The 72,089-nt window shown below is 38.7% G+C and overlaps 5 protein-coding genes across 7 annotated transcripts; 2 read left to right on the forward strand and 3 right to left on the reverse strand.

Moving 5' to 3' along the window:
- Nucleotides 1-24,452: 24,452 nt before the first annotated feature.
- Nucleotides 24,453-25,280, reverse strand: LOC147525525 (uncharacterized). Its single transcript, XM_086579624.1, has one exon. The coding sequence runs from the start codon at nucleotides 25,278-25,280 to the stop codon at nucleotides 24,453-24,455; it is 828 nt and encodes a 275-aa protein (XP_086435750.1).
- A 9,899-nt stretch (nucleotides 25,281-35,179) lies between these two features.
- LOC147525526 (uncharacterized) lies at nucleotides 35,180-36,136 on the reverse strand. Its single transcript, XM_086579642.1, has one exon. The coding sequence runs from the start codon at nucleotides 36,134-36,136 to the stop codon at nucleotides 35,180-35,182; it is 957 nt and encodes a 318-aa protein (XP_086435768.1).
- Nucleotides 36,137-38,446: 2,310 nt separating this feature from the next.
- LOC147525527 (uncharacterized) lies at nucleotides 38,447-39,055 on the forward strand. The gene has a single exon (XM_086579649.1). The coding sequence runs from the start codon at nucleotides 38,447-38,449 to the stop codon at nucleotides 39,053-39,055; it is 609 nt and encodes a 202-aa protein (XP_086435775.1).
- A 1,039-nt stretch (nucleotides 39,056-40,094) lies between these two features.
- Nucleotides 40,095-40,730, forward strand: LOC147525528 (uncharacterized). Its single transcript, XM_086579656.1, has one exon. It carries the CDS (start codon nucleotides 40,095-40,097, stop codon nucleotides 40,728-40,730), a length of 636 nt encoding a protein of 211 aa, XP_086435782.1.
- A 1,851-nt stretch (nucleotides 40,731-42,581) lies between these two features.
- Nucleotides 42,582-49,517, reverse strand: LOC147525529 (DNAse I-like superfamily protein). 3 transcript variants are annotated; one of them, XM_086607883.1, is made up of 9 exons: nucleotides 49,262-49,517; nucleotides 49,139-49,179; nucleotides 48,863-48,912; nucleotides 48,391-48,460; nucleotides 48,144-48,258; nucleotides 47,567-47,683; nucleotides 47,298-47,439; nucleotides 46,806-46,953; nucleotides 42,582-43,122 (listed from the first exon to the last, which is right to left on the reverse strand). In XM_086607883.1, exons 1-9 carry the CDS (start codon nucleotides 49,470-49,472, stop codon nucleotides 42,811-42,813), a joined length of 1,206 nt encoding a protein of 401 aa, XP_086464009.1. In that variant the 5' UTR covers nucleotides 49,473-49,517; the 3' UTR covers nucleotides 42,582-42,810. The 3 variants fall into 3 exon arrangements, with proteins under 3 accessions (XP_086464009.1, XP_086463999.1, XP_086464017.1); XM_086607873.1 differs by having other exon boundaries at nucleotides 47,567-47,688; nucleotides 48,144-48,265; nucleotides 49,262-49,515; XM_086607891.1 differs by having other exon boundaries at nucleotides 47,567-47,688; nucleotides 48,144-48,265; nucleotides 49,095-49,179; nucleotides 49,262-49,398.
- Between the last annotated feature and the right edge of the window lie 22,572 nt (nucleotides 49,518-72,089).

Below are 72,089 nucleotides of genomic sequence, written 5' to 3' on the forward strand. Positions count from 1 at the left end.
AAACCTTGTTATTTTCTTTTGCTTCTATACTTTGTTTCCATCCTTAGCCATATATATATATATATATATATATATATATATATATATATATATATATATATATATATATATATTTATATATATATATATATATACTTTTTTTTTTTTTTTTTTTTTTGGAGTTTTTTATTTTATTTTTTTTTTTTTTTTTCTTTGGATGGAAATTTCTATTTTTTTTTTTATTTTCTTTGGATGGAAACTTTGTTTTTATTTATTTATATATAGCAATTATATATATTTTGTTTATATATATATATATATATATATATATTTTTTTTTTTTTTTTGGCTTTTGACTCCTTTTATTCTATTTTTTTTTGGAGTTTTTATTTTATTTTTATTTTCTTTGGATGGAAACTTCTTTTCTTTTATTTTCTAAAGCAATTAACTAACTTTTGTTTACACAGTTTTTTCTTCTTCTTTCTTCCTTATTCTATTCTCGGACTTATCTAAATTGGGTAGGTTGATTTTTTTTTTTTTTTTTGTACAGGGTAAAAGGATTTGTGGTTTATGAAAGGGCTAATGAAAGGCTCGATTGGGGTGACTAGCGGACAATAATTCATAGGTTTGAATTTACGGCTATATCGATCCAAAAGGGCCTAAATTCTTTTTTTTAGGATATGGCATAGTGATCAAGCAAGTGGACGTGTGATTTCTCTATCCCGATTTTACTTCTCCCTTGTGTCATTTCTCAAATGTTTCTCATATAAGGCTTTTTAGGCTATATTCTCACAGGATTTGTAGAATAAGTACTCTAGCCTAGATTTCAGAAACTTACTACTAACAATCATAGATACTCATGTAATATATTTATAGATAGATGCAAAGATTATTACCTACATATTAACCTATGTTTCTAAAAATTATTCTGATGCAAAAGCTACGTGAGATTTCTAGATTGTTAAGAGCATAGAGAAGGAAAACAATACCACTATTCCTAAGTGTATAGCATGAACTTATTTATTTATATTTTTAAAATTTTAAAATTTTAACTAGAAAACAAATACATATTAACTCTATCTATATCCTAACAGATGCCTTAATTACACGTGTTTCTATGCCCCCCAAAAGAAGAAGCATGCTTTGTCCTCAAAGCATTGTAAATAAAGAGGGTAAGAAAAATACCATTGAAAGCGTGTGAAATTCAGGGAACATCCGCAAAACAAAGTTAGAACGCACTAATAAAGGAAATAAACCGACCTTAACTCTATAATGAAGTTCTACCCATTATGGGGTTAAGAAGAATGAAATTGCTTGGGACATAAGTAGACACTAACTAGAATGAAAACTTACCTTATCTCCCGCATTACTCATCATCTTCCTCATCCTCTTCTTCCATAAAGAAGTGAGGTTCCTTTGCGTCCTGCCATGCCATGATAATTTGCTAGGCTTCCCACCATTTATCATCTATTATTGCTAACCTATTAAGAGCCACTTGGTCTGACGGGGTGTAGGGTGCAACCTGATGAGGTTGTATCCTCCACCCTTGCTAAGTCATTGCACGGAAAGATTGAATAATACTATTGGTGGGTCGCATGCCGGTCGACCGTAATCCAATCCGCGGTGAAACGTGTACAAAAACAAGGAAAGAAACATAGCAGAATCACGGAAACTATACTTGAGGCATAAGAAGGAACTTATGCCTCATGCTATGGGATCGAGCTAAACTAGACATCAAGGTTCGGGAAGGTCATGACACATACGCCCCGTGGCTAAAGCAAGGAAAACGCCGCAAAGCGGCATCATTCACGTAAGAAAAACGCCATTCCCTAAAATGTTTAGCATGATCCAAAACATAACAGTTCCTATGTTCATGGACAGGCTACCAAAAGCGACGTTATAGTCCCCTTGGTCCTCGATACGGAAAATGCCCGCCCCATACGACTCATGCAAAAACTCATAAGTGTAGACATACATATTATCTACCCAATAGCACCATGGGTCTTGTATTTCAGCGGGCATAGCAAGTCCAAGAACAAATGCTAGTAAGAATCTGGTCTTTCAAAGAAAATGCAGTTATCGTAAAAATAAGATGCTAGTGTTGGAGAATAAAGTGCATCCGGTCTTACCATAAGCGCTCCCCGCCTAACGTATGTGATCGCCACAAAACCAAGCACCATAAGTAGTGCTTTGGAACAAATTTTGAAAGACTGTTCCGGTATCGGTGTTGGAGATGTCATCTCAAAATTACGCCTGGAATAGCTGCGAATGATCCGGATACTACCAACAAAACCGGAAATTTTCTGGTCCACGAAGTCGATGAAAGCGCGCCTCGAGTATTTGAAAGTTCCAGTGTTTGAGCGCTGGTCGGCGCCAGCGGCTTGAAAGCGCCTCGACAAAAAATGTGAAAAATATATCAGAGCACGAAAGCGCGCGTAGAAGAGGGCGAAAAGCTTTCGAGTTCTTTGAAACTTCGGAAAATGAGCGAAAAACGTGGGAATCGTGGGAGTGAAAGGTGAGTGATGGAGTTTAGGTGTAGTGTGAGTTGTGAGTGTAGAATGTATGAAGTTTATATAGGTTTTAAGTTGCTAAAACGGATCGGGAAGTTGCCAAAACTAATTACGGCAGTTTTCGGAAATCCTAAAATTTCCAAACCCGAAAACGGAAACAACTCATTATCTTGATTCTAATTCAAACCTAGTATCTTTTAGGTTGAATTTATGATAGAATCTACCTATTTAATCTAGATTTCATCCTACTCTTATACTTATTCCTGGATATGCCTAAACGGCCATATTTTCACCTTGACTCCGCAATAAATTCTAACACGAGGGTTATATAAAAATCATGCTGGAATAGATAAAACCACCCCCAAACAATTTGGGAAGGTGGGATCAATATGAGACAACCACGCATAATAAAAATAACCGCATTATATTAAAATTTTCATTCGGAGTACATTTCACTACAAAAAAAATCAAATTACGGACATAAAACTTACATTAAAATAAATAACAATAATGAAACTACAATTAAATATAAAAACATCAACCGATGCTATCCCTAACTACTCCGGAACTGGTAGCGGAGGGCACATGGTCCGAGATCGCTCTCAAGGCTCTCGATGGGCGGCACCATTAGATCGCCGGTGGTGACGACGCTCGTGCCTTGATGGTGTGTCCTCAGAAGGAGAGTCCCCGTGAGGTGGGAATCGTGTAAGCATCTCTTCCCGGAACTGGCGCTGAGCTTCTAGCTCGGCCCTCATCTGTTCCCACCTCTCGCCCTCTCCGGTAACGGACCTCGGTTATGATGCATCGTTGCTGTCAAGTCCGGAGGTCTTCGCAGATAGTGTTGTTTTAACGATGCCATGATGAATCACAGCCATGCGTTACGCATCTGACCAAACACCTCTCCAAGGCATCCGATCAAAACACATCAAATCCTCCTCATCCTCCGAGGCATTCTCGATTTCCTCCGCCTCCTCGGCATTCTCCTCTCCACCACCTCTTCTTCTTCTTCTCTATCCTCCGCCAACCTCCACACTCGTTGGACACACTCCCTATAGATCGTGGGTTACGGTGTAGGGTGATGTAAGTCCTATCATGCGCTGAGTCGCTCTCAACTTCAAGATGATCTTGGTTATCAACACGGGGAGAGGGGCAACACGGACTTTCCTACTCCCCCTAATCATGCTAAGTAAAACTCCAAGATGCAGAACTCATACTTCCGCTCCCCGGAGTATCCATAAGATGTGGAGGCAGTTCAGCCGATGTCGCCGACCTTCTCCTTCCCCAAGAGACATTCGACCAATCCACCGAGAAAGCCGTTTACCGGTTGGTCCTGGGGGAAGCTCGTCGAACACAATGCGATCTCGCATTGTAGTCCCCTCCAATAACCGTCTCGTTTCATCAATGGCTCTACCCCCATTATGTTGGGACTCCGCAGGGTGACATCTAGATGGATTCTAGGCGGAATGCCTAGAATCTCAACAAAACAACACTGATCGTCACTTCCTTCCTCCTCTTCGCCACCACAACAAAATCCTAGTCCCTTCCAACTCCCTCGTATTGTAGAACCGTCCCGACTAAGTCCTCGTGGTAATAGGCTTCACCGAAAGTACCACAAGCTATTCCGATCTCGATCGATCATTTAAATCACCGAGAAGCGGTCGCGAAGTGGTCGCCGATAAAAGCTTGTTCGCAAAATTCGGCGTTGTTGAGCCATTGGAAGTTTGGAATGTAGTGGGGGTTTTAAATGGGATGTGGTGGTGGGATTTAAATCGACCAACTGAAGCAACAGTGGTGGTGGTGGAGTGGTGGTGCGGCAGCACCAAAATTTGGAGTTTTCGGTGGTTTTTGGTGATATAAATCGGTGGGGGTTGTGGTGTGAAGCTTTTAGGTTAGATTTGAAATCGATTTGAATTGGGGGCGTGGGTTAATTTAGGTTTTCTTTTTATTATTATTATTATTTTTTGTTTGTTTGAAGCTTTTGGGCGTTAATGGCGGTATGGAGAAGAAGATCGCGACTGTTGGCTAAGGTAAGGGCGCGGTCGCGCTGTCGGTGGGCGCGGGTTGGGCGCGGGTCGGGCCCAAGCCCAAATCGAAATTTTTGATTTTTTTCGATTTTTTGCGAAACTTCAAATCAATATTGCCGCTTCGTTACCGGTCCGATTTTTGCGAATGAGATATGGAAATGATCAGGAGAGAATTTTCAATCCAATGATCCATAAGACACTCTATTCCGACCATGGATGACATATAAGATAGTGGAAAATGCCTCGAAGTGCGTGCATGACGTACGTTATGCGAACAATTGGACTCTAAAATCATGGATTATGTCAACCCGAATCGTTATACAATTAAACGGCCTAAACAACTCTAATGGGACATAAACATTCTAGGATCGGAACATTTAACACCCACCCCCAAACAAATTTTTACAACGGAGCTTAGAAAATTTGTTTTAGCAATGGGTCTTTTAAAGTCGATTCGAGACTTCCTATATTACTATGTTTATTCTTTATATATATATATATATATATATATATATATTTTAAATTTTAAAAAGAAAACAATAAACAAGAAAGACATAATTCACCCCATAGAGAAACATGACTAAAAAATCTGAGAAAATATACAAGAGTGGAAAACGTGAATTATGTCAAACGTGGACTTAGGATCCGGTACTTACAGCCACACACTCCATAGGGAGGGCCCGGTTACCTTAATGGTGCACTCACCAATATATGGAAATAAAAGGAAATGCACCAAACACAAAAGTTGAGTCATTTATAGTCAGATACTCAAGACTTTATCTAAACGTATGTATGAACATGCAGTTTACCATATATTAACAACCGAAATAGTTGTGGATCATTCTATAAATAAATATCACAGAAAACATATCCAAACACAATCAAGCACCAATATTTCCTATGACGCAATCTAGTGAAATGAAAGCAAAGTCGGATAACCCTATTACGTAACCTAGCATACACCTTCTTTTTCATTTTTGAATGAGTGGGTGTTCTAGTAAATAAGTGTGGAAAAGTGAATGGTTGTGGAGAATATGGTGGATATGGATAAGTTTTAGAAAGACAGCCTGTAAACAATGAGGATGTGGTTTTAGCACAAAACTCATTCATTGTGTGTGTAGGGACTGTCTCAAGTCTGAAAATGAAGGTGTCAAATGGGTTGTCATTCTGAAGTATTTGTTTACTAGGTGTTTTTAAAAAATTATGGAGCATGTGAGAAACAAAAGGATCGAAAGTGCAAAACTCGAGATTCCTTTCAAAGGGTGGAAGGAGGGAAGCCGAGGTGGATGTTGTGCAAAGTAGTTCTTGATAGGGTGAATCATCACCTGCTCTAAGAAACTCATCGAATTGCTCATCTAGATTGCTCATATACTCGTTACTATGATAGTCCTCTACATCTTTGAGAAAGTCATCTATCTCATCCTCATCCGTAATATGTGTATCGACTAGTGTAGGGATGGAAATGTTGAGTCCGAACTTCCAAAGGAAAGAAATTTGGGCATATGATTATCCGAACGCGTGTTGTTGAAATAATCTCGAGCAAAGCTCTCGATCATGCTAACCTCTCCATCCATAGGCTAATCGGGTAACTGTTTCTTTGTTTTAAAAACATTGACTTCAACAACAAGATGGCCAAAAGACATGGACATTGAACCATCACGCAATTAATGAGCGCATTGGCGGTTGCCGAAAAGGACGCCTCTAAGATGATCGGGACAGAGTCGTAAGCGACTTCGTCGTCGAGGATGACAAAATCGTGGGATAGTAAAATCCTGAATTTTTACCGAGAACATTTTCGACGACACCCTTAGGATACTTAATAGACCGATCGCTAATTGCAACGTCATTTTAGTGGGTTGCATCTCGTCTAAACCTATTTGTCTATACAAATAAAACGGGAGTAAGTTAACACTAGCCCCCAGGTCTAATAATGCGGTCGTCGTATAGGAATCTCCTAAGGTGCATTGTACAGTAGGACGACCAGGGTCCTTGTACTTAACTATTCTATTATGTTCAGATAAAGTTGGGAATTGTTCTATTAAAAAGGCGTCTTTTGGTATATTGGTCTTACGCCTAGTAGTACACAATTCCTTAAGAAACTTAGCATGGTGTGGTAGCTTTTTTATAGCTTCGAGGAAGGGAAGGTTTATAGTTAGATTCTTGAAAACATCCCTAATCTCCTCATAATTTGTATCCCTAGTTAACACGGCTAATTTTTGTGGAAACGGTGGTTTCTGTTTATATTTAGCAATGGTATTACTTGGATGTTTAACCGTGGCTTCCTGTTTCTTATGTTGTGTTGTAACTGGTACCTCTATAGTGGTAGGCTCTTCAATTTCTATTTCGGTATCTAGTAATATAGCAGGTGTAGGGGCTACTGGTGGGGTAACTATAGGCATAGTTACTTTGTTATCAACCACTCTGCCAGAACGGAGACTAGTGATGGCCTTTAGCTCACCTACATTTTCATGTTCCTTACTAGTATTATCGGTTACCTCAAAGGCTGTATTTGTTGTTTTAGGATTAGGTATTTCGTGACTTGGAAACACACCTTTGGGTTAGGCTTTATTTTGAGCCAACTGTTGGGTTAAATTATTAACGGATTGTAGAAGTTGTTGGTTAGATTAAGCCATGGTTTGGAAAAGTTTTTGGCTCACTTGTATGAAGGTGTCAAGACGATCCGGTTGTGTGGGTGTAGTAGTCACGGGTGGTGTGACTGGAACTATTTCACGTGAATTATTTATGGGTGGATTTTGATAGTTATTATTTACCGGAATGATACCTCTATTAGCATTATAATTATTATAACTACCTTGACTTTGTGCTTGACCTTGTCGGAGGCGCTTTGGTTGTTATAATTATTAAAATTACCGAGACCTTGTCCTTGTCGTAGTGGGGCTTGGTTAAAGCTGTGCGTAGGCCTAACATATTGATTATTGTACCCTTGAGGTGTGACGTTTTGGTTATTTCTCCAACCGAAGTTGGGATTTTGTCCAAGGGGCGTTAGGGATTCAATGGAACAAGAGTTTTAAGCTCGTGGATCGGGATGATTTAACCTCAAACATGGATCGGTAGCATTTACGGGATTGGAAGAAGAAATGGCCTCTACCTTTTGAGAGGGATTAATCGCTCGGGATCATTTAACCCAAAACTATTATTACGTTTTAGTCCGATCTTCCAAAAATTTATATGCCTTCCAAAAATTTATATGCCTCGAGGCTCCTTTACTTAAGAAACTACCCCATTCATTATGTCTAGGACTTCTTTATGGTGGTGTAGAAGTCCTTTGAAAAAGGCACGAACTAACGTGTCTTTTCGCTAAATTATGATGTGGACACTCTATAAGGAGATCGGTGAAACGATTCCAAGCCTTTGAAAATGATTCATGAGGATTTTGTCGAAAAGAAATGAATCTTGGAAAGCATCTCGTCCGTCTTTAGGGGTGGGTAAAAATGTTCCATAAACAATTTGAACAAGTTTAGCCCATGAGTCCACGTAATTAGGCGTTTTGGGCGTTAACCAAGACGCCGCTTTATCGGCTAAGGTGAAAGGGAATACCCCGAAGTTTAATTTGTTCCGCACCAACCGTAGGATGGTGGAATGTTGTTAGGACTTGTTCAATCCTACGCGTAGCCGATAAGGTTTTTCATGGTCTAATCCATGAAAAACGGGTAACAAATTAAAATATTTGGGGGATTCGAAATCCCCTAATCGGGTCCGCTAGAACGATGCAAGATTTGGGGCTATCGCCAAGGCTTTGTAGAAGTCGAGAGAGGAGTCTCTTCTTCGCCGGCATTGGTCGTGATGTGTGTGAAATAGTAGCTAGAGGTGTAGTGGGTGGTATACTAGATAGACTTATTTTTTGACGTTGTTGTGTAATTACGTTCGTGTTTTGTTCGCCGCGGACCTTAATCTCATACAAGGCTAAAACCAAACTTAGCTAAACACATCAACACTCCAAACAATTCGATATACTAGTATAAACCTCTAACAGGAGATGCGAGGTGTGGAAGAAAGGAATACCTGATTGCGTCCTTGCTTCGCTTATGAATAGCATCTTGTTTACGCGTGTTCAGTGTGTATAACAAGTTAGAACACTGAAAAATATGAAAAATCAAAGTTCGAATCAAACTGTCGAAATTCCGGAAAAATTAACAAAGTCTTGCTGGTGCGCAGAGAAGCGTGTCGGTCGCTCGTGTAATTTTCAAATTATAGTGTGTTTTTAGGGTGGTCATTTCGGTGTTCAAGCTATAGGGCCCAAAAAGCGCTCCTTCTAGCGCTGGCCGGCTTCGATTGTAATTTCTGGCTGAAATTTTTCAACGATGAAACGGAAAAGCCACAAGATGAATCAAACACGGGTGGGTGGGTGAAATGGGACTTTTAAGAAAAGTACTTACACTACTTAAAACAATGCGAAAGTGCAACTAAGATGTAAATGCGGCGCCATTTGATAAAACATATGATTGATAGTTTACCTACGAAATGAACGATGAAACTCAAAACGTAAGTAAACTAAAACTATTTTATGTGCCTATATTTATCAAAGATTCTACTCTCAATCCTATGAGATATAGTGGAGTAGAGTGATTCGTTCCACTCCTAGTCCTTCCAAGATGCTTGTTATCACGCGTGTAATTACTCTACTTAAGGTCTAATGAGAGATTTACGAAAAGGCAACTAGACTACGATGCAACTATCCACAAGATGTACTAGTCAACTATTAGGACAACTAAGGGAATGCTACGTTGATTCTATAATAAGGAGTTAGAGGAGGATTGATTCCACCTTAACTCGACTTAATCCTATTAACCATTTAATCGTCAGAATCCGAATTGAACTGCTTCGTAGAACAATTGGTTCTTCCTAATCCCTAATTACACATGGCATTCCTACCAATTCATAACTAGTATGTGAACGATTAAACCCATTCTCATGGTGAACTAATCGTTTCTAGAGTGGAAAGGAAATTACGACGATTCTACGATAGTCGGAATCAAGCTTTCATCAAGGCTTCTCAACCCCCTCTAATGGAGGTTTAGCCGAGAATCATTACGTAATCATTTCCGATTAAATTTAAACTAAACATGATATAAAAAATTGAAATTTACTAATCTAAATTAAACAATAATTAAAATCTAATTAATAACTAAGAATTGAATAACAAGTAATAAATGAATCAGATCTAACACAAATGTAAATGACAAGAATCAAAATTTAACAACTAGCTATTTTATTAATCAAACTAATTAAGAGTAATGATTCTAATAGTTTAATCTAAAACAAGAATTGGATTGAAATTAAACTTAATTAAAAATAATTAAATAAAAACTAGATCTAGAAGCTATTTTAATGGCTACTTTTTACTCTAACCTATCTACCATTAACTATCTACCATTAACTATCTACCATTAACAAAGAGCTAAGCTTTTGTTTTTATACTTTCAGATCCAAAAATCGTGCATGGGCTTGGAGGCATGTTTTGGGCCAGAGAATCAGGCCCAAAACCCAATTCTTTTAGTCCAAAAAGGCCTCTTCAGCTGCAGTTGTCTTCAACAGACTTTTCATCCACTTCTGCTCCTCTGATTAGATCACATCTTAGACCATTGGAAAGCTCTTTCCGAGCCAGTCGTTTTGACATAAAGTAGGCCCCATTCCGAGGTCTGAGTCCAAAGATATGGCCTTCGGAAGTTCTGCTGACTTTGTGTGCTGTTTCTGCCCGCGTTGACTTTTCAGCTTTTGACCGGGCTTTAGAAAGGCTTTGTCTTCTTGAATCTTGGCCTTTAATCACGGAACTCCTTAGTAACCGACCTTTGCTCCTTTATCTCGCTAAAGTGGCACATTTCTGCACATAATGGACTTTGAAGCCTGAAATGCATAAAAACACGTAATCAGTGTTAACTCTTAATTATTACTCACATAATTGGTCTTAAAGTATGTCTATTACAGGGTTAAAACTACAGTTTTGGGCTCTTATCAATGTCGCAATTCGACAGAACATGGAGAATGTTCTAGGCACCACTACAGAGGTGGGGCAATTGAGCCGCCGTAGATCTTTTTCTCAAAGCGGAGGAAATGGATGGTCTGAAGAGGTTCCACACACTCTGGAACCACTAGGGACTCGGGGATCTAATTCCCGTGTCCCTCACCGCAACGCTGTGCGGAGCACAAGAACTACCAGAATACACATCGGAGATGGTCCTGCTGAGAAGCTCAGGGGTGGCATTGACTTCCACAAACTAAACAAAGCTTGCCCAGTGCATCCATACCCATTATCTCGCATCTCAGATCTAGTCAATGTAACCTCGGGATTTGAGCGTTTGTTGTTCATGGACGCTTCCTCTGGGTATAACCAGATACCTCTACAGAGATGAATATCGAGCGCAGTTAGGACAAGAAGTTGCGTGCAAGATTCCAAGCCAGGCAATTGGGTCTTATGTACAACTGTACAAGACAGATATGTCACTTACATTAGTTATCATTAGTTTCACCAATAAAGTTCACATACATTGGACTTTTCTTCCATTTTTTATCAATAAATTTCATGTCCATTTATGTTGTGTTTTAATTTCAAATTGGTCATTTAGTTTTACATTTGTTAAACCCAGGTGGCGAAGGCAATCTTGCACTTCAGTTTCGACTTGCGTGGTGCAGTGTGCCTACGCCTGGCATCATGGTTCGACAATGAAAACCCAAGAACGATAATATCTCGCTTTTGGTCTCGGTGCGATTGTTTAGAGTACATCAAGCGTATACCCTTGGTGGCGGAGTCTAAGCTACACTCTGATTTAAACCCAACTACTAAGGCACTTCTGGGTTGTCTGTTGGTCTCCTCAATGATCGTCTGTGGGAGAATCTTGGCAATGTAACTACGCTTGTTCGTCAAGTGACTTAGTGGCATTGTTATCGTCGCGGCAACGGTAGACCACCGTATAATATTTTATAAAGATGGTTAGATATTTCACATATTCTATCCGTGTTACGCCCTGGCGGGGCATCTTAGTTGATGACTTTTTACGGTCAGACCATGTTGGCTAGATTTGCCGCGTGGAGCATATATATAGTTTAAGGCTTGACTATCAAATAATTGATCAACCCACAAGCCCAGTCGTTCAAGACATCCGAAATTCAACAAAGGCCCATCCAAAGGACGGTTACACATTCCAAATATTCAACTTATTGTCCGAAGTGTTTATCTCGCCGAAGTTAACACAACCTACGCCATACATGAACTCCATACCTAAACTATGATATGAGCAGTTCAACCATCGTGCGGTATGTCGGGCTAGCTCCCCTTCAAGCATCAAGCTCCGGCGTCTCGCTGCAACTTCTCGGCTAAGCGGCGATCTCTTTCCGATGGCTCTCATAGCATCGTGTGGCTAAACACCGCACTGCAGTTCATATATAAATTCACGTGTTAATTGGCTTCTTTACTAATAAAGTTACAAATTCGGTGTTGTTGTTTACCTTGTCTAAATCCCGTTTGTAACGTCGTCAATCGCTTCCATAATATCTTCCGATGGCGATCTGGCGATGACTCTCGGGAGGAGGGATCGGGGATTTGGACATTGTCTAAAGGCGATCGGCGGCCACGAGATCCGGATGATGCGGAATTAAGCACTTCCGTTCCTCGCCTCGATACATTAGGGGTTTGCTCTCTATGTGGACTTAAGCGCCCATCCGATCCATGCGACATATATCTCGCTACAAAAGGTCGGTATCATACTACCGATAGGCACTATCTCTAAGGGTACTCTCGAAGGCCTACCACTCCTAACACCTAAAACCGGAATCACTCGGAACTAGTTGCAGCTGACCTAAAAGCCGGAATTGTATGGGGTGGGGTTTCTCCCAACGGCACACCCTTCCCTCGATCATTTTCGGGGGCATCCGGTTCCTCGTCGTCCTCGAGCTCATGGGGGCATCCGGTTCCTCCTCATCCTTCGAACCATCGACTATAAGATTCCTCCTTCGCGATGGACCAGGCACTGTTCCTAGCAAGCAGAATTATAGTCAGTTTTTATTTCTGAGTCGCAAAGTAAGCTGTTCAATGTATGAGTTACATGTGGTAAAATTATTTCCACGCGTAGATCCAAAGATTATTCTCCGAAGTTCAAATGGGCATTTGGATGCAACCCGAGAACTCACACTTTCGGTGTGCTCCCATGAGTAAACCGGTGGCACATATGATACGTGACGGGTAGCCAGTCTCCGGCGAGGCCTTCCATGCATCTCTGGCGTTACCTCCCTTGCCACATTTGGTACTCGAGCGCCACGAGGAGGGTCACTGCTAAAGGTTGCTCTGCTTCCTGGCGCTCTCGGCACCCCACTAACAACATGACCGGTATCTGCCGGCGTTGGCATTACATCACGTATCCACCAAACCACCTCGTCGGGATATGACAAGTCATACGCCATTGGAGGTAAGCTACATAGTACGTTCAGATTACTCCACATTTCCTCAGTCAATTCCCCTTCAGGAGCACGAATCTCATCTACACCTGATACGAAATGATTAATTTGATTAGTTGGCAAATATGAATAATTAAGTCGAACTCCTTTAGAGGGTCAATTTACCTTTAAATGTACATGGGATGAATTCTTCGTATTCTGGCCGCCTCCAGTTACTGAGTATGTAACACGGTGTGTCCCATCCTTTATGGCTACGAAGAAATCCAGTAAACTCGAACCCCCACCGTGATGTCACTTTCAAGGCAAATACGGCCCTCGGAAGGAATAGGTTAGGAACCAAGAGATAGTAGATGGACTCCCAGTTCAAATGCAAGTTTATGCGGCTTGGCTTAATTGCTTCCGGCCGAGAGATGATCATATAAAATGTTACGCACATTTGACTGGTGAAGTCTCCCACATGGATAGCAAGTAGACCAATAGCTCGTTTAATGGAAACCGTAAAACCCGAAGAGAAGTTGATAGTAGCTCACAATAACTTCACCCCGGTCTTCTTGATCTGTTAACGACGTTCCCCTCATCGTGGTTTTGAATCCCAATGTAATCCGGTATGTCGAATCTCCTTCGGACGTCTTCAGCTGTTAATTTCGTCACCGTCCGATCCATTATCAAATTATCTCCTGGCACCTATCGTTGAACTGGTGGTGCGTGGGTTGTCCCGCATCCACGAGGCGGATTCAAGATTACACAAGCTATACCTTGATATGGACGTGCAATGCGTATTGATCTGAAGAATTAAAGATGGAGATAATGCGTATGGAAATGCAATGCATGTTACGCTTACTGTCACAGGAAATATTCATGCGGGGTTCGTAGGCATTATATTCAACGACTAGTGGGGCTTCTGACTCATCAGTCATTATCTTTAGATTGGAAGGCAAAGTCTCTACCAGGCTATTAAACCGAATGGCAGGACTTTTTCACATGGGATGAACCAAATGGCCGAGTCTTCCCAGCCGTCCACTTTCCTTATAGCGTGAGCCACGCTTGATATGTCATTCTGATGTGGGTTATAAGGTCTGGACCCAACAACTTATACTCCTTATTCATGGCCCACAAGAAAAAAAAAAAAAAAAAAAAACAAACAAACAAACAAAACAAAAGCCCACAACCCAAACTTCACAAGCCCAAAACCAATATACAAAACACCCTTTATTCAATGGCCCAAAAACTCAAAATCCACAAAGCCCAAAATCAAAACCCATTTGCTGATCCTATACCACCGGCAACCGGCACCAGCACCGACACCGGCGACCGGCCGGTTCAGGTGTTTCACCACCGGTTCAGTAGTTTCCCATCCGGTTCGGGCATATTCCAACCGGTTCAGGCGTTCTTTCCACCGGTTCTCCAATTTTTCAACCGGTTCCAGCATTTTTACCACCGGTTCCTATATTTTTCAGCTGGTTTCAGCTGGTTTGGAAGTTTTTACAGCCGGGTCGCATATTTTTTAGCTTGTCCAAGTGTTTTCCTTGCTGATTCAGGCTTTTCCCTGCTGGGTCACTGGTATACAAGCTAGTTCCGGCGGTCTATAGGCCGGTTCAGGCCTACTTATATATAGATCCGGCGACTTTGATCTATTTTTGTACCGGGTCAGACTATTTCCTTTTCGGGTCACTAATTGTCAAGCCGGGTCAGTTAGTTTTTAAGCCGGGTCAGCTCTATTTCAACTCATTTGGTTTATTTTTAGGCCAAGTTAGCTTCTCCCATAACCATATCACTAATTTGGTCACTCAATTTGCTCAATAAATTATTATAACTATGGGTTATATGATTCTTTAACCCTCATAAGCTAAACATGCAAAGTTTTACCTATTTAACATCTAGTGACAACTACACAAGTGAATTAAGTGAAAAAATTGAAGCACAGTTACATGGTAAGGCTTAGTTCTTCACCTCTCTCCTTATTCTTCTTTATCTTCTTATCTCTTTCTTTTGATCCCCACCCACACAATTGTTATCTCATTCTTTTAACTTATCCAACCACCCATTTATTACAAACCTTTTTTATTTATCCCTCAACCCCCTTTTACTTTTCTCACCTTTTGATTTTAGCCCCTCTTATGCTTCTTGTCATTTATTGAGTTACACCCACTTCTCTATTTTAAGATTACTTCTCATTGTCATTTTTCTTTATTTACTATTTACCTAAAACGGTCATTTCCGTTTATACCCTTCACTTTTTCTACTCTTGTTTCTTTTGATTATCTCACATTTTTTTGTCCATCTCTATAACATACGTTATATTTTCCCGTTACACGCCCCTTTCCCTATTATATCATTATATTTTTTCTTTCTTCAACATACCACCTTCATCTTCGTTTTGCTCCTCTCTTTGAAGAGGGGCAATGTGTGTACCATACATTTTCGCCTAAAGTGTACTTGAACCATGGACCGGATATGGGCCCAAAGACCGATCGATTGGTCGGCCCAAATAAACACTTTCGGATTGTTTGGTCTTGAATCCATCAAAGTTGAACGGTCCGGGGCCCATCCGAAAGTGGCCCCGGATCCTTGGATCCAATCCGTTCGCTAATTTCGATCCAATAATCCGATCCGAGGAAGCTAAAAATCCTAGTGCAATCCGATAAGATCTTGCGCAAGGATAGAATGAAATCTTGGGAATGATCTTATTTTAGATAGGATCATACTAGGATTCATCATCTCAGAATCCCTTTTTCGCCGCCAAGGCAGGGGATTGCTATATATACGGAGGCTTCTGCATCCTCCAGAACTACGTTTTAAGAGACTTGATCCCGGAGTCTTCACTGGGTACGTAGGCAACCAGAACATTGGTGCAGTCTCACTTCCTCAAAAATCCCAATCCTCCATATCTTTCGAGCCTTCGGAAGCAGCATCACATCAGGAGTGCCGGGTTAACGTTTTGCCCTGACAGGTTCCATCTGAGGGAGTGTTGGTACACGCATCTCGAGCCAATATTATATTCTCCCTCGAGTGTCGTGTCGAACATCAATTCCATAGTGTTCGGATACTCAGACATCAGCAAGGTTGCACTATCGGAGTTGATCGGAATATCCATGATAATGGAGAACAACTCCAACGTGAATTCTCGTTCTATCCCATCCACCGTAATCCAAAACTCATTTCCCCGAAATCCACCATTGTTGTAAAACTTCAAAACCAAATCTTCAAAGTAATGAGCTGGAACTCGGTGTAAAAGATACTCTCACTCCCTATTCGCAATTTCCTCATCGAAAAAGGGATGAAACATTCCGGAATCGTAGAGATTTTTAAAGTTTCTCTCGACTGTGATTCGACGATTTCCGGCCATAGAGAGATCGAAATAAGTTTCTAAGGGTGTATAATGGTTGAATGGGGTGAGGGATGGTGTTGTATGAGATTTTTTATAATTGGTGGCGAATTGCCCGCGTGCACTAGTCGAAATCAGACTATGTATACCGCGTACGCGAGATTTTCATTAGGGAACAAGATCCGGAATTTAAGGATGACGAAATGGGAGAGGCTAATGCGTGGGTTTTCTCCCGTGATGGGTTTGTTAGCTGGACTCGTGAGTCGGGTCGGGTTCTAAATTTTGGCCCAAGCCCAAATGAATTCCAAAAATTCCCATTATGTCCTAAAATGTCTTGAAATTTCAAACGTGGAATTGCAATTCGTTTCAACTCCAAATTAAACGAATGAGATGCCAAAATGATCAGCATTAAAAATGCCATTCAATGGAATATGAAAAAGTCACATTCAACCTTTTTATTATTATTATTATTATTTTATTTATTATTATTTATTATTTTTTTATGTACAAATGTACAAGGGGAGATGAACGTGTCAACAACATCGGACTTCAAGAAGAAAAACCATTATAGTAAAATCAGGCAACTGTCATGTCGGCTCTGGGTCGAACCCAATCCAAGTAGACTGTGGCTTAACCTTTATGTTTTGGGGGCCTAGGGTTCAGGACGGTACCATCCCTGACCAATGTGCAATGGTCTAATAATAATATTACCCTTAGTATATATGGTATAGCCTCAAACTGCCCCGAACTGCCATCAAATAGAAAACTGTTCGGGGTTGGCCTGGTGAAATCCATTACCCGTGTGAACGAGGGAACATCCGATGTTGCCCATCACAACTTTTTTTGTGCACAATGCTTAGTGTAAAGGGAAAAAAATAAAATATACGAGTATATACATGCGAGTCTTTTAATGTCAGATCCTCAAGACGAATATGAGTCTTTTATCGTCAGATCTTCAAGACGAATATGAGTCTTTTAACATTAGATCCTCAAGACGAATCCTAACCTGTGGGAGCAATGGGGCGACAATGAAGTTTATCTTGTTGAGCTTGTGTCAGACAAAAATATACCTTATACCGGCTCATATTGGATAATAGTTCAAGACCTGGACAGAAAGGTACGTGTTTAATAATTCATACACCACCCCATCATTCACGCACGTCGCTTTCAAGCAAAAGTATTACGACCATTACCTATTCGAGATGGGTAAGATTTACACCAAATGATGAGTTGGAGTTCGTGAGGAAGAGAATAGAAAAGGGAAGAGAAGGAAGGATGTGAAATTTTTGGTACCCATTATTTACCAGAAAGCACGTTTGCTCAATTATCAGAAGATATTTATACTCAGTTCTGAAATAGAGTTTTTGTGGACTAAGGTCCCGGCGCTTGCAACCACACACTCTAGGAGATTTGAGAAAAAAAAATAGAAGAGGGCCCGGCTACCTTAATGGCGTACTTTCCCTGTTTTAAACACCTGGAAGGAAGTACACTAGCGAATCTTTTAGTCTTTGTAGACTGGATCTTTGAGAATAATCTTTTCGACATCTTGAGAGCGCAACTCATTATAATGTTTAAGGCGTTGGCCATTTACTTGAAATTCGTTGTCATCGTTTAAATTTTTCAAAGAGATAGCCCCATAAGGGGTGACGGCAGAGACAGTGAAAGGACCAGACCATCGAGTTTTTAATTTTTCTGGAAAAATATGTAATCTCGAGTTGTACAACAAAACTTTTTGATCAATTTTGAAATCTTTTCTTCATATGTGCTTGTCATGCACTCTTTTCATGTTGGCTTTATAGGATTTCGAGAGATCATAGGCATCACTCCGAATCTCCTCAAGCTCATTTAACTGCAATTTTTGTTTCTCGCTTGCCGCATTGGTATTATAATTGAGGCTTTTGATGGCCCATAGAGCACGATGCTCAAGTTCAACTGGAAGATGACAAGGTTTACCAAAAATGAGGCGGTAAGGGGACATGCCTATAGGTGTCTTAAAAGCTGTTCGATATGCCCACAAGGCATCAAATAATCTAAGAGACCAGTCTTTTCTAGATGGATTAACTATTTTTTCTAAAATTGATTTAATCTCTCTATTAGAGACTTCTACTTGGTCACTGGTTTGAGGATGATACGGAGTTGCCACTTTGTGAGTGACTCCATATTTCTTTATTAATGCTTCAAAAATTTTATTACAAAAATATTTTCCCTCATCACTAATTATAACTTTGGGAACACCAAATCGAGAGAAAATATTTTCCTTTATGAACAAAACGACCGTTTTATGATCATTAGCATGACATGCCATTGTCTCAATCTATTTTGAAACGTATAGTAGTCAACAGCTACCAGTATATATAGGAAGCCATGACTATTTGGAAAGGGACCCATAAAGTCGATGCCCTATACATCAAAAATTTCCACAATTAAAATTGGATTTAAGGGCATCATATTGCGTTGAGTAATGCGTCCTAGCTGCTAGCAGCGGTTGCATGCTTTGCAATGCTCATGTGCATCTTTAAACAGTGTTGGCCAATAAAATCCACATTGTAGAACCTTGGCTGCAGTTTTTTTATCACTAAAATGACCATTTCAAGATTGTTCATGGAAGAAGGATAACAAGTCATTGTGTTCCCAGTCGGGAATGCAACGGCGTATCAGTTGGTCGGAACAATACTTGAAGAGGTAGGGATCATCCCAGAAATAAAATTTCACAGTGGATAAGAACTTTTTCCAGTCCGTACGAGTCCAAGATGAAGGGACCTCCTTGGTAACTAGGTTGTTTACTATATCAGCGCACCAAGGAGATGAAAAAACGGAATACAAGTGTTCATCCGGAAATGAATCACAGATTGGTTTGGCATCATTATCGACATCATTGACGAGTCGTGATAAATGGTCTGCAACCACATTCTCGCAACCTTTTTTATCTCTAATTTCTAGAGTAAACTCTTGCAAGAGAAGGATCCAGCGGATTAACCACTGTTTTGCATATTTTTTTGCTAAAAGGTAATGAAGCACCGCATGGTCCGTGTAGACTATTATGGAAGAACCAACTAGGTAAGGACGAAACTTATCCAGGGCATATCCAACTGCAAGAAATTCTTTTCAGTGGTGGTATAGTTACGTTGAGGTTCATTAAGAGTTTTACTAGCATAGTAAATGATAATTAGTTTGTTCTCTCAGCGTTGCCCTAGGACAGCTCCAATAGCATAGTCACTCACGTCACACATTAATTCAAAGGTTTAGACAAATCAGGTGATTGAATTATCGGAGTTGTAGTCAGGGTGGACTTTAAGGTCTCAAAAGCTTGTTTGCAATCGAAAGTGAAGTCAAATACGTCATCTTTAAGTAGGAGATTTGTTAAAGGTCGATTAACCTTTGAGAAATCTTGAATAAATCTCCTATAGAACCTTGCGTGTCCTAAAAATGCACGTATGTCGCGAACTGAATTTGGTATAGGAAGGGAAGCAATTTTTTCAATCTTTGCTTTATCGACTTTGATTCCATCCTTTGAAACAATATGACCTAGAACTATTCCTTTTGTAACCATAAAATAGCATTTTTCCCAATTAAGAATGAGATTTTTCTCTTCACAACGTACTAAAACCTTTTCAAGATTTGATAAATAGTTATCGAAAGAATTACCATATATTGAGAAATTATCCATAAAGATTTCCATAAAACGTTCAATCATGTCATTGAAAATGTGAAGCATACAACGTTGGAATGTACCAGGTGCATTGTAAAGGCCAAAAGACATTCGTTTATATGCAAATGTACCAAAAGGACAAGTGAAGGTTGTTTTTTCTTTATCAGCAGGATCTATGACTATTTGAAAATATCATAAATAACCATCAAGAAAACAGTAATATGCACAACCAACTAACCGTTCAAGAAAATAGTAATATTGCACGACCAACAATATCAATGCATATTCGCCACTTCACTGGAATACGAGCGGAGATGCATTCATCTTTATCATTTCACACAACTGTAATGCCAAACGTTTTTGGAACAACGTGTACGGGACTCACCCAAACACTATCTGAGATGGGGTAAATAATACCTGCATCAAGTAACCTTAAAATTTCTTCCAGTACCACATCCTTCATGGTAGGATTTAGACGATGTTGTGGTTCACGTGATGTCTTGACATTTTCTTCAAGATGTATGAGATGGGTGCACACATTAGGGTCAATGCCTTTAATGTTATCGAGAGACCATCCAATAGCATAACGGTGTTCTTGAATGACCTTAATTAAACGTGATTCCTGATCGGTAGTCAATTGTGATGATATGATAATTGAGTGAGTACCATCTGGATCTAGATGTATGTATTTTAAGTCCGAAGGAATAGGCTTTAAGTCAGGGGTGGGAAGAGTGGGTATTAGAGATTCTTGAGGAAAGTCGTCTTCTAGAGAGAAAACAGATTGATGTTCGTCTAAATCGCTTGATAGGACGGTAGTAGGATTAATTAGTGGTATTGACTCTAAAAACTCGTGTACATCCTGTGAATAAGCATCAACATCAAATTCAGAACCACCAAATGAATAGAATTGGTGCACTTCATCTTCAGGAAAAGAGTTTATGAAATATTCTTGTACAAGGGTGTCAACCAGGTTAATCTCACCATCAATGTCATTCTCTAGAATTTGTTTCATCAACTTGAACACATTAACCTCGACCGAAAGATTTCTGAAGGACATGGTCATGGACCCATCTCTACAGTTTATGAAAGCATTAGCAGTTGCTAGGAACGGACGCCCTAATATGATAGGAATGAAGTCACATGCAACTTCTGTATCCAAAATGACAAAATTGGCGGGATAAATGAAATCTTGGACTTTTACAAGGATGTTTTCCACAATGACTTTTGGATACTTAATGGAATGATCGGCTAATTGTAGAGTCACTGTGGTAGGTTTAAGCTCATGTAGACCTAGTTGTTTGAATAAGTAATAAGGAAGTAAGTTCACACTAGCTTCTAGGTCTAGTAATGCAGTAGCCGTATATTTGTCACCTAATGTGCATGGAACTATTGGTCTACTAAGGTCTTTGTATTTGACTATACCATTGTATTTAGTTATGAATGGAAACTGTTCGGTAAGGAAGGCATGTTGAGGCACATTTGTTCTTCTTTTTGTGGTGCACATGTCTTTCAAAAATTTTGAGGGCATCGAGAAATGGTAAATTGATTGTCAAATTCTTAAAAGTTTCTAGAATTTCATCAAAATTTTCATCAGGTTTATTCTTTGCCAAACGGGCAGGAAACGGTGCCTTAGGGCGGAATTTGGCATAAGGATCTACTTTCTCGTTTCCTAATTTTTTAGATGGTGATGTTGTTGAACTTGGTGTTGCCATCGTGGGTTCATTCTCTGAAACAGATTCATTGGAACCTCTGGTATCTTTTGTTTGATCATCTGGCATACAGATTTGATTGTCAACGGTTTTGCCAGATCGAAAAGTAGTGATTGCATTCACCTCACCTTGGGTTGGAACATTTGTACCAGGTGTATTGGTGAGTTCAAAGGCAGTGTTTGCTGGCTTAAGGTTCGGAACTGCTTGGCCAAGAAACACGCCTTTCTGATGAACAGTCGTCTTAAATTGTCATCTATTTGTCGTAGAATTAGTAGTTAATCGGATGTATCAAATAAAATCTCGTAATGAGGCGGAGGTAGGAAGTAGGCGCTAGTTTGTTTGTTTGTTTGTTTTTTTTAGTGTGTTTTGAAGCTAGTACGAGATTAATAAGAGACAACAACTTTACTCCTTTTTATTTCGACTTTTTATGCGTTGAAGTATGCATTACTTTCAATAATGCAAGCACCTGAAGAGCTTAACTGTGATGCAGAACTTGCATACAGTAATAAAGCTCATGAGAAATTGGATGTGTACTCTGCCTGAAATTGATTTAAAATTGTGTGGTATCCACTGTATACCAGAGCTTTGTTTTCTAGTTTTGAATTGATTTAAAAAAGGAAGTCCACTATAGATACTGAAATAATGGCACAAACTACCTCACAGATTGTTATGGTTACTTTAGACAATTAGGTTGAATGTTGGATATAGGTTTGGAGTCAGAATTCTAACTTGTACAATGTATGAGAACAAGTACAGTTCAATGATATCTGAATCTTTGTGTCTAATAGCTGACTATGTTAATGTTTTTATCTTATTATCTTGCGGAATGCTTGTTTGAGTAGACCTTCAATTAAGGTTTCATTCTTGATGACAATCAATGAATATTCCATGGATATAAGCTGCTGTCACCATCTCACCACTGTGGAAACTTGTCAAACTTACTTCAAGGTATGCAAAGCTGGAGTGGAATGTTGGAAGTCCCAACCCAAACGCCTTTGACTATAATTGTGCAGTTATGTTTCGTTCATGTTTGTTTTTCAGCACATTAAAGTTAGCATAATTGTAGTGGAGTGAATATTATTGGTTTTCTCCTCAAGTTTGGTAGTCAGAAGATTTAAGGGCTATTTGTGACGAAAAGATTTAAACTTAAATTCTACAACTTAGAATAGCTGTTTGATGGAGTGAATAGAATTCTAATTGGGATTTTACATTGCCAAATATTTGTGATGGAAGTTGACTATTGTGCATTTATGCGTAGTGTGGGGTTATGTGGAGATACGTACCTAATATCTACACTTTGCGGTCTAAAGATAAGAAATCTCGTTTCCATTTGGTGTAGACTCAAGTCCTTATTCACGTATTCATGCGTTTAGCTCGAGTAGGGATTCGAACCAACCTAAATTATAGGACAGCGTACAACTTTCTTATACTCTAAGTAGGGAAACTAGTAAGTAAGTTTCATATTGGATTACTAGCTAAGTTTAATTTTGTTGTTTAAATCCTACAGACGCTTAAAATGTGAAACACAACAAAAATGAAAAAACTAAGAATTTCATAAGATAATCAAAGAGAAAGAAGAGGTGGAGGATCATTCTACTCATGCGAGGTCTTATTAACTTCTCTTAAAATCGGATTACTACCTTCTCTAAGCTATTTTGGGTTCATTATCAAACCCGAACTGGCTTGAGCGTCGATCCCTAGCGAGATGAACTCATCTCTAAGTCCATTTCCCTAGCATAAGAAGTTGAACTGGGATTTCATCTCTGAAATCCCATCTCAACTCCTGGACTCATACAACATAATCATGTTAACTATTAAAATAAGATATTAGAGAAGACTCGTGCACGCGGCTAGCCCAAGCATAAAAAGGGAGGCGCACGCGAATCCTTCTTAATATCCAGGTCTCAAGTTTGGCCGGACACTACCAGTTTGGGGTAGTGTGTTATATGTTCCCTTAAGTCCAGGTAGTGAATCCTATTTCTAAGAAATTTCTACAAATCCTCACATGAGCATCATTAACCCTCCACCTTGGAGGGTTTTAGCTCATGATCCTAGGATTGTTTTAAAACTACAAGAAAGGTATGTAAAAGAGAGATGACAAAGAAGTAAACAAGATGTAACAACCTGTTTTACCTAATGAAGAAAGTAGTTTATTCAAGAACTAGAAGTTGGTTTTCACCATTAACATGTTACAAGCTTTTTACTAAAAACCAAAAACTATAAACTAAACAAGGAATGGCATAAGGAAAAGTAAAACAAGGAAGTAAATGGAGTGAATGTTTTGTTTTGTTTTCTTCCTCTCATATTAGAGCATTCTCCTTCTATCCCACGTGAAACACACACACACACATTTATTTCTCCCTTATCCACAAAATCAAAACAAAGTGACACCTTGCTTTGTTTTACTATTAGCACCTAATCTCATCTAACCTCATTAATTACATGCAAGGTGTCACTTTTGCACAAATTATTTACACCTTTGTCTTGACTTGCATGATGACTTGTCAACTCTTACGGGTTCGCATAGTGGGTCCATGTGCAGTGTCCAGTGGCGGTCTGGTCTTTTGGCATTTTTTAACTTCCTGCATATGTGTAGAGTTCGTTGCACTGATCGTCTAAGCAGCTTACTTGTCGCATTCGGAGTTCGGGCTCAAGAGATATGAGCTTCGGCAGTTTGATGCTTATGTGCACGTAATCTCGTTTCTGACTAGATTATGTACTGTTTGATCTTTGGGCTTTAGTCCGGATTTGTTGGGCTTCACATGGGCTTGATCAGAAAGCTTATGTATACTCTCTATTCCATGTTGTTTTTTAAAAGATTAAGGGTTTAGGCAGACCCTAACCTGCATTAATTAACAACTCTTGCATACATAGTTCCCACTACATCCTTTTCCACTAGTACAGATAATTCCCTGGACAAAGATGGCAAACGATAAACATAATCACACTCCCCTCTCGCAACTAACTTTGCTATAAAGTCGGCCACCTGGTTACATTCTCTGTAAATATGCCTATACTGAAGAACTTTGAAACTATTCCCAAGCCCTTTAATAGCAGCTACTAAATTAAAACAATACCATGGGATCTCCTCCTGTCCTAGAAGAACTTGAACAGCTCTCTTGGAGTCAGATTCGATAATCACTTTATTGAAGTCCATCAGTATTGCCGCTTTAAGGCCCATCTCAATGCTTTTCATCTCTTGATACAAAACTGATTTAATCCCCCCTCGACCTTGAAAGATGGCAGCAACATGACCTTCCTTATCTCGTATACACCCTCCAAAGCTAGCATCAGTAGCTGTCATGGACCCATCAGAATTGATCTTCATGATTCCCTCCATAGGTTTTGTCCATCTGCACATTATCTGCGTCCTCTGCTTGAATCTGACTGAAACTCCTAGGTGAGAAAGCATGTCATTTATTCCTGGACTATCTACTTCCTCCTTCAAGATTCGCTGGAAGTAAACTTGCATCTTCCTCAAAATGTCCTGGCAGACGACTTGAGCTGTGTGAGTCACTTTCTTGAATTTCCGACTGTTTCTTTCATTCCAAATCCCATAAATAGCCGCACATGTCATCACCCTAATAATCTCTATCTCTATAGAGTTTTTCCTTGTTATCCTCATAATGAAATTCCATTCCATAGTTGATTCTTTCACCATCTCCTTAAGCCCCATTGCTGCCTTTATTCTCGACCACACCTCTTTTGTGTAATCGCAATTGAAGAACAAGTGCTTCGAATTCTCACCTTGAGCATTGCAGAAAACACACTTTGAGGAATTGAGAATTTTTCTGTGTCTCAGCCTATCCTAAGTCCCTAGACATCCTACAAACAGTTGCCAAGCTATGAATGAGTGTTTGGGAATGGCAAGCTTTCCCCAAACTAGTTTGCTCCACTCCACTTTCTCTTTCATATTTTTCAATACTATGTATGCTAACTTTGTGGAATACCTGCCAGTTGTGGAAGTCGTCCAAACCACTTTATCCTCCCCCAAATGAGTATTTATCTCGCATTGCAAAATCTGCTCCTTTATATCACCCTCTGGTAGACTGTGCATTATCTCATTCCATTTGCCACCATGAATAAGCCTACTAACTGGTGCATCTTTCGGGACTTGTAACCATGCCAGAGCTTCATAGTTTTTAAGAAGAAGACCTGATGGAAGCCATGGATCATGCCATATATTGGGTTCCCTTCCATTTGCAATAAGATGCTTTGTGAACTTGAGTGCTTTCTCTCTATAGTGTAGGACGTTTCTCCACACCCAAGAGCAGTCAGTCGGTATGTTCATAGTCCAGAAGAATCATCCTTTTAAATGATAAGCTCTCACCCACTTTGTCCACAAACTCTCCTCTTTACTGGCAACCTTGAAAATAAGGCCACAATAAGCTGCAATGTTCCACACTTTAGTATCTATGATATTCAGCCCCCATTGGTCTTTACTGTATCTCATTATAGCATGACTTGCTTTGTGCATCTTTGCTTTCATCTCCGGACCAGCCCATAAGAACCTGTTACATATCTTTGAAAATTTCTTCAACACTCCTTCTGGCAAGATGAAAGTTTTTGCCCAGTATGTATGGAATGAGGACAAAACTGACTGGATAAGTAGCAGTCTTCTTGCATAAGATAAACATCTATTTTTCCAGTTAGAAATTCAACCTGTAATCCTTTCGACTAAAGGAAGGCAATCCATAACTCCTATTCTTTTGATGTCAGGGGAAGACCCAAGTAAGAAACTGGAGGAGAAATCAAGCTAATACCAAGTATATCAGGTAACTTAACACTTCCTGCAGGGCCCATACTTCCTAGTGAGGAGAGTAAACTTCATGTGATTGAGCTTTAGTCCCATGATAGAAGATAAGCAGTTCAATGCACCTTTAATGGCTGTAATTGAAGAATCATCCCCATTACAGAATAGCAGAAGGTCATCCGCAAAACATAAGTGGGTAAGTTTACTCTCTTGCACTTAGAATGGTATTTGAATTCTTTATTTGTTGCACTTTGCTTGAGAATACCCCCTAAAATCTCCATGACCAACACAAAAAGAAATGGTGATAATGGATCACCTTGCCTGAGCTCCATTTTGCCTGGGAAATATCCTTGAGGAGTGCCATTGATGAGGACTGAAAAAGATGGAGTGGATATGCACATGTTTATCCAGTTGATGAAACCTTCTGGAAATCTGAGCCTCCTAAGAACTTTGAGCAAAGTGTCCCAACCTACTGTGTCATATGATTTATGAATATCAATCTTGATAGAACATCTTTGTGCTCCATGTTTCCTGTTGTAGCCCCTAAGGAGTTCATGGGCCACTAACAAGTTATCTTGAATCTCTTTTCCTGGAATGAAGGAAGATTGGTTCATTTCAACCATTTGGGAGATACATGGCTTCAACCTGTTGCTCAAAATCTTGGAAATGCACTTATATATGATATTACAGCAAGATATAGGCCTAAATTCATCTATTACAGAGGGGTTAGTCTTTTTTGGCACAAGGCAAATGAAAGTAGAATTTACCCCTCTATGATGTAATTACTATTAAAACATATTTAATAGCACTGATAAAATCACCTTGTATAATATCCCATGCAGATTTGAAGAAGCAAGCATTATATCCATCAGGTCCCGGAGCCTTGTTATCATCCATGCTAAATATAGCTTCTTTTATCTCCTCCTCTGTAATCTCCTCTACCAGTTTTTCCGCTATGACAATATCTAGCTCTTCCTTAAAAGGGATATTTTCTAAGACTTCCTCTGAACACTCCCCATCATAAACTACCCCTAAGAGCTCTGTGTAATATCTGATGAAAGTTTGAGAAACTTGTTCTTGTCCTTCGTGCCTCATACCTTGCTGGTCTTGTATGGCCCATATGCCATTTCTATTCCTTTTCTCTTTCATAGCCTGGTGAAAAAAAGAATTTCCTTTATCTCCATATACCATCCAATCACTCTCAGTCCTCTGTCTGAAATCTGCCTCCTCCATTTCCATATAAGTGCACAGATTTATCCTTGCTTCTTTTTCTTGATGACATAAGTAAGGGTCAAGGAGGTTACTTCGAAGTCTCTTCTGAATCTGATTAAGTTCCTCCCTAGCTACTTCAGTTCGAACATACAAGTCAGATAAGTATTTTCTTGCCCAGTGTTTCATTCTTGGCTTTAAAATCTTGAGTTTTTGACATAGAACATACATTGGAGAACCATATAATTGGATCTCCCAACTTCCTTGTATTATAGCTTTAAAGTCCTTGTGAATCACCCAGTAATTACAAAACCTGAAGGAAAAGGATCTTTTCTCACTTTCAAAAAATTGGAGAATAGGAGAGTGGTCGGATATGCTAGGAGTAAGGAATTCAGCCATAGAATTAGGAAACTATATTAACCAATCATGATTCACTAAAGCCTTGTCAATCTTCGACCATTATCTAGAAGCAACTGCACCATAATTCGTCCAAGTAAAGAAGCTCCCTATAGATTTCAAATCCATTAGACCAGCAGCATTGGGACAATCTGAGAAGGGACCCGTTTCCTTTGGGCTGACTATTCCTCCAATTCTCTCATGTGAGTAACGAACATTATTAAAATCCCCTTGAACACACCAGACACTTGTAATCGAGTTCTGAAGTTGAGCTAACTCCCTCCACAATCCTAGCCTCTCACTGCTCTGATTACTCGCATAAACCAGGGTAAGAAAAAAAATACATGACCTCTGAAGAATAGAAACATGTAGGTGGATGAATTGAGCAGTTTCATGTAACTTTGTAACTGCAATTTCTCTATCATCCCAAAGTAACCAAATCCTACCATATATATGGCTGCTGTAATTACTCAGAAACCAGAGCTTATTTTGGATTCTAAATTTATTCACTTCCTTCGCTTTCTTTGGGTCGTTTAGACCTCTTATATTCTACACACATAACCCATTCATTTCGATTGCTTGTGAGAGGATTTCCTTCCCTGGCTTTTTTGCCCCCCTTTACCCTTTGTAGTCTATGTCACAGGAGGTGACCTTTTAGATGCAGCATCTTCCACTTCAGTATTCTCAGTAGCCCTCTTTTGGGCTCTAGTTCTAGCTTTACTAATAATCTCTCTTTCCTTTCCAGGTTCACTTACTGGTTCATGATCTGTGAAGTATTCCTTTGGATCTCCCTCAGAGATGTCATCCTCTAGTTCCTCATCTGATTTAGCCAATACATTGAACGACAACCTTTGGTTGCTATACATTAACCTCTTATTACCTGAGGATTCTCCTGTTTTCTTTCTCCCTTGTTCTGCTTCATTTTCCATCCCTATACCTTGGACTGAGCTATTTACTACTGTCCATTCTGTACCCACATTCTCGGCATTCACCAGTCTTGCATTTTCTGTACTTCCAATACCATCAAGATTCTCCCTTGCAGCATTGTTATTCCATACCACTATAGCCTGATTATTCTCTGTATCTCAACCTTATTCCTGCGAAACCACCTGTCCCTCTTCAACCTCCAGATCTACTGGTGTGTCCTCCTATGGACTTGGTATTTCCCTAGCCATAGAACCTTCATTCAAGCCTCTATCCATGCCTTGCAATGTCCTCTTTCTTACCCACACTTGAGTGGGTTTCTCCGGACATTTGTTCTCCTTGTGACCATATCTTTTACATCGAGCACATGAAATTGGAACCCACGGATATTCCAGTTTTATAGATACCTCTTTTCCCAGGATTTTAACTTTTACTTCAGTTCTAAAGTCAAAATCTATGGGAACGATCACACAGACCTTTGCATAGTTAAGCCTTTGTTTCCGTTTAGTTTGCTCATCCATTCTCTTTGGCTCACCCACCAGGCTTGCCACAAACCCCAGTCCATCATCTGTCCACAACTCTTTTGGCAGATCCATTAGTTTTACCCAAATAGGAAGGGATTTGATTTCATTCTTCTGAGCTTCAACTTCTTGGGTCCACTGTGCTATAACAAACAGCTTACCTGCGAGAAATATTGGCTCTGCATCTAGAACCTTTCTCCTATCTTCTTCCACGTTGAACTTGAAGTAATATAGTTCTTTATCAGTGGAAATAGTGAAATCCCCTTTAAGCTTCCAAATCTTGCTCAGTGTGTTCTTTACAAAAAGAAATGGCAGCCTTTTTTCAATGAAGGACCACCACATATTCACTCCAAAAGTCAACACCTTGATGTACTATGTTGTTTGGAATTTCATCAACTCCCTCCACCAGTTCATAGGAAAATCTACGCAACAGCATTTCGAGGTTAGATGAAGAGCTCGCTTCATTTTGGAAAAGAGAACCCCAAGAAGAGTTGTGACGTTTGTGAGACCCAAGAGAGAAAGGAAAGAAAAAGGACCACTGGATCGTAAAAAAGAAAAAGCTTAAGTTACTCCCGATTGCCTAAGGAGAGCCCCCATTACTCCCGATCGCCTAAGGATTGCTAAATGTTCCGTGCTTAAATGTTGGCTTTATCATTATTTTTACGTTAGTTGCCCCAACCTGCAAAAGCACGAAAATGTGATTATTTTATAATTATTAAGCACAAAATTAACCGAAATGTTACGTCTCTACGGGGTTTTATAATACAGTTTTGGGTGCTTATCAGTACCAATGCAAGCAATAATGTGCTGTGACATTTTCTTTCGCAAATATAGATTGGAGACAATCCGAGTAATATTGGATAGCTCCATTGGTACTGTCAAATTCAGAAGCTACTTGACATATCATTCTCTAATTACAGAGGTTTGATCATCTTTCACTTAACGGAATAATTGCTGCAAGTTTTGTATAGAATGACACTGACTATGTCTTAAAAAATTTGTAGTTCTAGTCACACCAGCCTATTCTCAACTGAAGTGACAATTTTATTCTACCATTCTCAGGAGAATACTAGATTTATTATCAGTAGATTTTGCTTACATCCCTTGGGAACAACTGCTTAACGCAATGTTTGCATGGGATCTTTGTGTTGTCTATTATCCACTGTATTTGAGATGCAAAACAAAATCCTCAAGGCATTCGCTTGAAACCATGTTTGAAGAAACATATACTCCAGTACTTGTTTTAAAAGAACACTGGAATTCTGGAAATTACTTCTACTGTTGATTTTGGCTTTGGTTACTGGTTCTCAGAGTTGTTACTGTTTGAGAGAGTGATATGTATAAGCAAATTAACTTGGATATCCCACTGATCATGTATCTGAAAAAGTCTAAGACGTCATTTAGCGTTATATCCAATTGAACGTATGCCAAAGATGGAATCTTATCACTGATTTGTTTAAATCAGTAAATAGAATACGTAATGCTCATACAACTTGCACATTATACGATCAATTCGACTCAGTGATTTTCGTAAAATTATCAAAGTTTTGAAGGTTATTTATTTTATTTTTTTTTAAAGTGGATAAATGAACACTCATGGGGAGCTTGAACGAAGCTATAACAATTTTTATAATTGACTCAAACATAAACATTAAAATGTTAACCTGCTTTATGGCGTTAATTGTATATCTTTTGGTATCACAGACCAAATTTCTTGGCTTGAATGTATACAGTCTATTACTGCAAACACAGATTCCATGATATGAGTGCATAGAGTTTGGTATCGCAAACGCAAACTCCATGACTTTGAATGCATAGAGTTTGGTATCGCAAACGCAAACTCCATAACTTTGAATGCACAGAGTTCGGTATTATAAACGCAAACTCCATGACTTTGAATGCACAGAGTTTGGTATCGCAAACGCAAACTCTGATAATAAAAAGAATATTAATAATGTATACCCCGAAGTGTAAGCGATTATCGAAATAAATGCTAACAAATGAACTTTTATTAAGCATTGATATGTTGAACAAACATGAAAAGATGTACGATGACATTTTCCAATGAACCATGAAAACTAAAAACGAAACAATTAATTTATTGATATGGTAAGTACCAAACAGAACCTAACGATAAAAATGCCTAAGATGGAGTGCATTCCATGGTTTTGGGAAAGGTGTTCCCGAAATGGTGCGAAGGAAATATGATCCTTTTGAGGCAGGATGATCAACCACAAACGGTCCTTCCCAATTTTCACATAGTTTCCCCATGTCGATGATTTTAGGTTTTCTACATAACACCCAATCTCCTTCTTGGAAAACTTTTAAGCAAAGTTTCTTGTCATACTATCTTTTCATTGAAGCATGGTAGTGGAGTAGACGAGCTATACTTTCTTTGCGAATTTCATCTAAATTGGCTTTAGAGTGAGCCACCATTTCGTCATTACAACCAGCTTTTATTGCAGCGGTGCAAGTCGTCTCAGCAAATATTTTAGTAGGTAAGACTGCGTCCGCACCATAAGCCAAGTTAAATGGGGACAAACTGGTTGAGCGTTTTAGAGTGGTTTTGTATGCCCAAACACGGCTGGTACTTTTCTTGCCCATTTCCCCTTAGCTTGTTCTAGATGACATTTAAGGATAGCTAGGATAGACTTGTTTGTTGCTTCAGCTTGTCCGTTAGCTTGAGGATGATATGGAGCAGAAAAATTATGTTGGATATGGAGACTGGCGCAAAAATTGTGTATTTCGATTGCATCAAATTGCTTGCCATTATGAGATATTAACTCGGTAGGGATGCCAAAATGACAAACTATATCTTTCCACAAAAAGCGTTTGACATCAGAAGCTTGAATATGCACGAAGGGTTGTACTTCCGCCCATTTAGTAAAGTAATATGTAGCAACCAACAAGAAACGCACATTCCCTGGAGCTCTAGGGGAAGGGTCGATGATGTCTAAACCCCACTTTACAAATGGCCATGGAGAAAAAATTGGATGTAATTCTGTGGCAGATAGAATGCCTATGCTGTAGTGCTTCTGATAAGGAACGCATGTCTGAGAAATATGTTTGGCATCTAGCTGCATACGAGGCCACCAATATCCCTGTGTCATTGCTTTATGAGCTAAATTTTGACCAGCGGCGTGATTGCCACAAATGCCTGCATGAATTTCTTGCAACACAAGTAGACCTTCTGTTTTGGTGAGGCATCTAAGCATGGGAGACAAGGGATGTCCTTTTCTATACAATTGTAGAACACCATTGGACGAAGATACTATTACAAATTTCCAAGCGTCTCGCTTGACCGTTTCAGCGAGTTTGGGGTTTGAAGGGATGATGCCGTTGCTCAGAAAGGTAATTAATGGGGTTCACCAGTTTTTAGTTGGTGCTTCTAACATAGGTAGATTAAAGACGTGTGGCTCCTCTGTTGATTTGTCGACATTTTGGTCACCCTGAACAATTTCTATGTCATTTTCTTCAGTACACATTCCTCCATCTGGTAGGGAGTCAATATTGAATTTGTTAGGCAACAAAACATCATTATTGTCATACTTTCTTTTTCTGGTGTTCACAACATGAATACTTGAAGGTGATGGCTCTGAAGAAGCAGTGAAAAAACAGCATGCGTTAATGTATATGTTAGTGAGCTGCTCAACTGACAAGTCAATACTTGGGTCTTGCTAGAAGTCAATGCTGACGTTTCTTGGGCCATCAATAGCGACTGCTGCAGAAAGGTATGCTAAGGCGTCTGCATGTCTTATGTCGTTTTGAGGTCTTTCAATGATTGAAATGACATCAAATTGACGAGCAAGCCTATGGATTAAGTCTAGATATGCTGCCATCTTATCATCCCGTACTTCAAAAGAGCCTTAAAATTGACTTGCCACTAATCGAGAGTCTGTAAAAACCTGAAGCTTTCGAACTTTAAATTCTAAAGCGGTACGCATGGCATAAAGGACTGCTTCATATTCTGCTGCATTGTTAAATGCTTTGAAACTGAAACAAATTGAGCACTTAATTACTAAATCACCAGGCTTAATAAAAACATACCCGAGCCTTGATCCAAACTTGTTATGTGACCAGTCTGTGTAGACTATCCAGACGTCTGAAGAAGGGGGTAATAGATGTTGATCGGACATCGCCGCCCCTAATTGTTGCCTCATCAACAGATGGGCTTTCGTCTTGATTATTTTTTGGGACCATATCATCGATTGGAAAATCTGAAATTAAAGATGCAAGAACATGACCTTTTTTGGAAGTGCGCGGTTTGAAAGTAATGCTATATGCACTCAAATAACTTTCCCATTCTGCCAATCTACTCGATTCTTGTGCATTATGGAGCACTTTGTGAAGAGGGTACTCAGTGTATACCTTGACCAATCGTCCTTGAAAGTACGGCTTAAGGCGTCTTGCAGAGTGAACCAAAGCGAGAGAAATTTTCTCAATTATTGAATATCTAGTTTCCGCCCCCGTTAGAGTTTTGCTAATGAAAAAAATTGGACGGCCATCTTCGCCGTCAACAAACAAAACGGCACTTACCGCCGTGTTTGTGGCAGCCAAGTAAATTCCTACAGGTTCCCCTGTAGCTGGACTAGCCAGAATGGGAGGTGAAACCAGATATTTTTTTAATTGATTGAAAGGCATTTTCACATTCATCATTCCATACTGCTGAGTCTTTTAAAGTCTGAAAGAAAGGACGACATTTATCAAAATATTTAGAGATTAAACGATTTATTGCTGCCAGGCGCCCCGTGAGTTGTTGTATCTCCTTCTTTTTCTTTGGTGATGGCATATCGAGGATTGCTCTAATTTGTTCAGGGTTTGCTTCAATTCCTCTACGAGTCATCAAGTAACCCAAGAACTTCCCTGAGATCAAGCCAAAAGAGCATTTTGAAGGATTGAGCAGCATATTAAACTTTTCCACTCTTATGAATACTTCTTGTAAATCTACCAAATGATCACTACTGATTTTGGATTTAACAACCATGTCGTTAATGTATGCTTCCATAATCTTGCCTAGCATGTCTCCAAATATAGTATTGATCATTTGCTGGTAAGTGGCACTAGCATTCTTCAACCCGAAAGGCATCACTTGATAGCAAAAAATACCTTGATCAGTTATGAATGATGTTAATTCTTGGTCTTCACCAGATAACGGGATCTGATAGTATCCTGAAGAAGCGTCCATAAATGATAGGCGTGGAAATCTGGATGTAGCATCAACAAGTTCAGATATCCGAGGAAGAGGGAATGGATGTATAGGGCATGCTTTGTTAAGATTGGTGAAGTCGATGCATACTCTCATCTTGCCATTCTTCTTCAGCACTGCTACCACGTTGGACAACCATCTAGGGCATGAAACTGGGCGAATAAAATTGACAGAGAGTAAACAATCAATCTCTTTTTAACCTTTAGCTTTCTATCAAGAACCATACGTCTGGGTTTTTGTCATACAAGCTTAACACTTGTATCAATGTCAAGCTTGTGACAGGCAACATTTGGGTGTATACCTGGCATTTGCTCCAGAGACCAAGCAAAAATGCTCTTGTTCTTTCTGAGTAGAGTAACCATTTCCCTTTGTTCATTTTCTGATAGCTCAGCTGATATGAAGGTTGTTTCTCTACTAGACTCTCCAATTTGAACTTCTAAGAGGCGTTCTATAGTCGGTGGTCCTTCACTTGATGATAAGGTGGAACAGATTATTTGTGGTGCGGATTGTGCTTGAATGACTTCTTGTGAATTGCTTAAAATTGTGTTTCCATGCATATCAGATTGTCAGTAATCATCTAATATTTTTTCGTGACAATGGCTAGAAGCCATCTGATCTCTTCGTATTTTGCAAATTTTGTCTAGAGATGGAAATTTCACTGCTTGGTGGAGGGTAGAGACAACAGCACCCATACAGTGGAGCCAATCCCTACCTAAAATTGCATTGTAGGAAGATTTGCATTTCATTAAAAGAAAATCAATGTTGACCGCCTTATCCATGAGTTTGACTGGTAAAGAAACTCTTCCGGCCGGAGTTGTTGATGTTCCATCAAAACCGATTATTGGGTTGTTATCTGTGACAATCAAATTTTCTGAAAGTTTCATGTCATTGTAACAACCTGCAAAAATTACACTAGTAGAACTTCTAGTGTCTATCATGACACGCTGCACTCGCCATAGACCAATGTAAGCTGTGATAATGACGGCATCATAATGAGGGTGATGGATGCCAATGAGGTCTCTGTCAGTAAAACACAGTGGGTTAGGTTCGATGGTTTCTATGCAAGTTCCTTCAATAAAATCGAAACTATTTATGTGATATAACTCACGTAAAAATCCCAACTTTTCTCTTTGCTCACATTTTTGTTTTGTGCGTGACATGTCATTGATTTTGGTGTGACCAGCTTTGATGACGTTATAACCTAAGATTGACAAATTCTGTTGAGCACTTTTGGTGCTTAAGAATTCCTCTAGTTGTCCCTTCTCTACTAGCTTTTGTATCTTTCCTCGTAACGATCTGCATTGTTCAGTTTCGTGACCAAAGTTATTGTGGAAAAGACACCATAGATTTTTATCACGCCTAGACTTTGTATCTTCGGGTAAAGGCATTGGAGGGAAAATCAGATTGCGACTTTTAATCTTGTCATAGATCGAGGCATATTTGGTATTTAGTGGAGTAAGCTTCATTTCTTCACGAAAATTGTTGGTCTTTTTAAGATCCTGCTTCGGTTGTTGAGTTTCCATTGTGCTTTGTTTTTGCTTGCTTTTGGTATCTGTAGATTTCTTACCTCTAAAATCTTTGTCCCTTGAAGTTCGTGTTGCCGCATCTATTTCAACATTGATGAACTGTAGCGTTCGTGTGAACAAGTCAGATTTCGTCTGGGGAGGATCTCTTACATTGTCAAAAACACTACAACATGGTGCTCTACCAGCCACCGATTTGCATCCAATTTTTTCTCCATGGTCATTTGCAATGGAGTTTGGACATTATTGGCCCCTTCCCTATCCCGTTCCCTCTTCCTTCTTAGCCCCTTCCCTATCCCATTCCACTCTCATCCACGCCTTACCAAACCCCAAAGAAAGTAAAACACGCATCCATGTTTCGTTCAAATGACATAGCATCTATAACTTGGCGGCTTTGCACGAATTTATGGAACTTGTGTATCACAACCAGATTACCGATTGTGGATAGATATTGTACCATCGGCATAACTGTGGTGTAGAGAACAACAACTTTTTGTTTGTTCCCCAGGAGACGTCAATCGCCCTAATAGATTTGTTGAAATATTTCTTGGCCTGGATTGATTGGTCGAATCTCAGGGACAACATTAGTGGTTCGGAATTTTTCGTTATCGTCTTGCAAACGGTGGAATACACTGTGGTTTTCTCCAGATATTAGGATTCTTGATGGAGTGGATGAAGCAGTATTGTTGTTGTCTGTTTGTACTTGCTTCTCTTCGTTTATTTGCTTTTGCAAGTCCGCGTTATGCTCATTTTCCTTTCTGAGCTTGTGATGCGCCTTCAGGATCAGGTCTTCATCACTTGTCTCCATATTTTCTGGATCTACACCTGCATCTACGTCTGGCGAATTTTTACCATTATGAGGAGAAGATACTAGAGCCTGGGACCTTGGAAATTTAGATCTGGGTTGTCATGGTACTTGTAGTAGCAAATGTGGAGCCAGTTGATTTGATGCAACTTGATCGACACGAACTTCAACATTTTGTTGATTGTTTCCTTCGGATGGTTGTGCTCTTGCCTGCTTGTTCACTAGAGATATTGTTATATTGTCATTGACAAAGATGGAGAGAGATACGTGGAAGAGGGAACGTTAATAAGAACCGCAGATGGCGCTAATTATGTTTGGGTATGAATTCACCCAGACACACTATTAAATTTGCAAAGGAAGATGTTGTATAAAGAATGAGACTGTGCCTTTAATGGTTGTCTGCGTATCCAGAATATGTTTCCAAAATCAAGTCTCCAAAACGTAGTTCTTTGTTAAGTGAAGAGTTCTATTTATAGAAATAGAAAATAAGAGTTCTGAGAGCACAAGGACTCTCACTAGATAGGACTGGTTAACTGAACATGTGACCGGCTTAGGTGATTGACTGGACCTGTGGGCCGTTCAGATGTCTAACTTAACATGTGAGCCGTCTAAGTGGCTAACTAGAATTGTGAGCCATCCAAGTGGCTAACTGGAACTGTGAGCTGTCCAGGTGGCTAAGTGGACTGTGAGCCATCCAAGTGTCTAACTGGAACTGTGAGCCGTTCAGGTAACAAAGAATCAGTCTTTTAGACTTAATGTAAATACCCCAATGGAATCCATTAGTAAGGGTACTAATATGCAGTGGCGGAGCCAGAGGGGGCCAGCATACACCCTGGCGTACCCTTACCTGACTCAAACCCAAAAAAAAAAACTAGTTATGGCTGCTAACTGCTAAGTGGTAGGCGTACCCTCACCTGGCCCAAACAAAAAAAAAACTAGTTATAGCTGCTAAGTGGTAACAGGTAAAAGACAAAACAGAAAAAGAAAAGTGGCATGTGCTCATGAGTCATGAGAGAGGAAACAAAAGAGATATGCTGATGTCATGTGATGTACTTGATGTACAAATTTGATTTGGTTAAAGCAAATAGTACCAAAAAGCAAATAGAACCCAATACTACTTGTGTTCCTCTTTATCTCGTATTTATCCACCCATATATAAACCCAAACATAAACCATCATGTATCTATTAAAAAAAATAGAAAGAAAAAATCCCTCTCACCTACTCTACTTCTTTTCTCCTCCATTCTCTATTACTCTATATTAAAATTTAAGTCATCTACTTTTCTACCCAAACAAACAACTTTACACCTACCAGTTTTGTGGAGGTAACTAGGTAACCCTTATATTATTTAATTTTTTATCGTCTTTTTGCACTGATTCCTAAACCATATTATTTATATGTTTGTGATTATTATTTTATTTTGTGAATATTATTGGTGGTTTATTTTAATTCGTGCAATTTCAATTAAATTGATTGGTGGTTTATTTTAATTGTTTAAATAGCTATGCTAAAGTATTTGATCAAAGAAAAGTCGTTGTCCGCTCAACCAACTAGTAACACAGATCATGTTGTTAGTGTTGAAGTAGGATCCTCTTCAAAGCGAAGTCACCAAGAAACTGAGGATGGTGGTGTTGAACAACCTACGTCGAAGCGGGTTCAACATGGAAATCGTGAAGAACTTGACTTGTCTAGTCTTCCAGGAGACCCTGGATTGAGGAACAAGATTTCAGATTATCATTCTAATGATTGTGACTCAGTGAGAAGAACATATTTGCTTAGGGGTCCTTGCCAGCCTAATCATACTTTTCCTCCAAGGACAATAGGCAAGAGGAACCGTCGCTTTCGGAAAGAGTGGTATGGAGAGTTTAGTTGGTTGGAATATAGTATTCATAAAGATGCCGCGTTTTGTCACTATTGTTATCTCTATAAATCTGATCAGGGGGCACAAGGAGGCGGAGATGTTTTTTCTTACAAGGGGTTTACTAATTGGGAAAGGAAAACCAAATTAAAAAAGCATGTTGGAGGACCAAATAGTGCTCATAAAATTGCTTACAGGGCAGCACGGGCATTGCTAAATCAAGAGCTGCATATCGAAACATTTCTTGAGAGATAATCTGACCAAGTTCGAAGGGATTACCGAATACATCTAACTGCAATAACTGATTGTATTAGATTTCTTTTGAGACAAGTTTTAGCTTTCCGTGGCCATGATGAATCAGAATAGTCGATCAGTAAAGGCAATTTTCTTGAACTTATACGATTTTTGAAAGATCATAATGAAGTCATTAAGAACGTTCTTGATAATGCTTCTAAAGATCGGAAATTGACCTCGCCTGATATATAAAAAGAGATTGTGAATGCAGCTGCTGTGGAAACTACAAATGCTATTTTAAAGGATTATGGAAATTCATTGTTTGCTATTTTAGTCGATGAAGCACGTGATATATCAATTAAAGAGCAAATGGCAGTTGTTTTACGTTATGTCGACAAGAAAGGTTGCGTGATTGAGAGATTTTTTGGAGTTGTGCATGTTAAGGAAACTAGTGCAGTAACACTTAAAAAGGCAATTGATGAGTTGTTCTCTAAGCATGGGTTAAACATATCTAGACTGCGTGGACAAGGGTATGATGGGGCCAGCAATATGCAAGGTGATTTGAATGGCCTAAAAACACTTATAATGAAAGAGAATGAGTCTGCATTTTATGTTCATTGTTTCGCTCATCAGCTTTAGTTAGCCCTTGCATCAGTTGCAAAGAACCATGAGTCAATTGCTAATCTTTTTAGTATTCTCTCTAATGTGGTAAATACTGTTGGAGCATCATGTAAGCGACGAGATATGTTACGCGAAGCAATGAAGGCTAGAGTTGTTGCATCCTTACAAAGCGGAGAAATTTCAAGTGGTAAAGGGTTGAATCAAGAGACTAGTCTTAAACGATCTGGTGACACTCGATGGAGCTCACACTATTATACACTTCTTGGCATGATAACCACTTATGGTTCAGTAGTTGATGTGCTTGATAACGTAGCGGAAAATGGTTCAAGCTCGGAACAAGGAGGTGAGGCTTACGGATTATTGAGTTCAGTGCAGTCTTTTGAATTTATCTTAAATTTGCATTTGATGAAAGCATGAAGACCAAGACATTGTCAATGTTATGGCTCTTGTTAAAATAACAAAGGTACACTTACAGACGATGAGAGATGATGGGTGGGATAGTCTCTTGATTGAAGTTTCTTCATTATGTGCCAAACATGATGTGGTTGTTCCAAATACGGAAGAGAGGTATGTGGCTCGAGGGAGGTCTCGACGAAGAGCGGAAGGAAGCACCAATTTATATTACTATCGTGTTGGATTATTCTATCACTGTATTGATTTGCAACTTCAAGAGTTAAACGACCGGTTTAATGAAGCAAACACAGAATTACTTCTTTGCATGGCATGTCTTGATCCTTGTGAGTCGTTTACTGCTTTCGATAAGAAAAAGTTGATCCATTTTGCTAGACTTTATCCCGATGATTTTTCAGAGATAGATCAGATGGAATTAGCGGATCAGCTTGAGAATTATATCATTGATGTGCGTTCCGATACTAAGTTTGGTAAAGTAAACGTAATTAGCAGTCTAGCTAAAATAATTGTTGAGACAAAGAAAGACATTGTGTACCCACTTGTGTATTTATTGATTAAGTTGGCGCTGATTTTACCTGTTGCTATTGCTACTGTGGAGAGAGCATTTTCTGCTATGAATATCATAAGAATCGTCTGTATAATCGGATGGCGGATGAATGATTGAATGATTGTTTAATAACATACATTGAAAAAGAAATTTTTGATAGCATTGATACTGAGTTATCTTGCAACGCTTCCAAAACATGAAGAAGGATGACAAAAAAGAAGGGCGCCGAGGACAACTATGAATAAGTATTTGTTTAGATTGAATTATTTTTTCTTTTCTTATATTTTATTTTTTTTTTTTTTTTATATTATATTTATTGCAATTATTTTATATGATTTTTTTATGTTCGAAATATATTTGTTTTGTGACCGGGTTTGAATTTTCAGTTAAAAAAAAATTAGTGTTTTTTTTTAATGCTTGGTTTATGGGTGGCTCACCCTCACTTACATTCCTGGCTCCGCGACTGCTAATATGGTTGTACATACATATTGGGTCTTCGTGACAATTCCATAGTGAATTTCTTATGATATACTAAGAACAGATTAGAGAGAGAGAGGAGTCAATACCTATCAATCCGGCTTCTGACATTCTTTAAGAACTTCTCATTATCTTCACCAGCAAACCTGGAAACTCGATCAATGAACTCCGTCTTCTCATTTGTATGAAATCAACTTCTTTCTGCTCTAACTTAGTTGCCCGATCATTATACCAGTCCTTAATCCATTATAAGTAGGAAGTTTCTCCAATGCAGCTCCTCGAAGTGCTTCTTCATCTTCGAGGACGACATACGACTTCCTCTCCACCTAGAAGAGAACACATCCTCCATTTCCCAACCCCTACTTCTTGTTCTACGTGGTCTCATTCTTCTCTTTGACCCCTCCATTACTTGATTGTAAAACATGCAAAAGCTAGTACGTACTAAAGAAGAAGATTGATAATAATGGTTGTTTGGGTATTCAAAGAGCAATGCAGTAGTTGTAACCACTTGTGATGAAATGCAGCTGTAGAGATGTACTTGGAAATTAGAGCAAGGAGATACTACTATTCACTTGCTTTTGGAGAACTTCCAAGTGTCAAACGTTTAAAATGCATGAATCTTTTTTCCCTTTTATAGTAGAAACGTGTGATTCTTGTTCCATAACAACTTCTATTAACATGCCACTGATTACAATGGTTTCGTTCTCATACCCTAACGTGACTCTTTCTCTTTCAGTCACACATTTTTCAACTAATTAAGTAGATTCTTCCCAATTCGCTCTCGTCTCTCAATTTTGACTATTGTATGGTTCAGCAGATTCTATATCCCACCTTAACTCATCAAAATTTGACTTGCATCGACATACTTGGTATCAGTTATTTACTCATTTGGACACCTGTGGAATGAACATAAATCATTTTATGCTATTGCAATTGTGTATCGCTCATTGTGGCAAAGAAATGTGTGTAGGTTCAAGAAGCATACACCCAACTACCGAGGAAGATGTGTTGAAGCTGTATATGGAAGAGCTCTTAGTATAGCAAAAGCTGAATTTTCAGCTTCATAGCAGTGGCCAAACAACATATCAAATATTGTAAAGGGTATTCCAAGGGGATTATTAGTAGATTCAATTCCTGGGGTATCATCCTACGTTGTAACTGGAATCCCCTAGGCAATGTCCTAAGCTTAACTAAGTTAGTTTTCACTAAGTACTTTTGGACATACCCCAAAATATGTAATGTTTGGAACTGTATCTGTATCATCCTGATTTTGTAACTTATTATGTGATAAAGAAATGAGCTAAAAATAATTCCATTACATGAAGGAAAACCAACCACGCACGCACAAATCAACATCCAGCAGCTGTGAGAACTTAATTATGTCTGATGTCTGAGTTGAAGCGGCCAATGTTGGGGAATATGAGCGTGCGTGACGGGGGGTTATGTCTAAAGAACACTTCTAAATAAACGCCAGTTTGCGAGAATTCAATGTGTTAGAAAATCATCCATCAAAACTTATCTGCTGTGAACTGAGGTGAGAAAGTCTCAGAGATTTGAAAAACCAAGCATTAAAATGAAACTTACTCCTAACCTCAAACCACATACCGAACACTATTGCGTAAACTCTAGATCTCACCCAACTTCCAAACAACTGAATGCCAAATTGACCCTTCCAGGCATATTGTATCATTGTCAAAACAAAACTTTGAACAACCAGAAGTTAACTTGAAGCCCTGATAACAAATTCAGCACCTATGGGTAAATGATCACTAGGATGGTGATAATTGGGCAACCCACCAGCAACTTCAGAAGACTCTGGTTCAGGAAGTTCAAGAACGGCAACAGGCTCCAGCTGCTCAGATGGCGAAAAGAATATGTAATCAAGAGTATTTGTAAACATGGGTGTACAGTTCGTAAATGGTGGCTCTTTTCCAGTATCATAAGCATAAACACTGCACAAAGGAATTGGTAGATCTTCAGCATTGTCGTGGGGTATTGATGATGAGTAGCCAGAAACAAGGTACTGGTATACCTGAAACAGAATGAAGGTTAAAAATCCTTTTTCTTTTTCCTTTTCTTTTCATGAGTAAACTGTCCATTGTCATAATATAATTCAATGATCTAATTCCATAAAATTCTACAAAACCCATTCTATTGGTATGACGTTCCAAGTAAAGGCAAATGTTTACCAATGAGAATTGAGAAAGACTCGTACACCGGCCCAAGACTTGCACTATTTTTGACATGCATAGTCACAATCAAAGGTATCCAATAATATAAGAGTATCAGCGACATATTTAAGCCTTTCTGGAACCAAACACCAGTGTCCATTTTATCCCAAATAAACCTTAATATTTGATATATCAATTGATAACGGCGATAGATGTCAGATTTTAGGTAACTCCATACATCGTGCAACATAAATATTTTGGACCATGTACATAGTTGAGTGAAGGAAAGCAAAAACCGATAAGGTGAAAGATATCTGAAGCAAGGCCATGGTTGCCAAAAAGTTGGTGGAGTTTTGCTTTCATCTTGATGTGTTTTCTAGTGACTTTTGTGCAAACCATGAAAATTCTCCATTCTGATAGTGGTGGGGAAGACATGCATGGACTGTTGTGTTGGTTCTTATTTTTCCTAAGCAGGGAACTACTCATCAAATTTCTTGTGTCAAAAGCCCACAAAAAAATGGTGCTGCTATGTGCCAACTTGATGGGAAGTGTAGAAGGTTCAGTATGGAATATGCTCACAGTGGACACTGAGTGGAGCAGATTTATGAAAAGTAAGTTTACCATGTCGTCAGGAATGTGGATTTCTTATTACAAGAAATCATCTGTTTGGTTGGGACTAAATTGAGTATTACAAGAAATGGCACCTAACATGGGATGGATTGTGGGCAAAGTTTGGATTTGGACCAATGGAAAGACAACTGGGCTGGGCTGGCAGTGTCAGACAGAGTACAGGTTAACTGGAAGGGACTCTCGGCAAAAGTGTCAGACATCATAGAGGATAACAACTGGGTGATACCATCTCCAGTATCTGATGTTCTCACTCGAGCTGGTATTGGTGTGCAAGCACTCCTTCCTCCTTCTGGTGACCTAAAGGATACAAGGATTTGGAAGCCTGCAAGAGATGGTTCTTTCTCAGTTAAAGAAGCATTTCAAGTTTTGAGGAAAAAAAAAGTGAAAGTAAAATGGCACGGATGGGTTTGGAACAAACATGTACACCCGAGAGCTTCCGGGATTGTATGGAAACTGATTCAAAAAGCATACCCAACTGATGACAGAGTTCAACAGAGGGAATAAAGCTGGCATCTAGGTGTAGACTGTGTGGGAAGGCAGAAGAAAGCACCCAACACTTGCTCTGGGAATGTGACGTTACTAGAGATATGTGGTGCTGGTTGGCTCAAACCTTTAAAGCTTCTTTACCTGTCTTGGATCTCCAATCAGTTATGAAAGCTTGCAAGCACCACAGTCCTATCAGGCAGGAACTATGGAATGCAGGCTTGGTTCAATTCATGATAGGCATATGGAAAACCAGAAACAAGATTTATTTTGAGGAGCGAACTCTGAATATTCAGTTACTGAAGAAGGACATTATGGTGGGGATAAACATTGCTGGTGGTCATCTGGCAACAGGTACCATGTTCAGCACTGTTGATGACCTAGCATTTCTATCTTTATTTTGAATATAAAAGGAAGAGCCAAACCAGCAAATAGAATCAGAGAAGTTTCTTGGGTACCCCTGACCGATACATAGTAAAAGCTAACACTGATGGCTCGGCCATTGGAAATCCAGGAATAGGAGGAGCAGGAGTGATCTTCAGTGACTACAAAGCCGAGTTTTTGGGAGTGCATGTGCATGGACTGGGAGTAGTTACTAACTTCGAGGCAGAATGTACAGCCATAGTACTTGCATTAGAAATGGCAGCTGATAAGAGATGGAGAAAATTGTGAATTGAGAGTAATTGAATGGCGGTGATTCTGGCAGTTAAAGGACAGACTCTCCCCTGGCACCTAAAAGCAAGATGGAAGAGAGCGGCTTCACAGATGGAACAATGGTGGATCTCTCACACTTTGGAGAAGCTAACTTTGGCACTGATGCAGCTACCAAAAAGGGTGCTCTCTTGAATTCAGGAGACTGTCTTTGGAGAACTACTAGGGCAGTGTTTGTCCCAGCTATGGAAACTCCATTCAGGACGTAGTATAGATTTGATTAGACATTAACTATAGTACTTTTTGTTTTAAGAATCATGTAACACCAAGTCTCTCGATGTAACATTCTTTCCACTATATCAATAATATATCCTTATCTGTGTGCAAAAAAAGTAGAAGGTTCAGTATTACTGTCGTTATTCTGTCCTTTCCTATTTCTTATTTTACAGGTCTAATATGTCATACTGAAGTAAGCAGGGCGATCCTGGCATATAATTCCCTTTATGTTAATAGTATTATAAGAAGCAAGAGATGCCACAACACTTTTCCTTTCTTCCCAATGTCTTGTGTTCACTCGCCTCGGTTTCTATCTGATCTCACCATGCTTTTCTAGTATATTTCAATATATTATAAAACTTTTAAAAGGACACCAGAAACCACCTAACTTAACTCTACTCCAGCTGCTTTGCAACCTCCCTCAAGAGATCCCTGTCCATATATATATGCACAGCTCATCTAGATTCCCGGGTGCCTGAAATCATGAATCTTCACTTTGCATCCCAACCCGCCAGGACACATTCAAGGTAGGTTTGGAAAGGCGTTTGATCAATCCAATCCTGTGTTTCCCCTAGTCAGCAAGGCAAGGTCCATGTTCACATTGTAGGTCAGGCACAAGCCAATTCTCGTGCCAGACTAATGCCCATCATAGTGAGTCCTGAAGTATCCAACATAGCTTGAACTCGGATCTAGGTTTGGTTTCCCCATTACATGTTATCTGATTCTTCTGACCAAGTTCCCAGGTTTCCTGACTATACCCGATCCAACATTCTCTCTACTTATTTGGGTCTACCTCTAAAAGCTGAGGATAGCTGTGAAGCTGTCTGTGATCCAATACTGAAAGACTTGAGATGAATTGGTGATTTCTACCTTTTCATCTAGTGTAATTTCTGGAAATCATATTCTTGGCTTGATCTGTATTGGATCCTTGCAAGTTGTTTTATTAACGTGTCCCTTTGTGTCTTTTCTCAGGCTAAGAAGAGGTGGTGGAGTATTATCGGTATGGCTAAAGTAAAACTGGAGCCAACTCAGACTCAGGCACACATATTTCAGCATATGATTTGGACATAAAAGTTTTTGTTCCTTGCTGTAAGCGGTGCCACCATGGTGAGGCCTAGAGTCATTTATTTTCACTTGGGTGTTTGTTCTGTATTGCAACTGACCTTATTTAAGGTCTTCTGGTTGTAGCGGATCCAGAAGTAGATTAATTCTGGTAAATCTAAATCATTGATTCGTATGGTGTCTACAATACATAATTAATTTACTGCTTCACTAGATTAAAAAATTTACGATGTTAAAAAAATTTGAGATCCAATGTCAAATTCGGTAAATATTCAGGATACATCTATACATGTATTGCTTGGTTGTATCTTCGTTTGGTTTTTCATGTTCTGGTTTATTCAATAGGCTGCCTTATTCTACTTGGATTCTTATTTTGGCTTTTAATATTGCTATCAATCAAACAATAAATAAATGAAATTACACAAGGTATGCATCAACAAACCTGATCTCCAGGCGTAGAATTGAAGTCACCACAAACAACAATAGATGCATTGCAGCCAAGTTTATTTGCAACTATGGCCTTAAACTGAGCCAAACGCAATAGTAGATATTTAGCTTGTTCAAGCTTCACATCAGCCAATTCTGGGTCCCTAACAAAGAAGAATAACAAATAAAAAATCGGGGCATAAAGTAAAGACCAAAGCAAGCAATAAATAGTTTTGATTAAATGAAAACCCTTGTGAGTGTGTGTGTGTGTGAGAGAGAGAGAGAGAGACGAGTGTAGAGGCTCCCAATTTAATGAAAAAGTTTATTAAATCAAAATTATTGTCTTTGTGTGTGTGAGAGAGAGAGGAGCGAAGAGGACCTTCCATTGAATCGTGCCATTTTACTACTGTGATTTGTAAAATTTACGAGCACTCATAAAGAGATAGGCATGGGATCTAAACAGCATACTGAATTATCACAAATCAAAGCGAGAAATGACATCATTTACCAATAAAGGTGTGTGTTAACCACAATAACATGAAGATCCTTAAGTTTAAATGCTCCCATTATTCCCACGCAGTCACGTTTCAGTCTTACGCGAGGGTCATTAGGATCTCCACGGTCACGTGGATCCTTTTTAAGAGGTGCACCTATAAATAATCAATTGAAAAATAAGATAATAGATCATGACAGCAGCCGCAACCTAGACAAGATAGAGATCGTATATAATCCCAATCGTGAACATGAAAAGTAAGATGCAAAAATAATAATACTTACCTTCTATGGGTACATCATCTCCATTTCCAGTGACTTGTGTAACATCATGCTCACTCACACATGAAGATATTCCATCAACTAGATCGTTGTATTCGATTTTCTCCTCTAAGAGCAATTCTGCACTATAGAATACTATAAGATCAGTAAATTCCGGAATAAAAAAGGGGATCTCCCCTCTCACAGCAAAGCGAGAGTTAAAATAACTTGTCAACTACAAAACTAGACAAACGGTTAAACATAAAATTTTCACTAGCTGCTAAACTCAAGATGAAAATCCAATTTTAATTTGTTTCTATGAAGCAAATGATTACTTTTAATAATATAACAAGCTTTCGAAATGCCCAAAGATACTTTTTTTATTTGTCAAAGAAGAAGAAGAAGAATAAGCCCTATGGTTTAGTTGTATTATATGTGAGGATGGAAAACCAGCAACAAATTCAAGCCGTTCAAATGATCATATATCTCATTTAGAAGTAAACGCCAACAAAAACCACAAACATATAAGTTTGAAACTTTGAAAGACTACATGTTTAATTATTGTATCTTATTTCAACCAGGGTCCAGATATCCAATATACCTATTAGGCTTGTAAAATATTCCACATCCATCACGCTTCTGCCCGCTTCTCTGAACATAGATACTTGAATAGCCATCGGTCTCCAATTTTTCTTTATAAAAGCAATCATACTCATCTAACTCCTGGCATAGTGAATTGTCATTACTCTTTTAAGAGAAGTCAAAAGACTAGCTAGAAACAAACATTCCAACTTCAAAAATTCTCGAGTAAGGATAACCAATTATGAAAACAAAAAACAGTAGGAGACCTGTAGACAAAGAAAATCGGACTCGAGGCTCTTAAGAACCGTCAAAACAGCTTGAGATCGAGCTTTCCACCTAAAAGAGCACAACACACCAACAGGGAGAAAAATAATCAAAGAGCTTCTTGGAAGTTATTTTACAAGTTTCATGAATGATGAACAGACATATTACTCATAGGGTACAGAGTATTTATTAGTCATGTATGTAATTAGTACATTCTACACAGCATAGCATCTATGCGACAGTTAGAACTAGGATCTTTGGCATTCAAGATTAATAGGAAGGAAGCGTGATTGGAATGAGTCATAATTGTTTCCTCTGATTGGCCGATATATAGATCAATTATATGTGTGTTCTATGTTTTGAAAGTGGAAATTAGGCTATTCAACACTTTCACTTCACATAAATAAAATAAAATAAATTTAGATGAAGTTAAGGTGGTCTGAGCATAAAATTCCATAGCCTAAAATTATTTACCGAAGGCAAGGTGATGGAGAGTGTGGAAAGTAAGAACTCTTCACGAAGACCTGCATATAAAACTAATTAAATAAGAGAAAAGAAGTTTGTCGACTATCTGGCTTTCTTAGTTTGGTTTAAGAAAATATTTAATCAAGACGTTATATCTCACTGCATAGCATAACAAACTTGTCAAAATGAAACAATAATAATAGAGTTGAGAATGATCTGAATCTAGAAAAAATAATAATACCTTAAAAGTCGTAAATAGGTTGTTTGAAAAGTTTAACATAATACCTGAGCTAAAATGTTATATGAAACAATGCGAAATTTGTTACCTGGGAAAACAAGGTTACATGAATAAGAAGGAAGCAGTAGTAAATATCTGAATAAGAACAAGTGAAAAGTAAAAGTACGTACCATTATCATTTTGTTTTGCATATTTATCCAGAGGTTTGAATTTGGGTGGGCCACTCGATGACATAGTAATAACACTCATACTTTTGCTCAAACAACACCTGTATATACCAAAAATTGTTTCATTTCTTCCAATACAGCGTAGGGCATATCTTCTTGCAAAGTCGGTGGAAACTCGGAGGCGGGCGGTCAGTCCCCCTTTTAGCAGTAACATGAGACGATTTTTTTTTTTTTATTTGAATTAAGCCGCGGTATTCTCAGCTCCACTTTTTTTACTTTTTATCTCATCCCAGTAACACCCAATTTAGTTTTCTTCGTGGACCCCAGACTTCATATCATTTTTTTATTCAATAAAACGGGCGCCCACATTGTAAATGCTAAAATTTTACTATAACGGGATCAAGTGATTTTATTTTTTATTTTTATAAGAGAGCTAGTAAAAAATTACAAAGGAATTGATAAAAAAAAAAAATGAAGGGTTAACTAAGTACCCCATTAGCCCATTAGGATTTCCCCCACTAGATTTTAATTGACTTTTTTTGTGTTTGTATTTTGGAGAAAGACTCTAATAAAAAACCATTAATACTAAACAGTCGAGAATGCTCCCAGTGAAACACCTCAGCCCCCTTTTTTCTCTGAGACTGGCACATCAGCTTTTCCAATATTTCGGGGGGAAAAACCCAAATTCACGCCCACTTTTGTGAACTGTTCGCGTAACAATATCAAATCGCCTTGTTACCGAAAAAAAAGAAAAACCTAGCCTTGATACCTTTTCTCTCTCTTCTCGCCCTGCTAAGGAAAAAACAAATCGCCTGCACAAAATTCAATCCATATCTCTAGATTTTGAATTTTTATTATGTTTATATTTACAGGTCTTTGCAATTGAAAGTGAAGAGATTGAAAGAAGAAAGAGAGCAAAACTCAAAAGGAGACAGTGAAGTGAAACTAAGAAAAGTCAATTTGTTTTCTAATGATACACAAGTTGCAATACTTAAAAAAGGTAAAAGATTACCGGCTTCCTCAAGGATAGACTCGCTTCAGGGTACAACCTCTTACCGACAACATGCTAATTCTAAATATAAAATGAGCATTTTTGGTATGTTATTCAAACCCGAAAGTAAGTCTAATTGTTGTGTGCTTTTTGCAGGGTTTTGTTATCTCAGACTGGAAGGGTGTAGACAGGATTATCGACCCACCTCATGCAAACTATTCAGATTCTGTTCTAGCTGCAATAGATGCCGATATTGACATGGTCAGTTGCTCCGATCTTATTTCATCATTATTTGGACTAAACTGTTTGATGTTCTTTCAATTGGGAGCTTATTTTTGCGTTTGGTGTACTTTTCTTAGGAAATGCATTTTATGACAATTCCAATGTTGATCAATGGGCATCTTTGCAGACCAGAGAAGTAGTCTTCTTCTTAGAATATGTAGGCTTCTTTTATAATTACCATAATAGTTTGAATGTCTTCGTAATGATATACTATGGTAGAGTGGGAATGCCGACTTTTATTTTAAAATGCACATTTTCTATCAAACCTTTTCCATCATGGTATGTGGCTTCAGGAAAAAAAAATTAATAATCAAGAACTTGGCGAGCAGACATGCACTATTTTGTTGGTTTGGATTTAAAGAGTTCATGTTTTGGTCTAAACACGTTATGCTATGGTTGTTAGTGCCATTTCATTTTGCGCGTTGATGGTATAGATTGGCTTATTCCATATATGAACCTTTATTTGTTTGTTACTCCAAGAAATAGTTGACAAGGCCTTTTTTATATCCTATTTGTATTTCCCTTTATTCTGCAACATTAGTGTATGAGTGCAAATACAATCCCAATGAATTTGTTTTATGAGTAGGTACTTCTTATGGGTGCACTTCTTTGTGTCTATATTGTGTATTTGAGATTTTGAGTGGTGCAATTAGCTGACTGTCTAGACGGAATTCTTCTGAACATATTAGGAGTAAAAAAATGCTAGCAATCACAGAAGAAAAATACTTCATAGGTATCAAATGTTATGGTGCCATTATGTGAGGATGCCCATATCTTGTCAGGTTTATATGTTTTTCAGGGTCTTGAACCTTAATTTATTGTTTCCCCCCTCTCTAAGGTGTCTTCAACATGATTGAGTCGTTATTCAAATATTTGCTATAGATGCTGTGTTTACTGGACAACGACCTGATGATCTGGAGAATAGGGAATGGCTACACTCTTCTTGGGATAAGAGTTGCCTACGTATCAAGTTTCTTGGGCCAAACTTGAATCAAACCTTACGTAGTTCATCTCTCTCTATTTATAGGTGTGTGAGTTGACTTTCCATATTTGCTTTGGACCATTATGAAGTGTAGATCCACCTTGTGTGCTATCTTGATGATTCGCCATTTATGTGTTGTTACAAAGTTAATGTTTCCTTGATTGTGGCGTTGATTGAGCTCCGAGAATGCACTAGTTGATATCCTTTCATAATTGGTTGTAACTGATGCTTTGGACGACCTGGGTGTTGGGTCGTTGGGTATGCTTTGATGGGTGTTGGACGACCTTGCTCGGTTATGAAAGAGAACGACCTGTTATGTGGACACGTGTACTGTAATGTGAAACGGAGGGTACTTACACAGCCCCCTTTATTTTTTATTCGTTCTTTGGACAGCTGTTGCGTGGAGAAAGAACGGTTAAAAAGTAAAGATTTGAAAACACGTGTCTGACAGTTGTTTTGTTTTGAATTTAGGTTTTGGGTAATGTGCGGGAACTGTTTGGGCTAGATTCATGGGCCCAAAAATATGGCGATTTGTGGGCGAGTAATGATTTAGGTTTTAGGAACACGAAACGTTTTTGTGTTCTCGAGGTTTGGGGATGTTAAGGGGTTTTTTACTTTGGGATTTCACTTGCTCAGTTCTTATTCTAGACAAAGAGAAAAACCTAGAGCAAAAGGAAGAAGAAAAGAGAGAAACAACAAAAAAAAACTTTTTCCTTCTTCGGTATCAGGTGCGTCTTTTGATCTTGCAAATCTTTCTCTTTCGTTAATTTTAGACCTCGTAATGTCTGCTACCAGTGATAGTTTGAGTGGTGAGGTGGAAGTTGATGAATGGAGAGAGAGAACGGTAAGTAATGAAGAAGTTGAGGAGAGGGTGTGTAGTGGTGATAAGGCTTCATCGTTTTTATTGTTGGAGACGGTGGATGTAAGGAAGACTAAGTTGGAGGATTGCTATGCAGCTTTGAGGGAGGAGTTTGGCTGGGTGGAGTCCGACCTGGTCATGTACGACCTGCGGGGAGAGAGGAATTTGTTTCATAGTGACTACGTTCCTTGGGGTGGAGGAGTAGTTGTTTGCTATGGACAGTTGAAGACTGGGATGAGGTTGCCTTTTTCCCGTCTTACTGTGGACGTGTTGAACTTTTTGGGGAAAGCCCCTTGTCAGTTCATGGGGAACAGCTGAAGGATTCTCCATGTGTTGGACTTGTTGAATGACAGGGGCTATAACATCTGTTTATCGGATGTGATGGAGCACTTTGTTGTGAGGAGGTAGGGTGCTATGAATTTCAGTTTTCATGTCTTTAAGGGGAAGTCTCCTGTTATCGTGGGGGTGAGTAAGGAGGACTGGAGTCGTAGGTCGTTATTGGTTGCGGGTAGATATTGTCATCCTGGTTTGGAGATTGAAAATTGGGCTATAAAATTGCTTGGTAGGTCGTTGGTTTTAGGTCGTAATGTGTGTATGGTATATCATAATTTGGACGTTCTGATTATTTTGTTTGTTTTTGCAGAGATCAATATTCGTTTTCGTACTAAGGCCGGTGTTATTAAAAGGTTTGCTTGTTTGAGCTTGAAGGAGAAACAAGCGTTGTTGGGGGAGGTTGCACATTATTTTAATAGGCGCGGAGGAGAGAAGATCAACCATAAGAGGTTAGAGCAAAAGGCGAGGGCTCGCAAAGCTACGGTTGTTATCTCTGATTCTAGCTCGGAATCTGCCATGGAGAGGGAGAGCCAAAAGAAAGCACTTACGGAGGAAAAAAATTTGGATGTCTTTGGTGATAGTGGATTTCAGGCTGCTAGGTCGGCTGGAGGATCTGCTAAACATCGTTCTGGGGCGGTGATGATGGCTGGAGAAGTGACGCAATCCAGACGCTCTGAGTTGAGTGACTCAAATCGTTTGTCATCACAACGTTCTGAGTTGGGTGACGCAAATCTCTTGGCGTCCCAAGTTCTGAGCTGGGGGATGTGGCACGCTCTGCATCCAACCGCTTCTCCTCTGGTGATGCAGATCGTTCTACGTCCACTTGCTTCTCTTTCGGAGACGCTGGTTTGGAAGTCTGGGTGGGGGGGTGATGCACCCACTCCGTTCCGAAAGCCTAATCTGAAGAGGCGTTCCGAAGTGGTTGAGTCGGAGGGGGCTAAGAGGGCCCGAACTGAGTCTGAGAAACGACCTAGTACTGGTGAAGGTCGTACATCTTCAGGTTGGGTTCATCTGAAGAAGATGAACCTGATTGATTTGGCTGATGATGATGGGGTGGCTGAGGCTCGTGGAAAGAAGAAAGCTGATGAGGCTGAGCCTATTGCTGAACAGTGCAAGGGCTCAGGAAGTATGGACCCAAGTAAGAAGAGTGAAAGTGCTGTTCTGGACAGGTTGGTTATGTATGAAGACCGTGTTAGTGGGCTGAAGAAGTTTGTGGAGAATGGTGACTGTAACTTTAAGTCCAAGTTGGTTGGTGAGGCATTGCTGGAAAGTATTGCACTTGATGGGGATAAGCGTAAGCTGGATAATAAGGGTTTGGAAGTGAACTTGCTGGAGATGGATCGGTCTTTGTGCTATGTGAGTGTTCTTCCGTTCTGAGCTTGCTTCTTTTAGGATCTGTCGATTTTCATCCAATTTGATATATATATTTGTTCTCTTATTTGTTAGGTTCTGGTAATGTACAGGAAGCTGAAGGAGATGGCTTCTATTTCTGATCATTACAAGAAGAAGCTGGATGCTAGCAGGTTGGTGGTCGAGCAGCAAGTGGAGAGAGCTGAGGGCTCAGGTGCAAGAGTTGGGTGGGAAAGTAGCTTTCTTGCAACCCTCTATTGACTCTGCAAAGTTGGAGGTTCAACAATGGGCTGCCGAGTGCAAGAAGTTACAGTCCGTTGTTGAACGAGCTGAAACTGAATATAATAAACTGGTTGATTTGGTGGAGAGCGGAGATACATACGTTCTAGTAGATGATTATCTGGAGCTAGATCGTAGGTATGAGCTCCTGAAGATGGCAATTGAAAGTGGGGGCTGCAACAGTGTCTGTTGAAGATATTGGCGTAGATATTGCTGGACGATCTGACCTGCCAACCGACCTAGGTTCTACTCCAGCAGTTCCTCCAGTTGTGCCTCCTGTTGTTGCTGTCTCCGATATTTCTGAAGTTGTTGCTGATCTAGCTAGTGGATCGGTGGGTGAAGAGGGTGGGCCCTTAGAACCTTTGAATGTTGATCAAGTAACACATGTTGTTTGAGCCTCTTCTTGTTTGATTGATGTTTGTGATGTGGTTGAAGTGTTTGAATAATATTCTCTTTTTGCTCGAGTTAATATTGATACTAATATACTTTATATTTTTATGACGGGGATACTGAGGTCATTTTCCTGGGATAACCTGGGGGCCTCATGTATCTAACCGAAATTGTATGTAATTAGCAATACTTAAATTACTTACTTGTTAGAATTTTGCTTGAAGCATGCATGTGATGGCTCTGTTGCTTTTGATTTGTTACTGGACGACCTGTGTTGCATCGTAGTCGTACTGATAAATTGCTTGACTTTGTTAGGTCATCTGATTTGTTATAGGTCATCTGATTTGTTATAGATCGTAAAGTGTTTGCGTACGACCTAATATATTTGCGTAGTTGGTATCTAGGCTTCGTCTTGTCCCTAGGTGTACGCCCTGATTCGTTCCTTTTGGGGGAACTTCTGATTGATATAATTAGCCTTTGAGTGGCCATTATATTTGAGTCTAACTTAACCCTTTTGTGAGGTCGTAAGTTGACTTGGGGTCCTTTTGAGGGTCATCTGGATTGTATTTGTCTGATAATTGGCATTTGAGTGGCAATTACAATTGAATCATATTTAACCCTGGTGTTGGTGTTAAGTTGATTTAGGGTCCTTTTGGGGGACCTTGTTTGAATTGATTGAAATATAACCACTGCGTGGTTGTTGTTGAGTCGTTGTAGACTCCGCCTTTGATGTACGACCTGACATTGTGATGGCGTAGGTCGGATTGCGCAGTGAGATACATTGTACTTATGTAATGCAAAAATGACATCAGTACTTGAAATGTTGATGAAACTTTACTTATATCGACTAATGTATTTGGAGAGCGCAAAAGAAAAACTTATTGATAAAATCGCTTTAGGAGAGCTGTATTCCAAGGTCGGGGAAGCATATCACCAAGCTGAGTTTTGATCCAATATGCACGATTTCCAATGACTTTGTCAACAATGTAGGGGCCTTCCCATGTTGGGTCGAGTTTGGCTGGAGCTAATGTCTTTTTGAGGACTAGGTCCCCAGCTTGAAAAGATCTTGGGACGACCTTCTTGTTGTAAGATCGTTGGATTGTTTGGTGGTACCGAGCTAGGGATATTGCAGCTATTTCTCTGCGTTCCTCTAGGAGATCAACTTCTTTTGCCAAGATAGTGTCATTGTCTCCTGACTCGACAATGTCAGAATGTGTGGTTGTGAGTGTGAGTTCTGATGGTATTACTGCTTCTGCTCTGAAGCAAAGTGTGAATAGAAACTCATTAGTGTTGGCTCTGGCTGTTGTTCTGTATGCCCATAGAATATTCTCGAGCTACTCTGGCCATTGGCTTTTCTTGCTTTCCAACTTTTTTTGGAGGTTTTCTTTGATTGCCTTGTTTGTGGCCTCTGCTTGGCCATTGCTTTGTGCATATCTAGGTAATGCTTGAGTGATGTGCCATTTTTGTAGAAAAACCTTGACTTGTGTTCTCGCAAATTGGGTTCCGTTGTCCATGACAAGGGTGTGGGGTAGACCAAATCTTGTGATAATATTGGTCAATATGAAGTTGATGACGTTGACTTCCTTGACTTGGGCTAGTGGGATTGCTTCAACCCATTTGGTGAAGTAATTAGTAGCTGCTAGGACATATTTGAGACCTGTTTTCTTTTGTGGGATGAACGGTCCCATGATGTCTAGCCCCCACATGTGGAAAAGCCATGGGCTGGCTACGTTGATCAATTCCCTAGCTAGACTTAGGTGGTTGTGACCAAATGTTTGACATTGGAGGCATTTAAGAACATACCTTTTTGCCTCTATATGCATGCCTGACCAATAATATCCTTGGGCTATTGTTTTATGTGCTAGAGATCGTGTGCCTACATGGTTGCGGCATTCACCTTCGTGGATTTCGTCGAAAATGAGCTGGCCTTCGCGTAGAGTTATGCACTTTAGGTAGGGCCCTCCTGTGGATTTGTGGAATAATCGTCCGTTGATTACTGTGTATCTTGGGGCTCTAAATTGTATTGCACGAGCATTTTTTGTTTCTGATGGGAGTTGGCCATGTAAGATGAACTTGAGAAATGGGCCTATCCATGATTGACTGATCTCTTCTGCGGATGAAGGTTGGAAATCAGTGAAACTGTTGACACCTTTTTTCTGGTAAGCAGGTTTTTCCAGGATGTCAATGTAAACTGTGGTGGGGCAGACCTATTGTGTCTTTGAAGCTAAGAAAGCTAGACTGTCTGCATGTCTGTTATCTTCCCTGGGAATGTGCTCTAATGAGAACGTTTTGAATGATCTGATGAGGTTATTCACGACCTGAGCGTTCTTTGCCAGGTTTGCTCCATTTGTGACATATTCTTTGGTGATCTGCTTGACGATTAGCTGGGAATCGCTATAAGCTTTAAACTTTGGGACTTGTAGCTGCTGTTCCATGCGGAGTCCTATAATCAATGCTTCATATTCCGCTTCGTTGTTGGACGTTGCGAAATCGATCTTGATTGATTTTTGTAGCTAGCTTCCTTCTGGTGAAGTTAACACAGCCCTAGTCCACTGCCATTGTTGTTGCATGCTCCATCTACGTAGAGGTGTCATGTGTCTGGGGTGACTTGTTGATGGAGTGAAGTGACTGGCTTGGGCTCCTAGTTGATATCTTCGACGGGGAAATCTGCCAAGAAATCAGCAACGACCTAACATTGTCAAGACGTTCTAGGAACGAACTTGATGTGATGTTCTCCGAGTTCTTCAGCCCATTTGGCCATGCGGGCTGTTTTATTGTTGGAACTCAATATCTGTTTGATGGGTATATCTGTGATTACCTTGATGTTGTGAGATTGGAAGTAAGGTCAGAACTTCCAAGCTAAATAGAGTAAAGAAAGCATTATTTTCTCCTTCGGAGAGTAGTACTTTTCTGAATCTGCCAACGCCTTGCTGGTGAAGTAGACCGGCTTTTCGACTCCATCATGTTCGCGAAAGAGAACTGAGCTGATTGCGAAGTCGGTAGTTGCAAGGTACAGCCCCAATGTTTCTCCTTCTTCTGGCTTAGATAGGACGGGTGGAGTTGATAAATAAGCGCTCCTACTCTTTTGCGCTTCTCCCAACCTGAGATTTCATTGTTTGAGGTGTCTGTAATCATGTTGATTACTTTGTCCTCATCGTGGTCGGAGGAGTGCTGTCTCCTGTTGTGCCTCGACCGACCTAGAGATTTAGATCGTTGGGTTGATCTGCTCCTGCTTCTGTGGCGTTTGGAATCCAGCTTGTGCCTCAGGTCGCTTTCTGGCAGGAACTCTTTTAATTTGTCTTCCTCTACTAAGTCTTGGAGGTAGTGCTTCAGGCTCCAACAATCATTGGTGTCATGGTGGTGGAGTTTGTGGAAATGGCAGTATGGACGCTCTGGTATGGCGATTACCTTGTTGATGTTGGGTTTGAAGTATGTTGTTGGATATATCTTTTTCAGGATCTGAGTCGGCGTCCTGGAGAAGTTGGAGAATTCCCTCTTCATGTAAGAAGGCTTGCTGGAGCTGGATCTCTTGCTATTGTTGTTGTTGTTGTTGTTTGTTGAATATTGCTTTCTTCCCTTGGGGTCTTGCGCGTTGCTAACTACGAGGACCTCTTTGCCTTTGCGCTGGGCCATCCATTCTTCGTACTTTATATACTTATCGACTTTGTGATACAGGTCTGCTGAGGTTTCTGGTTTGTTGCTCATGAGGGACCTTGCTAGGTCGGAGTCGTCTAATAGGGCGTTTGTGAACGCAGAAATTGCAAAGCCATCACTGAGTCCTGATTCCAGCGAGAGGAGGTCCTTCTTGAAAAGTCCTAGGAAGACGCAAATCGTTTCACCATGAGCTTGCTTGAGCTGAACAAAGAGTCTAGGTCGGCTCGCTTCTTTCTGTTGTGGACGAATTCTGCCGCGAACGTCTCATCCATCTTGTCGAAGTTGCTGATCGAATCGGGAGGGAGTGTGTAAAACTAGTCTATTACTCCGTCCTTCAAACTAGCTGGAAAAAGTTTGCACTTCAGGTAGTCGTAGTCTGGATGGCTATAGAGTGCAAGGATTTGGTCAAGGCGAAGCTAACGCACTTGCCTCGGGGGAGGTACCGTCGTACAACGGGAACTTTGGCTAGATGAACTCTGAAGGAGGCTGCTTGTCTCTGATTTCTGTGGTGAATGGTGATGCCTTGTACGTTTCTAACATCGTCTGAGCGATCTGGATCGCACTGGCTCTTTCGTTTGACTTCTCTAATTTTTGGGCGAAGTCTTCTAAGTGTTGATTGGTGGAGTTAGTGAGGGCTACAACAGCGTTGTGCTCTACTGCTTCTGTCGTGCCGTTGTTAGCGTTGGAGGTGGCCTGGTCACGCATCGTCTGATTCTCTTGTTGTAAAGTGACGAAAGCATCTTGTAGCGTTTTCATTTGTTCTGCCAACATCTGAAGAGAAGTATCCATGGTGGTTTTTACTAGCTTCGTGGGCTTGAGAAAAGAGTAAGTGTGATTTTCTTAAGGAAACGAACTGGCAGACGACGCCAATGTAGATGTTGTGTTTACTGGACAACGACCTGATGATCTGGAGAATAGGGAATGGCTGCACTCTTCTTAGGATAAGAGTTGCATATGTATCAAGTTTATCGGGCCAAACTTGAATCAAGCCTTACGTAGTTCATCTCTATCTATTTATAGGCGTGTGAGTTGACTTTCCATATTTTCTTTGGACCGTTATGAAGTGCATGTAGATCCACCTTGTATTCTATCTTGATGATTCGCCATCAATGTGTTGTTACAAAGCTAATGTTTCCTTGATTATGGCGTTGATTGAGCTCCGAGATTGCGCTAGTTGATATCCTTCCATAAATGGTTGTAACTGATGCTTTAGACAACTTGGGTGTTGGGTCGTTGGGTACACTTTGATGGGTGTTGGACGACCTTGCTCGGTTATGAAAGAGGACAACCTGTTATGTGGACACGTGTACGGTAGTGTGGAACGGAGGGTACTTACATCTGCTATATGCTTCACATGTTTCTGTATTTCTCAAGTATCATAGTTCAGTAAGTTGGTATATGGAATATGTTTACTGTCGTTCAAATTAGTATCTCTTCTTAGACTTGAAACCCCCCCCACCCCCCACCCCCAACATACACACACACACAAACAGACATAGTTTTCAATTAGGATTTTCCTGTTTGATCGGAGACAGGAAGGGTTGGTTTCAGACCAGCTAATCCTTGGTCAGTAATCTGACGTATAATTGTATCACTAAAAGATAATAAGGACTTTATAATAGTAGTCGAAATGGTCTTACTTGGTGGAATAGATTTCCTCCCAGTAGTTGGTACTTTGATGCACATTTTTCTTCAAAGTTAATTTTTTTGAACTCCCTCTCATGTAATTGCATGGAGATGTCTAAAGCTGATCTCATACAGAAAAGCTCTTATTGTCGGGTTTCAGGTACCAAGCCTAAGACCTTTACGTGTTTGTTAACATGTGACTGAAAAACAAACCAATATAGATAAAGAGTGCTCGATTTGTTTATTTCCAACTTAGATTTATTTTTGTTTTAAGAACATTGTAGGACGTGACATGGATCTTCTGGAACTCTCTGCGTATGGCAATGTCCGTCGTGGGCAAGATTCTAGAGGTGTAGAATCCAATGACCAAGGCTATACTCAAGTGTGGTGAAGTCAATCCCTCTTTTCTGTATTAAAGTGTTGATTTTCAGATTGAAACAAATGCTAATTGATGTCTGTACAGTGCATTGTGTAATTGATCTATGAAGTAACTTTAGATACAAAACAACGTTCATGCATAAACAGTGTTGTACCAACAGATCACGTACATCAGATCAGGTGTTGATAACATTGATTTTATTGATCACAGTAGTATTATTTTGGGGATTGCTCCATTTACTTTAATGTTCTGTGGCCTACATAAGGATGGATTTGCATGCAGATCTTGATTAGTCTGATACAAAATGGACGAGTGATAAAGAACATACATCTATTGGTCTTAAACCCATTTTATTTGTTATTATAAACTCTACGCTTGATATCACTACTAAAATCGCAAATTACCATAGTGCTTTCCTACTTTCCCCATCGACCATTAGTAATTTCGACCAGTTCTAAAAATTAACTGTGAAATTATTTCATGCTGGCAATGATTAGGTCATACTGTCATAATGCGATACTCCATGTGATAGTATCATAATTGATAGTATAACCTAATGCTCATGGACTTGACCTGCACCCGATGAAATGGTTGTAGTAATTTTGTTCTTTCTGCATCTAATATATCAATGTAAAATTATGCAACACATGCCTGGCAAAATGTCTCAACTGATCTGAGTCCCACTCTTAACTTCTTGCGTACGTGATCTAATTAATGGGTGAAAATGAGAGGATCAGTATGACATTTTAGTCTAAATATAAAATGAGCATTTCCGGTATGTTATTCAAACCCGGAAGTAAGTCTAATTGTTGTGTGCTTTTTGCAGGGTTTTGTTATCTCGGACTGACAGGGTGTAGACAGGATTATCGACCCACCTCATGCAAACTATTCAGATTCTGTTATAGCTGCAATAGATGCCGGTATTGACATTGTCAGTTGCTCCTGCCTTATTTCATCATTATTTGGACTAAACTGTTTGATGTTCTTTTCTTAGGAAATGCAAGTTTATTGGGAGTCTTATTTTGTTTGTTATTGGTTCGGTCCTTGATTTTGGACATTAACAGTTCTTGATAGCAAATCCAATAGAATTAGCTATGAAGAGCAGCGAAATAACCTACAAAAAGCAAAGGCAGCCAAGAATGGGCTGAGTGTTGTTCACTCCTTTCACGTTTGATTGTGATGATTGAAGACCAATTGTGTATTCCGTGCACCATATTTTTTTCTCACACATGCATACATTTCGCTGAAAGCACCATTTTACTGCTCTTATTCTGGTTACCAAGTAAATAGCTATCCATCCATAGTTTATTGAATGTAGTTTCTGAAGGGTTTTGTTCTGATTAGTTTTTCAATTTATTGAAGGATGAGTTGTTATGGGGATGCATGGTTGCACAAAGCAACTAAACCTTTTTTCCACGCCAGCCACCTTTTTTCTGTGAGGTAGACACCTCAGCTTTTACAATAATTCGGCAGGAAAAAAAAACAAACTCACGCCTAATTTTGGGAATTGTTCGAGTAAAACAATATGAAATAAAAGAAAAAGAAGAAAAAACCTTTTGTCAAAACTCAAAACCCCATCCCGACCATTACTAGAAAAAAAAAAGACCTTTACCAGAAAGAGGAAAAAAAAACTAGCTTGATAAACAATACATCAAAAGGTTCGTTTTACTTGATGTCGTTGTTGTGCGGATTATATGTGAACCCTTTGTCAATTCATTCTCTCGCCTCTCTCAACAACAAAATATTTTTCAGATGCTCGAGCACTCCGACACCATTAAATTAAATCACTTATTTTCTCAGAAGGTTTAGAAAGAGTGAAGTAGAGGAGTGAATAATTGCTTCATTCAGTGCAAGTTATGGAAGTTTACAAGAAGTGGGTTCAAAGGAATAAGGATTACGTTCACTCCTTAGAGTCTCTTGCCAATGTAATATTCTCTTTCTCCAACTCTCCACTTTTATTTTGCACATTTGTTTTCAATTTTTCTTATTTGGGTAAATTTGGAATTATTGTTTAGGGGTTAACATGGCTTCTACGGGAACGCTTCTCGGAAACAGAAATAAAACCAGAAACAGGTTTTGTGAACCTTTGCTAACTTTAACTTTTTTTTTAGCTAAGAAACTATTGACTTGCACTTAAAATGCAATAGGTGTTGAGAACTACATACGTGTTTGTTTTGGCTTCTGTAGTGACTACTATTTTGGGTATAATCACTGCCATAAACGAACATATAATCGACACTGCCCCAGTCAAAACTCAAATGGCCTTTGTGAAATCATCGTCATTCCCTTGGTCGTTATGTATATATATCTGCACTTAAAGACTTAGAGATTTTGGTGGAGTAGGAGAGTTGTTACGGAGTTGTTAAGGACATGAGTTTTACTCTGAAGACACTAATAATATAAAAGGAATTATTACTCTAGCGGAAGTAGATGGTTTATACGAGCGAATGACAAATTGTTTCTAGGTCATTCTAAGTAGATAAAACTTCAAATTTGAAAATAGTTGAGTTGCTAAGTTGCAACTGTTGGAGAATACCGAGTACAATAGGTTGATCCTTAACACACGCATGCCAACAAGCCCACTATTTTAGTAAATGGAATACTGATTTTAGTAGTTTTACTTTTAAATTTTTTTTTGCGCTTTTTGTCATTGCATTTGAACTTCTGAGAATTTGATTGTCACATTCAGGTAATTTCTTACTATTACTACTTTTCACGTTTTTAACAAATGTTGTTGCCCATTGAAATTAGTTACCTGTTGTTGATACTTGATTTTATATTGCAAGGGTATACTATGTATCGAAGCTTTTCCTTACTGTCCGTTTGTTATGGTTTGTGTTAAGGAATTATTTTGATGTATAAGATTTAGGAATTATTTGTATTAGGTCTTTTGGTAGATAGTTGATACTTGATAGCTTCTACCACAATTAGCTAAGTACTTCATTTGATTTGATAATATGAGTAGCATCATGCCCTAGAGATGATATTGGACCACGGTCCAAATCTTTGAATTTAGAATTCCTCCTTTCAGATGTAGTAGACAACCAATGTGATTTAAAACAACATGTTTATGTCGTGTAAGCATATGGCTGGGTATGGTCCTAACAATCTTCACGTTGAGATTTTGAGTTCTCATGCATTTTATTAGTCCTAGTTAGGTATGATTACAGCTTGATGAATTACCCAAATCAATTTTCACCATTGATCAAGATAAGTAAGTTATAAGTAAGTTGGCAAAACTTTTAATAATAGTTTATGCTATTTGTCATTTTGACAAAAGTAATTATTAGGCAAACCAAAATCAAATAGGTAATGAAGGAGCTTCCCCAACAGAAGAGATTTCATTCTGAGAAAAAAGAAATTCTGGGGCAAACCGAAATCAAATTGGCAATGAATGCGTGCTAAATAGACTTAATCAAATCCAATATCCAAGTTTGCTTTTTGATCCATTTTTCTGATTTGTGCAGGTCAAATAAATAACTAATAGCGGTGAATATTCTAAAGGTAAGTTCTTAAAGATTTTCAACGAAAATATTCCAGGTGAGTAGTCAATTGCATTTTGTATTCCTTAATCTTCGTTTTTGTTTGATGTGAACAACTTTTTTTACTTGATATTAATGTTTTTTAATACTTGGCCTGACAAGGGAAATGAATTGATTTAGGTTGTGTTTCATGCGATTAAATGCAACAGAGCGATAATCCATATCTGCGGTTGTGTTGTTTCTGTGAGTTCCAGATTTTCATGCTTAACTGTTTAGTTTTCTTTCGATATATAGTGTTCATGTGCTTGCCTGTGTAACCCCTTGATCGTGTACTTGCAGAGTTTCTACTCCCAATAAGCTCTAATATTGATCATGGATTCCACATATTCAAAATTTAAATTATACCTATTTTGGTTATCAGAAAACATATTATAAAATTTTAAAATGCGCGCCATAATTTTTATCATCTAAATAGACCCTTAATCAATTCCAGTATCCAAGTTTGCTTTTTGATCTATTTTTCTGATCTGTGCAGGTCAAATAACTGATAGAGGTGAATATTCTAAAGGTAAGTTTTTAAAGATTTTCAACGAAAATATTCCAAGTGAGTAGTCAATTGCATTTTGTTTTCCTTAATCTTCATTTTTGTTTGATGTGAACAACTTTTTTTACTTGATATTAATGTTTTTTAATACTTGGCCTGACAAGGAAAATGAATTGATTTAGGTTGTGTTTCATGTGATTAAATGCAACAGAGCGACAATCCATATCTGCCAAAGAGATTAAGGATACAACAAGTGAACCATGGTAAGCTTCCATAATTTTACCCGATTATTTGACTTCCGTCATGCACAATTGTTATGGCTCTTTCCCTCATTCCATAGATATTTGGTTTTAAAAAGATGTTTTCTAAAGTGATTGAATTTGACACTATAAGTTTGTAGTATTGAAATAACATCTGACATAGTAATTGTGAAATTGAGGTTCATGAAAAATTCGTTAACCCGACTTGAGTTTATGAGAATAAATCATAGTCGTGTTTGATTTTTATTTATTTTTCCTGCAAAAAAAAATAAATGTACTCATTGACAATGCTAATACGGTGATAAATTCTATCTTCTCATTAGCTAATGGCGGATGCCATGTAATATAGTAGGCGTGTTTGCTAACTTGGTGAGATTCTATCTTTGATAAATTTATCCTCTCATTAGCTAATGGTGGATGCCATGTAATATAGTAGGTGTGTTTGCTAACTTGGTATCACGAATGTCCAAAAGTTAGTGGGTTATGTATTGCAAACATGGGTGTTAATATTTTCCCCCTATGATGCACGGATACGGGTATGGGTACGGGTACCGATACAGTGACACCGGTACGGGGTACGATACAACTTTTTTGATATATTAGGATATGGGTACGGCCTATGGGTACGTCTAATTAATATGAATATTTTGAAATATATGTGTATTCTGAAAATTATGTTAGTAGTTCTTTGAGTAAAGTTAGTCAGGAACATGTGAAAAACTATTATAACACGTGTCAAAGTCAATACAGTTTGAAGCCTCAATAACAATTACATTTCAATGGAGTAGAACTATTGGATTAGGTTTATTTCAGGGATTCCAGTACCCTAAAAGTATCCAGTACCCGTATCAGTATCGTACCCGACCGATACGGGTGAAATGACATTTTAGGAGGATTCGTGCATCATAGTTTTCCCCGCTACCACTACCAAGTAACACTACTTCCATCCACGGGTCCACCATTTAGAATTAACTATCTTTGTGTCTATTTTCGTTTTTGTTGTCTTACGCTGCTTTTGTTTCTCCATTCACTTATGATAGCACAACTCCGATCCATCCACTAACTTCAATTTGGTGATGAATCGGTGGTGTGCCTGGAATTGTAATTTATCAATGTATGGAATTTGTTATTTTATTAGTTTGACCAAAATAGTTTGCTCCAACTTGGATTTGAAATGAGGAGAAGATGTACCTGAAAATAAACTGAGAGGAAGAAGAGCAAAACAGTTAGCTCCAAGTCAAACAGAGTGGAGACAACACTGAAGAGGATCTCGAGTCTTTGCAAACTTTGTCAAGAAAGTCAGTTGCTCTACCTGGGGCCACTTCTTCCACGAATTGTGAGTGAATCAAGGGCATCCCTTTGACAAACTATTCAAGGCTTTCAGCGATTCTATTATGGCATGGCTATGCTAATACCCGATGCCCAAAGGTTCAGATACAATAGACTCAAACTTATGTATGAACTTTTGTGGTTTTGTCTCCCTATTATTTTCTGAATTGAATCCCAAATTTAATTAGAGTTTCCCACCATCTCCAAGGAACTTGAAGCATATTGGATTTGTTTGGCAGAATGGGCGAGAAGATGAGTGTTTTTTCACATTAAAAATCGGATCACCTCCGTTCAAGGTATGTTCTTCTCTATTTCAAAATTCCAATACCCTTAGCAGCATGTGTGTGTTCACAAGTTAAAGTGATATGAATAAAAGATTGCATTTATAATAGGTTTATTGTTTTGGATTAGTTATTTATTGTTTTTTTATTGTTTTTCTCATATTGTAGCTTTATATGAATTAAATCTATTTTAATGTAGAAGAATTGGATCTCAATTTAGAATGATGCATACATTTGATTGTTATTCATCGGTCTTCTCCACTCTCAGATAGATTGCTTCCGTTTTTTTTTTATAGCACGTGTTAAAGACTGTAATGAAGTTGGATTTCTCCAACGTGAGGTCAATACTAGAATAGTAGAATGACATAAGTAAGCTTATTTTTAATTATTTTATAGGATGCGACTGTTTCCTCAAAAGTGTTTAGCTCCAAAGGTTTTCAAGTCCATTATCACTTTTTTTTATATAATTATATGATATTGGATAAACCTATCATAAACCTTGGTGTAAACATTATTTCAAAACCCAACAAAAATTCTCCGGCTTGCGATGGATTGCCCCAAGCTAAATCAACCTAGATCATCTTTGAGCAAAATTTTCAAAAATTGAGGTTTCGATTTCCATTCTTCTATTTCTTAGGGTTTTAATTTTGACTTTTGTTTTTATTTATATTTTCTTACTTTGTTATTTTGGGTTTAGTGTTATGATTGTCTTCTATGCATTGTAGTACCAAAGTCTACTTTTATTATCTTATCATCTATCATCATCGCTCTACCGATAATCATGAGTGGGTGATCATTGTTTGTTCTATTTATTTTGTAGATACAAGTGATTGTCCTTCAAATTAAATCTAACCATTTTCAAAATGCAATACATGATACATGATGACTACCTCATATTGAGTTTGGAACAACCGGGAGGCATCAACATAGCACAACACGTACAATAACTTTATTTTTTATTTGGTTTAGGGTTTAGGTTTTTTGAAGAATTTGAGTATATGTACATCTTGAATGTCATTGGTGACGTTATTGATATTTAATAATTTACTATTACGATTCTCCATGAAGCATTTGTTTCTCTTCCTTCTTGCAGGTCAATATCACAACGACAATTTAGTCAAGACCTTATGGGATATCAGACATTCACTTCAGGTTGGGAGCATAGAATTCCATAGGTAACACTAATATATTGGTGTTGATGCCAGGTTTTTTATGTGTAGATGTGGCAATTATCCTTAGTGTTACTTGATAATATTTACATAACCTGATTTCTAAGAAATTGCTTACAATTTTCATCTTTTATTAAGTGATGTAAGGCACCTTGACATAATTTTAATTTCCAGTGTTAATTAAAAACAAGTTGAGTTAGATCGAAAGGGATACAAGTGTCGACGCTAGGAATGTGTTAGTGACTTATTAGTAGTCATGTGTAGTAATCAATTTTGCTTTAGTTTTACCTTAAGAAAAGTGTTAATTAATCAGGAGGTGATGGCTCTTTGCAGGATTTTTATTTTGTCAAATTTCTTTGGACCAAACTACTTGAAAGGTACTTTGTTTTCACCCTTTCTTTTCCTGCTTTTGCAACTAATTAATGGTAAATCAATCGTTGCTATAACTTTCATATTTGATAGTTATTGTAAGATATTAGTTGAAAGCCTGAAACCCTTGCCTACTTCCTGTATTAATGGCTACAACTACTTTTTAACAATAATAATATAGTCTACTATACTCTAGCATTCATAGAAATGGGTTATGGTGCTCACCGGTCGGAAGACACGCACATAAGTGACAATTGATAAGCAAAAAGTATGGATGCCAAATTCCGTAATGAATTAATTGTAGGTCTGACATATATAGTAGGATCTCAAAAAACACAATCCTTGCACGTTTTTTTTAGCTTAGATCTTAATTAACTGATTTTGCCTCGAGCAAGAAAAATGGTACCGCCAATTTGTGGGAGAATGATTATATTGTCATGTCCTTTTTATTTAGACTATTTTTAGTGGACTATTATATATGGGAGAAAGTATTTTAAAAATTGGATAATGTATTGGTTTTTTGGTCTTGGTACTAAGTCTTAACAAATTCTTTACGTTCTCGAAGAATTGCCTTTAATTTGTCTTGGAAGCAGTTCGGATGGATTTGCTTTTGGTCTATGTTGATATGACATTGCCGCATTATAATCCTATCAAATAGGTGTAAATTAACATGATTGAGGATGTAGTATTGTTATACTTCTCTATAACTAACAATTTATAAGGCCTCTCTCTCTCTCTCTCTCTCCTTATATATGTTCTCCGAGTTGTCTTTGAAAGAGTAATATATGTATTATGTGTAGGATATGCTATTTAGATAAAAAATATTATCTTCGGCTACAAAGAAGGCGGTGCAAACTATAATTGTGCGTGGTACAATAACAAGATAGTTAATGTACCAAAAAAGCTTCTAGTGTAGACTATTAGACAATGACTTTTACAAAATCAGTGTTTACTCACATTTTTATTGTAGGGTTGTTGAGAAATATTGTTGAGCCAACCACCTCTGTGACATATTGTGGGCATTTTCACATGGCCTTATGAAAGGATAGCATATGGGACACAAGAAAACTGAACTCCAAGCCATTGTGAGTACTATTATAGAGTCGACACGCACAGTCTGGAATTACATAAAGCTTCGAGTCTTAGCTTTGCATTGGACGTTGACGAGGCTTGAAAGGTTGGATACAAATGGTCAGTCTAGAGTAGGCAATGCTTAAAAGGAATGTCTAGAATGCATTTGAAAAGTTAACTGTCCACATTCTTTATGGAATACCCTAAAATGCATTTGAGACTTTAATAACTTGCTGAAAACTTTGTTAGGTTAACTCCATTTTCAAAAATTTAGCTTTTAGAGTTTGTCTATTTTTTGTTCATCTTTCAGTAAGGGTGTTAGAATTTGTATCTTATACCACATGACACATCAACTTACTGGACATCCATCACCATTTCATTTTTTGTTTTTTAAGCCTTTATACCAAACTTATATTTTCTTCTTCTTCCTCTCTTTCAATGAAAATTTCTGACTTTATAGAGTACTATCTGTTTTTAATCTTTGATTGAATTTATTAGAATACTAAATTTATTTCATGTCAAAAAGCCAACCAACGGAGATATCAATCAGGTACTTCCATAACATTTCTAAACAATTTAAGTTAGTTTGAGTTTTAATTTGTTGTGTGATGAGTTGGTTTGTTTGTTTGATTTACCTTAGCGCTGCGATTGTCTTCTCTGACTCATGAAAAGCATGGAGTAGCAAGATATATAAAATGGGTCAAAAAGAAAGGTTGTTGGACTGATGATGATGAAGCAATGTGAGAAAGGAGGTATGGTTGTACAATTCATCTTCCATCATATTTAAGTCTACTTTCCTTTGTCTCCCAACCAAATAACTTTACTACTTTTTTTGGTGCAACGAAAGTGGAACCTTACCGTTTCATTTTGAATACAAGAAGTTAGAAGAGCCATAATAAAAAAAACCATATTATGGAAGTAGCCATAGACCATATTAATTTGTCTATGGCTAATTAATATAGATCTACTATATTATAGCACAATGTTGTTAGCATTACTAGAATGGAAGTCTATAGCTTGAACAAGTCTGATGCATTACATTTTTAACTGCACATGTATTTCAAATGTCAATGCCTTACATGACTAGAGTCCATGTTGGCTGAAATTCCAAATACTCGATCTATGTATCTATGTGTGTAGATATTATTATGCTATTGTTTTTCAACATGTTTTGTGGGAACAAATGGCAAAATATTAATGACATGATTGATTCACTTCTCTTTGGGTTATAAGTGGGTGGTTAAATCACAAACTCACTGATTTTGCCTCATTTTTCTATTTGTCTTGCTTTTTGTTAAATTGATTGTTTAATGTTTGGTGCTTTGCTTGAAAAGCAGTAGTAGTATAGTTTCCTTTTACAATGATGGCCATTTGTTACTCACTTATACATGTAGGACTTGATTCTTGAAAAAAAAAATTCATGGTTGGCTCATTAATATCTAGCTGCAAACAGCAAGTTGCTTCAAAATAATGGGAGAAGACATATTTTTATTTTGCTACACATCAATTTTCAGCAGGAATTACCTTTGCTGTTGAAGTTATACTCTTTCTACATTTTGCTTTATGTTTGTACTTATGTTGTTAGTTCTCACCACTTTGCATATATAGTCTGAGAGCTATAAATTGATATCTGCATGTAAACTTAAGTGTTATTATATACATCAACTTTCAGGTGGGCTTCAATAGCATCTCAGTTAATTGGAAGAATCAATAATATAATGGTAATGAACACAACGCCATGGAGTATAAGAGCTGCAAGTTAGATTGATACAAAGATGGTGTAGTGGCTGGATCTAACTCCTCAAGCTTCGATGGTTGTCTCATCTGCATTTTCTTCAACACGTCATATGGCGCATTGGGAGATTGCTTATAATTCTTATGTGCTTTAATATGAGTTGGTAGTTGAGGGGTGTTTTAACCTACTACACGACTTACCAATTGTCAAGCTATCTTCGGTTTGGGTTTAGAATTTTTAGCCTAATCGAGGTGAGTGGTAATTGTATTGTGCTGCTAGCTAGGTTTTGAAATTTTTGTATGATTACATAACAATTTTGGTTGTTTATGACAGTTCACTATTCCAAGAGTTAATGGATCTTGATGGTATTCAAGTTTTGTTGCTCAGAGAAGCGGATAAAAGTGTAATGGATGTGAAATATTTGATCATTCATCATTGGCAATAAAAACTTGCATTTAGCAAGGAAGGGAGGACACTCTCTCATCATAGGGTTCTTCATACTGCCGAGATGATTAGAAGCTTGTTGTTTAGGGGTAAGTGCTAAAGGTTTATCGGTGTATGCTAAGAAGTTCGTAAAGGTTATTTTATCTTCTCTGTTATTGTCTGATATATAGTTAGTCCCATTTTTTTTTTAATTATTATTATAATTTTTCTGTAGGACCCTTTTACACTATTTTCCCTACCTACCTCAGAAGCAGGGCTATTTAAACTCAAATTAAGTAATTTACTTTGCCAGTGACGCTTTGAAATCCAAGAAGCTAATGGCTGTAGAGAATTGGCTAGGTTTCACATGCAACCAGTTAAGTTGTTCCATATTTTTCAAAACTTACATCCAAACACCATCGAGATATTACTGCTATATATTACTACCAACATGGACTATGTTATGGCTAACAATGCGTGTTGCCTTCTGTTGAAGCTAAATCAATGATTGTAAATTGACAACTGGCTAGGATTTCAAACTTTTAATGGATTGTGACGCTGTAGCGCCTATTTAAGTCACTATTTGTAGGCTGCGGTAGCTTAATTTAATTGCAGTGAGGTGATTGTTGAGATTAGTTACTCATTGTGTGATTTTGTGTTGCAAGTTGTGACCATCAGCAAAATTATTTTATATTAAGAGTTTATTATACTTATCTTTATCTCTTTTGGTGTTATGAAAATGCATGTCCTTCAATATACAATTAGACTTAGCTTGCTTTAAAAAAAAAAAAAAAAAAAAAAAAAAAAAAAAAAAAAAATCTTTAGGTTCTTGAAGATGGTGTGCTGGATCCAGAGACAACATTGGTTTCTTTCTTCCCATTCCCCATGCATTATGCAGGTTTGACTGAGGTGCAGTGGCATACAGAGGCTAGGATCAATGCTGGGGTAAACTTTTACATAGCGGGTCGAGACCAAGAGGGTATGAGCCACCCTGGTGGAGAAGAGAGATCTTAATGATACTGATCACGGGAAGAAGGTACTTA

Source organism: Coptis chinensis, chromosome 1 (assembly GCF_015680905.1).
Source record: "Coptis chinensis isolate HL-2020 chromosome 1, ASM1568090v1, whole genome shotgun sequence".
Lineage (NCBI taxonomy): Eukaryota > Viridiplantae > Streptophyta > Magnoliopsida > Ranunculales > Ranunculaceae > Coptis > Coptis chinensis.

What these genes read in the sequence shown, in the direction of transcription:
- LOC147525525 (XM_086579624.1), bottom strand. Translation starts at nt 25,280, where the DNA reads ATGGGGCTTAAGGAGATGGTGAAAGAATCAACTATGGAATGGAATTTC.
- LOC147525526 (XM_086579642.1), bottom strand. Translation starts at nt 36,136, where the DNA reads ATGGAAACTCAACAACCGAAGCAGGATCTTAAAAAGACCAACAATTTT.
- LOC147525527 (XM_086579649.1), top strand. Translation starts at nt 38,447, where the DNA reads ATGCTAAAGTATTTGATCAAAGAAAAGTCGTTGTCCGCTCAACCAACT.
- LOC147525528 (XM_086579656.1), top strand. Translation starts at nt 40,095, where the DNA reads ATGGCTCTTGTTAAAATAACAAAGGTACACTTACAGACGATGAGAGAT.
- LOC147525529 (XM_086607873.1), bottom strand. Translation starts at nt 49,472, where the DNA reads ATGTTACTGCTAAAAGGGGGACTGACCGCCCGCCTCCGAGTTTCCACC. An exon ending in TGCAAAACAAAATGATAATG is followed by an intron (nt 49,180 to 49,261) that starts GTACGTACTTTT and finishes TTGTTTTCCCAG; the next exon opens with GTAACAAATTTCGCATTGTT. An exon ending in GTTAACACACACCTTTATTG is followed by an intron (nt 46,954 to 47,297) that starts GTAAATGATGTC and finishes CTTCTTTGTTAG; the next exon opens with GGACCCAGAATTGGCTGATG.